The sequence below is a fragment of the Pleurodeles waltl genome, chromosome 6 (assembly GCF_031143425.1).
Source record: "Pleurodeles waltl isolate 20211129_DDA chromosome 6, aPleWal1.hap1.20221129, whole genome shotgun sequence".
In the NCBI taxonomy this organism is placed as follows: Eukaryota; Metazoa; Chordata; class Amphibia; order Caudata; family Salamandridae; genus Pleurodeles; species Pleurodeles waltl.
The window spans coordinates 811,010,666-811,082,754 of NC_090445.1; positions in this window are offsets into that span (position 1 = coordinate 811,010,666).

Sequence of the window (72,089 nt, forward strand, 5' to 3'; positions counted from 1 at the left end):
GGAAACGCTAGATACAATGGTTAAGGCTGGTACCTATAATTCTTCACTTTCCAGTCCCGACGGGTGCTTAATATGGCAAATTGACACCAATAGGTGTCAAACTAATTTTTTGAACTCTTCAGTGGTTTTTACAATTAACAGGCCAGACCCTCGCTTTGTTTTGGGTCAACATACAGGTATAGTTACAACATACAGTGTGGGTAAACTGTGGCAACAATGGGTACAGACTAACACGTTATTCGCAGTTAAAAAAACATCTTAACAGTCTTTCTGAAATGTAGATGCATGATTTTCTGCTAGGTCCTAGGAAACAGTGCTCTAAAAGGTTCCTATATGCTATGTAAAATGAGATCCGGAAACTTTCACAGATAGAAGCTACTGCACATTTAAGGAAATTAGAGAAGGAAAACTTAGAGAAGGCTTTAGCAGTTGTTGACAACGTTCACAAACACTCTGTCCAACAGGACTTATTCACTATCCAACATTGTGTCGCCTACTATTGATATCATTCAGACAGACTTGTCCAGTTTATATCATGGACAAACTCAGCTACGTTCCATCATGCAGCTAGGTTGGACATTACAGACACTGAAAAATGGCTGCATTCCATGGAAGTATATTAACGGTAGTGAATTGTTCACTGCTTTTAATCTTTCCAGGGAACAGCTGACAATGGCTAAAAGGGAAGCTCGTTTCACCATTCTACACGTGGAGAAATTAGATATGTTGCCCTTCACGGTAGCAGAGAGTCCTTCAACAATTTGGCTCTTACATGGCATAATTAATTTGCCCATTTCGACCTTTCGTTTCTCGAATTGCTTGAAACATCGTGCAGTGGGCAGGTTCGAGCAATTAGGCGATAGCTATATTAAGGAAGAGTGGGAGCTGCCCTTTGTTTATAAATGTTTAAACAGCGAAACAGAGGTTTTTCTAAGTGGAAGTGAATGTGAGACTACTGTTAGTCATTCAATGATATGTAAGCAGGTGTCCCTTCACGGCCTTTGCAATGCGGTGGTTGTTTCTTTCCAGCTACGCAGAGCAATGGAGCTGCTCCCACCAACTCAACTGTGCCGTGAACGCATGGTTCGGATCTTCGATGCCTCCTTGCTGGTGGAATTGGAACGTGATTGATCGTTGTCATTTCGGCCACTTCTCTGGTGCGTACAACCAGTTTTCTGCTGTTTGTGGTGCCTCTTTGAACACTTGCCTATGGTGTGTCTTGCTGTTGCAACGGCATCCCCTATGGATCAAGAACAGCTATGTCCCAGATGAGGGTTCATTCACAGTCGTGCCCCTTGAGACTAAGGCTGCTCCGCGAGGCCACTTATGAGCCTTCGGTTCTAATATCTACTGTGGAAAATGGCACTGCTGCAGGTGGAACTGCACAAGAGACTGACATGCACTACTGCTCTGTGGATCCGTTTGCCCGCCCGGTGATCGATCTAACATCTGACGATGTTGACTAATTTTTGAGGTCCTTGATTGGTGACTTCGATGACACTCTTAGAGATCATGACTATAGTGAGTAATTTGATTAATTAGATTGCCATTCCCGAATAAAAGTATGCATTCACATTGCCTTTACTTTGGCCTGCTGTGCTTGTCATGGTTGATATTAACATTCTCTCTATGTATTTTTTACTAATGTTTTTACTACCTTTTAACACATTTTAAACATTTTCAGCTAGATGTTATGCTTTTTAGCTTTTTAGTCCAAAGCACTTTAATGGTTGGATTAATTCACCTTCGTCATACTTGTTATGGCAATGGGGAGGGTATAGTGAATCCTAGTTTGTTTTAATGGGATAACAGGAGTTAGCGTAGACACTGGCTTGCAGACTCGTGCCCCATCACCTAGTGACTTTTAACCTACTTAGCTTGCTCTGTTTTAGCCCATTTAATTATATAATTCTTCTAAGATGGCTGCCTTGTGTATAGTAGGGCCACTTGTTGTGATTTACATTATCAGTGCCACTGCATTAAGGCGTCAAGATCGAGTGACAAAGACAGACAAACAGTAGGTGTTCACACTTAGGGACTTTCCCTCTCCATGCTTTCGAGGGAATTGTTTCCATTAATTGCCACGCCAAGCATGCCTGTTATCTATTGTTTGGGAACACACTTACGTCAGGGGTAAAAGTAGATCTGTATAAATACTTCACACTTTAGACAGATAATGAGAGGAATTCCGACCAGAGGGCATCACCACTATCAATGATATTGATGCTGCACTTCGTCTTGACGCTGACTCAGTCTTCGTGTCCCTGCAGAGTCTGAGATAGATACCTCATTCCAAGGTAACAAGGGTTAGGGGCTCCTCTCATGGGCAAGGCATTGGCAGATTAGGTTTAACATACCCAGCTCTCTTTTAGGTAGGAGGTTAGGCCTATCATGATAGACTATTAGGACATATTATACACTTTGGTGGTCATTCTGACCTCGGCGGTAAAAGGCGCTTACCGCCGGTCAAAAGACCGCCATAACACCACCGCTGCCGCGGGAAACCGCCACGGTCATTCTGACCCGTAACAGGCAAACCGCCAAAAACTCGACATCCACAAAAGTCCGCCAGACCAACGGGCAGCGAAATACTGGCGATGACCAAACCTCCACCGTCATGCCAACAGAAATACGCCCATTCCATTCCGACCCACGAATCCACGCGGCGGTCTTTCAACCGCGGTATTCCATTGGAGGTACACACCACTGCGGTCAAAATACACACACAGCTCCAAAACACTGCCACATTGGTCATTTTGAAACACACACACCTGATACACATACTAACACCACTCCCACACACCCAACACAATATAAAACACACACCCACATCACCCACAAACCCCTACGACCCAAAATTATTGACGAAGGCCAGAGAGAGAGCACAGAATAGACAATCCCACCACACAGAGGCACAAAACACCATCACCCACACAACATCCACGCACAAAACACCACACACCACCACACACACCACACTCATCACCACAAACGCCACCCCACACCTCATCCACACCACCCCATGGCACCCCAAAGACACCCCAGGTTTTCAGACGCTGACCTCAGGGTCATGGTGGAGGAAATAGTTCGGGTAGAGCCCCAGCTCTTCGGGGCACAGGTGCAGCACACCACCATTGCCAGGAAGATGGAGCTATGGCAAAGAATAGTGGACAGGGTCAACGCTGTGGGACAGCATCCACGAAATCGGGACGACATCAGGAAGCGGTGGAACGACCTACGGGGGAAGGTGCGTTCCATGGTATCAAGGCACAACATCGCGGTGCAGCGGACTGGCGGCGGACCCCCACCTCAACCCCCAGAATTTACAACATGGGAGGAACAGGTCTTGGCGATCCTGCATCCTGAGGGCCTCGCAGGAGTAGGCAGAGGAATGGACTCTGGTAAGTCGAATCTCAACTACTTCATCCCCCCCCACCCACCGGCATGCCAAATCATACCCCCGCCCTCCCCCCCACCCCCATCACACATCCTCCTTGCTAATGTCTCACCATCACAACCCACCCATCCCAACACCAAGCCCTGCATGCGACCACAAACCATGGACACCCATCACCTAAGCATGCCCACTGCACATACCCCCCCCCCAAACCACCGTCACAACAGCCCCCACAAGGGAATGCCAGCACTGGGGTACACGGGCACCAACCCATTGCACGCTATGGCACACACAGAAGGAAGCAATAACCATACTCTTATACCCCTGCAGGACCCGAACGCCACGACACCGCCCAGGAGGGTCCAGAAATGTCCATTCCACCCCCAGAAGAGGCCCACAGTAATTACAGCTGCTCTGTCTCCCTGGACCCAGATGACCAGCCCGGCCCATCGGGGACCTCGGGACAGTCGGTTCCCCTCAGACAGCCACAGGCCACAGCAGACCTACCCCCCTCTGGGAACACCAGCACAGCACCCACCCAGCGGGCCCATGCCTCTGTCTCCAGGACACGTCAATCAGCGGTGTGTCCACCACTACAGGGCACCCAGGTTAACCCACCACCCCAACAACAACAGGGACCTGGGGGCAGTGGTAGTGGGCAGACGGTCCAGGGGACAGAGACCCAGGGAAACAGGGGAACTGGGAGGGCTGTTGTGCGACGGGGGGGGACAGGCCCAGGGAACCCACTCTCCACGAGGCCCTCTCCTCCATCATGGGAGCATACCACCGCTCCCAGGAGACGATGGCGACGGTCCTGGCCAGGTTCCAGGAGCTCCAGGTACTGCAGGAGGAACAGTTTATGGGGTTAAGGGAAGACCTCAGAAGCATCAGTTCCGCAATGGGCACCATCGTACTGGCTCTCAATCAGATTGTCAGCACATTGCGGGACCATGTGGCACCACAAAGGGCCACTGTCACTAGCATGGACCAAGAACAGGCTACCACCTCCGCCGGCGCTAGTGGACAGGAGGCCCCAACACAAGAACAGGCCACCAGAACCCCAACCCCTGCAGAAGGAGAACCACCCCGCAAGCGGTGCCTGAGAGCTAGGAAGAAGACAGAGTAGGATGCCAAGACCCCCGCCAGGAAAGGATACCCACTGGTTGTCGTCCCACTGTCCCACATTGTCACCCTGTCCAACCTTAAACTGCCCCTGCTCCACCTTCCACAGGCATATGGACAATGCACCTGTGAGACTGAAAATCTGGACTCTTCCATGGACATTCCTCCACCATCACCCATCCCCAAATTGCAACCATTTCCCTAAATTTTACACACTTATTGCACAAAAATAATCTGCCTGTATTTTTGAACAAATGTATTACACAGAACCATGCCAAAATGTCCAGTTACATTGTGATGACAACATACCACTGTCACACAGCTGTAGTCCATGGGGAAACAAAGCAGAGGTCACGGAGTGGGGCCCACATCTCTGAAATTGGAAGGGAAAGACACAACTCAGTGAACATACACTGGGTGGAAACTCAGACAGTAGAGAGGCAGGAGACTTTAAGTAAATGTAAATTCCGGTGTTGATTCTTACCTGTATGTTATTGAAAATACTGCTGTATTACGCTGTCCCTGTTGTCTGTGTCGTCCTCTTCGTCTTCCTCCTCTTCACTCTCCGCAGGCTCCACAGCTGCCACAACACCACCATCTGGACCATCCTCCTGCAGGAAAGGCACCTGGCGGCGCAAAGCCAGGTTGTGAAGCATACAGCAGGCCACGATGATATGGCACACCTTCTTTGGTGAGTACATTAGGGATCCACCTGTCATATGGAGGCACCTAAACCAGGCCTTCAGGAGGCCGAAGGTCCGCTCGATCACCCTCCTAGTCCGCCCATGGGCCTCATTGTACCGTTCCTCTGCCCTTGTCCTGGGATTCCTCACTGGGGTCAGTAGCCATGACAGGTTAGGGTAACCAGAGTCACCAATTAGCCACACACGGTGTCTCTGAAGTAGTTCCATCAGGTAAGGGATGCTGCTATTTCGCATGATGTACGCGTCATGCACTAACCCAAGGAACTTGGCATTTACATGGGAGATGTACTGGTCAGCCAAACAGACCACCTGGACATTCATGGAATGATAACTTTTTCTGTTTCTGTACACCTGTTCACCCGTGCTGGGGGGGACCAAAGCAACATGTGTCCCATCAATTGCACCAATGATGTTGGGAATATGTCCAAGCGCATAGAAATCACCCTTCACCGTAGCCAAATCGCCCACTTCAGGGAAAACAATGTAGCTCCGCATGTATTTCAACAGGGCAGACAACACTCTGGACAACACCTTGGAAAACATAGGCTGTGACATCCCTGATGAAATGGCCACTGTAGTTTGGAATGACCCACTTGCCAAGAAATTGAGTACTGACAGAACCTGCACTAGAGGGGGAATCCCTGTGGGTTGGCGGATGGGTGACATCAGGTCTGGCTCCAGTTGGGCACACAGTTCCTGTATAGTGGCTCTGTCAAGCCTGTATGTCAGTATGACATGTCTTTCTTCCATTGTCGACAGGTCCACCAGCGGTCTGTACACAGGAAGATTCCTCCATCTCCTCGTAAGTCCCAGCGGACGGTGCCTAGGAAGGACAACATGGAGCACAGAGTCAATCTACACACAGGTACGTTCCCACAGCTTGCACAGTACACAATTCTCAATGCATTGAATGGCTTGTATGAGTGTTGATGCAAGGCCTAGGTATGTGTGATGCAGTAGATTTTAAGCCATGTGGGCCCTTGAAATGGCGGCTGCCTGACCTGTTGTTAGACCTGACAGCCTTAGGGTAGTCACCCCTAACTTTTTGCCTGCCTCCCTCCATTTTTTTGGACACTGTTTTTGCTGGTTTATAGACTCTGCGCACTTTACCACTGCTAACCAGTGCTAAAGTGCATATGCTCTCTCCCTTAAAACATGGTAACCTGGAATCATACCTGATTGGACTATTAATTTACTTATAAGTCCCTAGTAAGGTGCACTTTATGTGCATAGGGCTGGTAAATTAAATGCTACTAGTGGGCCTGCAGCACTGGTTGTGCCACCCACTTAAGTAGCCCCTTTTTCCTTGTCTCAGGCCTGCCATTGCCAGGCCTGTGTGTGCAGTTTCACTGCCACCTCGACTTGGCATTTAAAAGTACTTGCCAAGCCTAGAACTCCCCTTTTTCTACATATAAGTCACCCTTAAGGTGTGCCCTAGGTAACCCCTAGGGCAGGGTGCTGTGTAGGTAAAAGGCAGGACATGTACCTGTGTAGTTATATGTCCTGGTAGTGTAAAAATCCTAAATTCGTTTTCACACTACTGAGAGGCCTGCTCCCTTCATATGCTAACATTAGGGCTGCCCTCATACACTGTTGAAGTGGCAGCTGCTGATCTGAAAGGAGCAGGGAGGTCATATTTAGTATGGCCAGAATGGTAATACAAAGTCCTACTGACTGGTGAAGTCGGATTTAATATTACTATTCTAGAAATGCCACTTTTAGAAAGTGAGCATTTCTTTGCACTTAAATCCTTCTGTGCCTTACAATCCACGTCTGGCTGGGCTTGGTTGACAGCTCCTTGTGCATTCACTCAGACACAACCCAAACACAGGGTACTCAGCCTCACTTGCATACATCTGCATTTTGAATGGGTCTTCCTGGGCTGGGAGGGTGGAGGGTCTGCTCTCACACAAAGGACTGCCACACCCCCTACTGGGACCCTGGCAGACAGGAGTAAACTGAAAGGGGACCTGGTGCACTTCTTAGCCACTCTTTGAAGTCTCCCCCACTTCAAAGGCACATTTGGGTATAAAACAGGGCCTCTGCCCTACCTCATGAGACACTTGCTGGAGAAGAAACCTGAACCAGAAACTACATCCTGCCAAGAAGAACTGCCTGGCTGCTCAAAGGACTCACCTGTCTGCTTCCTACAAAGGACTGCTGTCTTGCTGTTGCCCTGCTGCCTTGCTGAACTCTTGTCTGGCTGTGAAAGTGCTCTCCAAGGGCTTGGATAGAGCTTGCCTCCTGTTCCTTGAAGTCTCAGGACCAAAAAGACTTCTTCCTTTCACTTGGACGCTCCGTGCGCCGAAAATTTCAACGCACAGCTTGTTTCGCGGCGAGAAAAACGCCGCACACCGACGCTGATCGACGCGACGCCCTCGGGACGATCGAGACTTCGACGCACAACCTCGCAAGGACAAAGCCGCCCGACTTTCCAGGAGAAATCGACGCGACGCCTACCGTGAGCGCGAAACTTTGACGCACGGCCTCGCAAGGACAACGCCGCCCGACTTCCAAGGAGAAATCGACGCGACGCCTGCCGTGAGACCAAACTTCCGACGCACGGCCTCGCAAGGACAACGTCGCCCGACTTCCAAGGAGAAATCGACGCGACGCCTACCGTGAGATCGAAACTTCGACGCGCAGCCCCGCAGAACGACGCGCAGCCGGAAAACAAGCAGGAGAATCCACGCACAGACCCGGGACATCTGGTAATCCCCGCGATCCACGAAAAGAGACTGTCTGCGCGCCGGAAAACGACGCCCGACTTCCCCCGCGTGGAAAAGAACGACGCAAGTCTTTGTGTGCTGAGGAGAAATCGACGCACACACCCTTTTTCCACGCATCTCTCCTCCTGTGGCCCTCTGAGGAGATTTTCCACCAGAAACCAGGTACTTTGTGCTTGAAAGACACTTTATTGCATTCTAAAGACTTAAGACACTTTATATCACTTCCCTGTGATATTTCTACAATTTTCCATTGCAACTTTATTCTTTTTGACCTACAATTATCCTGATAAATATTATATATTTTTCTAAACACTGTGTGGTGTATTTTTGTGGTGCTATATGGTGGTATTGTATGATTTATTGCACAAATACTTTACACATTGCCTTCTAAGTTAAGCCTGACTGCTCGTGCCAAGCTACCAGAGGGTGGGCACAGGATAATCTTGGATAGTGTGTGACTTACCCTGACTAGAGTGAGGGCTTTTGCTTGGACAGAGGGTAACCTGACTGCCAACCAAAAACCCCATTTCTAACATTGGTGATCAGCGGTGAGGATAGGACTTGTATTTGTGCAGTGACATACAGTAGCCAAGTATCTCACTACCTACCCACAGTTGAAGGTCAACTTGGTTTTTATCTCTTTTTGAAAATCCGTTTTTTCCTGACAATTTTCAAAAACTAAATCCTCACTCAACATGTCTCTGACTGGGTCTCAGACAGGGGACTTTGACCTAGTCCAGTTGGATACATACACGGTCAAACAACTAAGAGGATTCTGCAGGGCATTAAGGGTACCCACCCAAGGGGCCTCCAGAAAGGAGGACATTCAAGTGGCGCTGAGGGCCTGGGCAGAAGCCCATTTAGAGGATGATGAGGAAGGGGAGCCAGAAAATGGCCCCTCAGAAGGATTTTCACTATCTATGGATGGTGTTACCACTGCAATTGTGCACCCTTCCAGACCAGGGAGCAGTGTCTCCATGCAAAGCCTGACCGCAGAGGAAAGGAGAGAGGAAAGGGAGTTTCAATTGCAAATGGCAAAACTGAAAATTGAGGCGCAACAGGAGGAGAGGAGGGCAGAAAGAGAAGCCAAACAGATTGAAGCTGAAAGGACAGCCAAACAGATTCAAGCAGAAGCTGAAAGGGCAGCCAAACAAGCAGAAGCTGAAAGAGCAGCCAAACAAGTGGAAGCTGAAAGAGCTTTGGCTGAAAAGAAACTATTGTTGGCTCATGAACTGAGTCTCAAGGAGCTGGAGATCAAGGCAAGACAGTCTGAATCCAGCAATAATGGTGGCAGCATACAGACAGGACCTGCTGGAGAAAAGAAGGTTCGTATACCCAAAAATGTGGTGCCCAGTTTTGTGGTGGGAGATGACATAGATAAATGGTTAGCTGCTTATGAAGTTGCACTAAGGGCTCATGAGGTTCCTGAAGGGCAATGGGGGGTAGCTATGTGGGGTTATGTGCCGCCATTGGGGAGGGACACACTTCTCACATTGGATCCACCGGATCAAAACACATACCCACTCCAGAAAGCCACTTTACTTGCCAAGTTTGGGCTGACCCCTGAGGGATACCGTCAGAGGTTCAGGGACAGCACCAAACAAACCACACAAACATGGGTAGATTTCTTTGATTTCTCTAGTAAGGCACTGAATGGATGGGTGCGGGGCAACAAAGTAGCAGATTATAAAGGTTTATATGACTTGATCCTGAGAGAGCATATGCTTAATGTTACTTATACAGATTTGCGCCAGCACCTAGTGGATAGTAAGCTGACTGATCCCAGGAAGCTTGCTGAGGAGGCGGACCTCTGGGTTAGCACCAGAGTGTCCAAAAAGGTACCTGGGGGGGACTCCCACAAAGGTGGTCAGGGTTCCCAACAGAAGAAAGAGGGGGGAGATAAACTTACAGATAAGGAACTCTCTAAAGGCCCCCAAAAGAATTCCCAGGGAGGGGGTGGCAACCCTTCCTTTTCCAAATTTGGGAAAAAGCCAGGGACATTTGACAAGTCAGGAAAATCTAGCCCCAAATGCATGGAGTGTTACCAATATGGTCACTACAAAGGCGATCCACAGTGCCCCAAGAGGGCACCGTCCACTACCGGACAGGCACCTGGGTTGACTAGTGTAGCACTCGGGGGGGAGATGGACCCAACTAGCTTTGGGGAGCAGGTAGAGATTTCCCTAGTGTCCCTGGGAGAAGGAGAAATGGTGCCCAAGGCCCACATGCCCAGAAATACTTCCAAGTACCGGCAGTGGGTCACCATTGATGGGCAGAGGGTGGAGGCTCTGCGTGACACAGGAGCCAGTATGACTACTATCAAGAGTCAGCTGGTGTCAGCAGAGCAGATAGTACCTAATACATTCCACCAGGTCAGAGTCGCTGACAATCGCGAGAGTCACCTACCGGTGGCTCTGGTTCCCTTTGAGTGGGGGGGGGTCTCTGGTACTCTGAAAGTAGCTGTGAGTCCTGCCATGCCTGTAGATTGTCTGTTAGGCAATGACCTTGAGCACACTGCTTGGAAAGAAGTGGAGCTCAGGTCTCACCTGGAGATGTTAGGGTTACCTGAGTGGGTCTGCATGACCACACGGTCCATGGCTGACCGAGAGGGAAGTCAAGGGCATCTGGAGCCTGGAACGATGGCCCAGAGAGCTGCCAGGAGGAGGGACCAGGGGTGCGGGAAACCGGCCCCCGCTGTTCCCACAGTGGCTGACGGGGCTCCTGAGGAGGAGGCTTCTGAGCCAACTGGGGAAGACATTGCCGCCCTAGGTGACTTACCTGAGCTTGCTGGCTGGCAAGTTGAGGGTGGACCCACCAGGGAGGAATTCTGCAAGGCGCAGAAAGAATGTCCCACTCTAGAAGGTTTGAGGAAACAAGCCTCAAACCAGGCAGCCGGCGACGCCTCTGGCGATCACCACCTATATTGGGAGAATGATCTCCTCTACAGTGAGCCTAAGGTTCCGGGCTTTGGGGCAGCACGTATGCTGGTGGTCCCCCAATGTTACCGAACCTTCCTACTGGGTCTGGCTCACGACATTCCCCTGGCAGGACATTTGGGGCAGGGCAAGTCCTTTAACAGGCTTGTCACCCACTTTTATTGGCCCAAAATGAGGACACACTCAGACAAGTTCTGCAGATCCTGTCCTACCTGCCAGGCCAGTGGTAAAGCAGGAAAAAGGGTTAAAACCCCCCTGATTCCACTTCCTGTCGTTGGCACCCCCTTTGAAAGGGTGGGCATCGACATTGTTGGTCCCTTGGACCCCAAAACTGCCTTAGGCAACAGGTTCATCCTGGTTTTGGTGGACCATGCCACCCGTTACCCAGAGGCAATCCCTCTGAGGACAGTAACTGCACCGGTGGTGGCCAGAACCCTGATGGGGATATTTACCCGTGTGGGATTCCCCAAGGAAATAGTGTCTGACAGAGGCACTAACTTCATGTCTGCATACATGAAGTCTCTGTGGGATGCGTGTGGTGTAACTTACAAGTTCACCACACCCTATCACCCCCAGACGAATGGTCTTGTGGAGAGATTCAACAAGACCCTGAAAGGCATGATTGGTGGCCTCCCTGAGGCCATGAGGCGTAAGTGGGACGTCCTCTTACCATGCCTTCTCTTTGCTTACAGAGAGGTCCCCCAGAGAGGGGTAGGGTTCAGTCCCTTTGAACTTCTCTAAGGGTACCCTGTCAGGGGACCCTTAAGCATTGTCCAGGAGGGATTGGAGAAAGCTCCAAAGACACCCCCTCAGGATGTGGTCAGCTATATGTTGGCCCTCCGCAACCAGATGACCCGCTTCTGGAAAGAAGCCCAAGATAACCTTGAGGCCAGTCAAGAGGTGATGAAACAATGGTATGACCAGAAGGCCACCCTGGTAGAGTTTCAACCTGGAGACAAAGTGTGGGTAATGGAGCCAGTAGAGCCCAGAGCTCTCCAGGACCACTGGTCTGGCCCATTTGAAATAAAGGAGCGGAAAGGGGAGGCCACTTACCTAGTGGACCTCAAAACCCCTAGGAATCCCCTAAGGGTGCTCCATGTGAACCGACTAAAAGCTCATTTTGAGAGGTCGGAGATCAACATGCTTCTGGTCACAGATGAAGGAACGGAAGAGGAGAGTGAACCTCTCCCCGACCTCCTCTCTGCCCAAGAAGGTGATGGGTCAGTAAGCGGGGTCATTCTGTCTGACTCCCTGACTCTAAATCAGAAAGGAGACTGTTATGAGCTGTTGGAGCAGTTCTCCCCCCTGTTCTCCCTTACTCCTGGGCTGACCCACCTCTGTGTTCATGATATTGACACCGGTGACAGTCTCCCTGTGAAAAACAAAATTTACAGGTTGTCGGATAAGGTGAAGGCCAGCATCAAGGAGGAGGTCTCCAAGATGTTGACTCTAGGGGTCATTGAGAAATCCAGTAGTCCCTGGGCCAGCCCAGTGGTATTGGTCCCTAAGGCTACTGCCCCAGGTGCGAAGCCAGAACTCCGGTTCTGTGTGGACTACCGGGGTCTCAACTCAGTCACACGGACTGATGCTCACCCCATCCCCCGAGCTGATGAGCTCGTGGACAGGCTAGGCGCTGCCAAGTTCCTGAGTACGTTTGATCTTACTTCAGGGTACTGGCAGATCGGCCTAACCAAGGGGGCCAAGGAAAGATCCGCATTTTCAACCCCGGATGGCCATTACCAGTTCCGGGTGATGCCGTTTGGGTTGAAAAATGCCCCCGCTACCTTCCAACGGTTGGTTAACGGGGTCCTAGCTGGCAAGGATGCCTTCTGTTCAGCCTACCTGGATGACATAGCTGTCTACAGTTCCAGCTGGGAGGAACACCTGCTTCACCTCAAGGAGGTGCTTCAGGCCCTGCAACAGGCAGGCCTGACCATCAAGGCCAGTAAGTGCCAGATTGGGCAGGGTTCCGTGGTGTACTTAGGACACCTAGTGGGTGGTGGCAAGGTGCAGCCACTCCAGGCCAAGATTGAAACTATCAAGGCCTGGCAACCACCCCGAACACAGACGGAGGTGAGAGCCTTTCTAGGCCTCACAGGATACTACCGCCGATTTGTCAAGGGCTATGGTACCATTGTAACACCCTTGACAGAACTCACTTCCAAGAAGCAACCTAATTTGGTGAATTGGACAGAGGCTTGTCAGAAAGCCTTTGACGCCCTGAAGGAAGCCATGTGCACGGCCCCCGTACTCATGGCCCCTGACTACTCCCAGGAATTTATCGTGGAAGACAGACGCTTCAGAGCATGGCATAGGGGCAGTCCTAGCACAGCTGAATGAGGAGGGCAGAGATCAACCGGTAGTCTTTATTAGCAGAAGGCTATTACCACGGGAACAGAGGTGGAGTGCTATTGAACGAGAAGCTTTTGCTGTGGTCTGGGCACTGAAGAAGCTAAGACCCTACCTGTTTGGGACTCACTTCCGGGTTCAGACAGACCACAGGCCCCTCAGATGGCTCATGCAGATGAGGGGTGAGAATCCAAAACTCTTGAGGTGGTCCATTTCCCTACAGGGGATGGACTTTACGGTGGAACATCGCCCAGGGGTTGACCACGCCAATGCTGATGGTCTCTCCAGGTACTTCCGCCTTAGCGATGAGAGCTCCCAGGAGGTCGGGTAGCTCTCCCCACTTTCAGCTGGGGGGGACACATGTTAGACCTGACAGCCTTAGGGTAGTCACCCCTAACTTTTTGCCTGCCTCCCTCCATTTTTTTGGACACTGTTTTTGCTGGTTTATAGACTCTGCGCACTTTACCACTGCTAACCAGTGCTAAAGTGCATATGCTCTCTCCCTTAAAACATGGTAACCTGGAATCATACCTGATTGGACTATTAATTTACTTATAAGTCCCTAGTAAGGTGCACTTTATGTGCATAGGGCTGGTAAATTAAATGCTACTAGTGGGCCTGCAGCACTGGTTGTGCCACCCACTTAAGTAGCCCCTTTTTCCTTGTCTCAGGCCTGCCATTGCCAGGCCTGTGTGTGCAGTTTCACTGCCACCTCGACTTGGCATTTAAAAGTACTTGCCAAGCCTAGAACTCCCCTTTTTCTACATATAAGTCACCCTTAAGGTGTGCCCTAGGTAACCCCTAGGGCAGGGTGCTGTGTAGGTAAAAGGCAGGACATGTACCTGTGTAGTTATATGTCCTGGTAGTGTAAAAATCCTAAATTCGTTTTCACACTACTGAGAGGCCTGCTCCCTTCATAGGCTAACATTAGGGCTGCCCTCATACACTGTTGAAGTGGCAGCTGCTGATCTGAAAGGAGCAGGGAGGTCATATTTAGTATGGCCAGAATGGTAATACAAAGTCCTACTGACTGGTGAAGTCGGATTTAATATTACTATTCTAGAAATGCCACTTTTAGAAAGTGAGCATTTCTTTGCACTTAAATCCTTCTGTGCCTTACAATCCACGTCTGGCTGGGCTTGGTTGACAGCTCCTTGTGCATTCACTCAGACACACCCCAAACACAGGGTACTCAGCCTCACTTGCATACATCTGCATTTTGAATGGGTCTTCCTGGGCTGGGAGGGTGGAGGGTCTGCTCTCACACAAAGGACTGCCACACCCCCTACTGGGACCCTGGCAGACAGGAGTAAACTGAAAGGGGACCTGGTGCACTTCTTAGCCACTCTTTGAAGTCTCCCCCACTTCAAAGGCACATTTGGGTATAAAACAGGGCCTCTGCCCTACCTCATGAGACACTTGCTGGAGAAGAAACCTGAACCAGAAACTACATCCTGCCAAGAAGAACTGCCTGGCTGCTCAAAGGACTCACCTGTCTGCTTCCTACAAAGGACTGCTGTCTTGCTGTTGCCCTGCTGCCTTTCTGAACTCTTGTCTGGCTGTGAAAGTGTTCTCCAAGGGCTTGGATAGAGCTTGCCTCCTGTTCCTTGAAGTCTCAGGACCAAAAAGACTTCTTCCTTTCACTTGGACGCTCCGTGCGCCGAAAATTTCGACGCACAGCTTGTTTCGCGGCGAGAAAAACGCCGCACACCGACGCTGATCGACGCGACGCCCTCGGGACGATCGAGACTTCGACGCACAACCTCGCAAGGACAAAGCCGCCCGACTTTCCAGGAGAAATCGACGCGACGCCTACCGTGAGCGCGAAACTTTGACGCACGGCCTCGCAAGGACAACGCCGCCCGACTTCCAAGGAGAAATCGACGCGACCCCTGCCGTGAGACCAAACTTCCGACGCACGGCCTCGCAAGGACAACGTCGCCCGACTTCCAAGGAGAAATCGAAGCGACGCCTACCGTGAGATCGAAACTTCGACGCGCAGCCCCGCAGAACGACGCGCAGCCGGAAAACAAGCAGGAGAATCCACGCACAGACCCGGGACATCTGGTAATCCCCACGATCCACGAAAAGAGACTGTCTGCGCGCCGGAAAACGACACCCGACTTCCCCCGCGTGGAAAAGAACGACGCAAGTCTTTGTGTGCTGAGGAGAAATCGACGCACACACCCTTTTTCCACGCATCTCTCCTCCTGTGGCCCTCTGAGGAGATTTTCCACCAGAAACCAGGTACTTTGTGCTGGAAAGACACTTTATTGCATTCTAACGACTTAAGACACTTTATATCACTTCCCTGTGATATTTCTACAATTTTCCATTGCAACTTTATTCTTTTTGACCTACAATTATCCTGATAAATATTATATATTTTTCTAAACACTGTGTGGTGTATTTTTGTGGTGCTATATGGTGGTATTGTATGATTTATTGCACAAATACTTTACACATTGCCTTCTAAGTTAAGCCTGACTGCTCGTGCCAAGCTACCGGAGGGTGGGCACAGGATAATCTTGGATAGTGTGTGACTTACCCTGACTAGAGTGAGGGCTTTTGCTTGGACAGAGGGTAACCTGACTGCCAACCAAAAACCCCATTTCTAACACCTGTGAAGTGCGACAGTGGGATGTGAGGTCAATGCGCTGGCGTGGCACACCGTGGCGGGAGGCGGTCGAAGACCGCGGCGCAAAGCCGCATTGGTTAACATTGAACCCTATGGGTCTCAGGAGCCAATGACGATGTGCGCCGCCGGCCGCGGTACGCACCGCCGCGGTACGCACCGCCCCGGGCGTGACCGCCATTTTCTAACTGCTTAATCACTCGATACCTGATCATCCACAGGAGAGGACCTATACTGCAAGTGCTGCTGTGACCTCGGTCTGGAAGAGACAATGGCTGCTGCGACTGGGGAAAGGGCCCCTGCCTTCACTTCTGAAGAATTGGAGAAACTCGTGGATGGGGTCCTCCCCCAGTATGCGCTACTCTACGGTCCTCCAGACCAACAGGTATGTACACTGGGAGCATGCTTTGTGGCCAATGCCTGGGTTGAGTGGGGTGAATGAACGATGGTGGGGAGGGGAGCGAATGAGGTATGCATCAAACGACAGATGAGAGCATGTGCCACATGGCAAGGGTGGGGATGGGGGGCCACTCACATCGAGCATGCAGAAAATGATTGTTTATTTTTCTCCCCCTGTACATGTCACATAGGTCAGCGCCCATCAGAAAATCGACATTTGGCATGTCATCGCCAAGGACGTCCGGACCCTGGTGGTCCACAACAGACGGGGCACCCACTGCCGCAAGAGGTGGGAGGACATCCGCCGCGGGAGCAGGAAGACCGCGGAGGCTCTGCTGGGGATGGCCTCCCAACGTAGAAGGGGTGGCACTCGTCAATTGACCCCCCTGATGTCCCGGATCCTGGCGGTGGCCTACCCCGATTTGGATGGGCGCGTGAGTACATCACAGCAGACACAAGGGGGTGAGTACAAATACATTCTGCTGACTTCGCGCGCAGTGGAGGTGTCTGGGTGGGGGAGGAGGGCTGTGGCTAACCCTAGGCCAGGGCGATTTCCATAGGCTAGGCCCCTCCGTTAGGCATGGCCCTGTGCCCCCACCCCCCACCTCTGTAGGTTGCCTAGTACAGCTAATCATGGCCCTGCATCACCTATGTGTGGATTTGTCGTCCATAGGCTTGTAGGCCATGTACCACGGATTGAGTAGTGTACCCCAAGTGCGCGGCGTAGTGCAGGGGGCTTCTGTGTCTGTCCTCTCCGCCAACTGTGTCGCCAATGCATGCACTCAACATGTCTTTATTTCTCCCCCCCCCTTTTTTTGGTGGTCTTCCTGTTCATGTGTGCATTAGCATCATCAGGCGGAGGAGAAGTGGCATCGGAGCACGAGGGAGCTGCATCTCACATGGCCATGGAGGGCCATGCAACCGACTCGGAGTTCACCAGTGAGACGGAGGGAGAGGGGAGCTCCACAGCGGGGAAACGTGGTGACACCAGCGACACAGACACGTCCTCGGAAGGGAGCTCCCTTGTGGTGGCGGGAACATCCGTGCCCACCGCAACAACAGGTACAGCCGCCACCCAGCGCACCAGCTCTGCCCTCCCAGCAGCCCCTCAGCCTTCGCCCCGTGCCCGCTCACCCAGGAAGGTGGGCATCTCCTTCGCTCCAGGCACCTCAGGCCCTGCCCCAGTTACCCCTGCTGCCCTCAGTGAGGAGGTCATTGACCTCCTGCGGACGCTCATTGTTGGGCAGTCTACCCTTTTGAATGCCATCCAGGGTGTAGAAAGGGAGGTGCACCGGAGTAATGCATACCTGGAGGGCATTCATTCGGGTCAGGCTGCCTATCAGCGATCGTTCAACGCTCTGGCCTCAGCACTGACGGCAGCCATTGTCCCTGTCTCCTGCCTCCCTCCTCCAACTTCCTCAACCCAGTCCCACTCCCCTGTACCTCTGCCTATCCCAGACACACCTACAGACCAGCCTGCACACACCTCAACACCCAAGGGAAGCTCATCCAGACATAAGCACCACACATCACACAAGCATTCACCCAAGCAACAGCCACATGCAGACATGCCAACACCCACGGCCTCCTCTGTGTCCCCCTCCTCCTAGTCTCCCTCCTCCCTCCTTGTGACGTCTCCACTCACACTTGCATGCACAACATCATCAGCCACTACATCCATCACCAGCACACCCACCAGAACACTCCGCACACGTGCAGTCACCACCCCCACTACCATTTACACATCCCCTGTGTCCTCTCCCAGTGTGTCTGTCACCCCCTCTTCCAAACCACACAAACGCAAGCAGCCACCCACCCAACAGCCATCCACCTCACAACAGCCTCCAGCACAAGCACCTGCACCCAAAGACACCAGACTTGACTCACCTACAACCACATCCTCTTCCTCCACTCCCATACCCACTACACCTACCCTTCCCACTGCTCCTAAAAAGTTTTTCCTGTCCAAAATTAACCTCTTTCCATCACCTGAGGAGCAGGGAAGGGTGGCAAGGGCAGCACACCCGACAAGTCCGGCAGCAGGCGAGCTGCCCAGGAGGGCCCCACCAGCCCCATTCCAGGGGTGAAGGAGGACACCCACGGGCCCGGGACGGCAGCACAGGAGGGCCCCGCAAGCGAGAAGACGGGTGTGCACGAAGGGCACAGCAGCCACATGTCGGGTGGCAAGTGAGATCCATGTCATGGCCGGATCTGGTCTCCTGGAGACACGTCAAGCACCGCTGAACAGGGCCCCGCCGTCTCAAGAACCGCTGAACAGGGCCCTTCAAGACAAGCACCGCTGAACAGGGCACCGCCGTCTCAAGAACCGCTGAACAGGGCCCTTCAAGACAAGCACCGCTGAACAGGGCACCGCCGTCTCAAGAACCGCTGAACAGGGCCCTTCAAGTCAAGCACCACTGAACAGGGCTCTTCAAGACAAGCACCGCTGAACAGGGCACCGCCGTCTCAAGAACCGCTGAACTGGGCCCTTCAAGTCAAGCACCGCTCCGCTGGGCCCCGCCGTCTCTGCACTGCTCCGCTGGGCACCGCCGTCTCTGCACCGCTCCGCTGGGCCCTTCAAGTCAAGCACCGCTCCGCTGGGCCCTTCAAGTCAAGCACCGCTCCACTGGGCCCCGCCGTCTCTGCACCGCTCCGCTGGGCCCTTCAAGTCAAGCTCCGCTGGGCACCGCCGTCTCTGCACCGCTCCGCTGGGCCCTTCAAGTCAAGCACCGCTCCGCTGGGCACAGCCGTCTATGCACCGCTCCGCTGGGCCCTTCAAGTCAAGCACCGCTCCGCTGGGCCCCGCCGTTTCTGCACCGCTCCGCTGGGCACCGCCGTCTCTGCACCGCTCCGCTGGGCACCGCCGTCTCTGCACCGCTCTGCTGGGCCCTTCAAGTCAAGCACCGCTCCGCTGGGCCCCGCCGTCTCTGCACCGCTCCGCTGGGCCCTTCAAGTCAAGCACCGCTCCACTGGGCCCTTCAAGTCAAGCACCGCTCCGCTGGGCCCTGCCGTTTCTGCACCGCTCCGCTGGGCCCTTCAAGTCAAGCTCCGCTGGGCACCGCCGTCTCTGCACCGCTCCGCTGGGCCCTTCAAGTCAAGCACCGCTCCGCTGGGCACCGCCGTCTCTGCACCGCTCCGCTGGGCCCTTCAAGTCAAGCACCGCTCCGCTGGGCACAGCCGTCTATGCACCGCTCCGCTGGGCCCTTCAAGTCAAGCACCGCTCCGCTGGGCCCCGCCGTCTCTGCACCGCTCCGCTGGGCACCGCCGTCTCTGCACCGCTCCGCTGGGCCCTTTAAGTCAAGCACCGCTCCACTGGGCCCTTCAAGTCAAGCACCGCTCCGCTGGGCCCTTCAAGTCAAGCACCGCTCCGCTGGGCCCCGCCGTCTCTGCACCGCTCCGCTGGGCCCTTCAAGTCAAGCACCGCTCCGCTGGGCCCCGCCGTCTCTGCACTGCTCCGCTGGGCCCTTCAAGTCAAGCACCGCTCTGCTGGGCACCGCCGTCTCTGCACCGCTCCGCTGGGCCCTTCAAGTCAAGCACCGCTGGACAGGGCACCGCAGTCTCATGCACCGCTGGCCCATTGGCAGAAGGGGCAGGCAGGATCTGTGTCGGCCAGGGCTGCACGAAGCACTCTGGGTACCATGCCTCCTCCAGAACCAGTGGAGTCTGTAATCCACTTGATTGACTGTGGCGTTGCACTCCCCAGGATGGCACAGTGGGCAATCCACCCACTGTAGAGACTTGTGAGACTGTGGCTTTGCACTCCCCAAGATGGCACAGTGGGCAATCCACCCACTGTAGAGACTTGTGAGACTGTGGCTTTGCACTCCCCAGGATTGAACAGTGGGCATGGAGGCCCCTCGTGGATCTGGCGTCGTGGACTCATCTGGCTGAGGTGCCCCCCTTTCCCTTCCCCCTGAGGTGCCTGTAGTTTTGATATCTGATGCCCCTGCAGTGTTCTCTCCAATGGATTCGGGTATCATGTGTGGGCTTTGCCCATGTGTTTAGGCCCATTGGCCCACGAACAATGGCTGATACCCAATTTGCACAGGACAATTTACATTTGTATATATAGTTATGGATGTTTGATATATTTTTTAACTTAGCCGTTCAATATACTTCAAGATTCATGAACAATTTATTTTGTCTTTGCATTCTTCCGGGGGGTTTGGGGGGTGTCACTCTGAGTTGTTGCTCTGCATTGATGTGTATGTAGTTGTGGGTGAGGGTGGGTGTGTCGCGTATGTGTGTGCCCGTAATTTTTTGCCTCCCCTGTGTCGTAGGTGCAGTACTCACCGGTGTCTTCTGCGCCGGCGTTCGTGCTCCTGGTAGAGGAGCAGGAAGACAATAGCTGGTAGGATGTGTAGTTCGGGTTCCATGCTGTCCAGATTCCTCATGGAGTGTGTAGAGGTGAGCGTTTTCCGTTCGTAATGTCTGTTTCCGCTGTTTTTTTATCGGCGGGGCTACCGCCCCGGAAAAGGTGACGGATTGGTGGGTTGTGATAGGGTGGGTGGTACATTGTCTCCCGCCTGTCTGTTGGCGGTGATCGCCGCGCTGTTTGTTTGTCCCGCCGTGGTGGTCGGAGTGTTAAAGTGGTGGTCTCTGTTGGCGGTTTCCGCCAGGGTCAGAATTCCATTTTTTACACCGCCTGCCAGGTGTTGGCCGCCGCTTTAACACCGACCGCCAGGGTTGGAATGACCCCCTTTATGTCTTTTCATGTTATTGCAAGATGGTGGGGGTCTTTGTAATAATGACTCTTGTCTTCACAATTCTGTTTCTTGCACTGTTCATTATCCTAATCATTGCAGCCCATGCAACTTATCGCGGATTGCAGTTGTGTTAAATAAAAACCATTGAACCTTTACTGCATCATCGTTATTGCCTGTGTTTGGATGAGACATGATATATCTGTGAGAAAGGAATAATTTCAGTTTAACCACAACACTGCCTGAGATGTCATACTCTTGAGTCCATGCGTAAAGGCTGCCACAAATCACCTTTTACTATTTGAGTTTTTGGTGAGGTACTGCTAGTGAGCCGGAAGGATTGGGGCGACAGCTGTGACTTGTTGTAGGATAGGCATAGTCACCTACAAACATAAGTACCCCCCATACACAGTTTAAAAAAAGAAAAGAAAAGGGCATCCCCTTGTCAGTGCCTACCATTTACTGGGGGGGAGCCCAAAGAAAAGTGCTTGTGCTTGCAGTGTTTTATGTTAGCAGCAGTGATTTTCGTGGCTGCAAGGATTTCTGAGGGGAAGAAGGGGAAGACATTGTACTAGTGTGGGTAGAGCCATAATTCCATCTCACCACTAGTACCTGTGGCCTATTGGGTCATGTAGAATTTTATGGATCAACCACCCCTAGTTTAATTGGCAAATCCCTTAGCCGGGGCCAAGTGGCCCATACATGAAGCAATCGATTTATGTTCAGTCATGTTCCCTGGCCTTATATAAAGTGCAAGTGCAGGTTTGGCGCAATTTGCTCCATTAGACTTAAAAAGAGGTAGGAGGCACCGGCACCTTGCTTCATCAAATTTCTTACAGGCCAGGGTAAAATGAGCCACACTGTCCACCTCCCCAGTAGTACCGTGGCAGAGGTCCAAACCTGCCGGCAGCCTGAGGGTGCAGAATAGGTAGCCTCTTAAGGATAGCACTTCCAGCCTGAACTTTACATAAAGAGTCTATTTCAATTCAGGATACAACATATCCAAGTATGCCTGGGGGACTCTATTGTGAATGTTATTAAAGTAGTAATGTATAATCGAGTTAGGCCTGAGTTCCTGGTACACCCTCATCTTGTTAAATTCCCAGTACCGATCTTTTACCAGGCCCACCGTATCCTTGCTGACTCTACCCGGGTCCGCCCATAGGTCCTCCAGCCGGAGGTTCCCCAGACTCTTTTTGACGTGAGCTCTCCAGGAGCACCCCCAAATCCATTGTAGGCAATGAGCTGTTCCAATGGATTCTAGGTACACCGTCACCTTTGGGTTACGAATTAGCCTCACCCAATACAGCATTGGCCTTAGGGCTACTAGACCCAATATCGGTATCAAGTTTAATTCTGCAAAGAGGGCTTTTTGGGGGGGGTTCCCTGCCCCAGCCCCAATATGGTTTTCAGAAAAATGTTCTCAGCGACCTGCAGCACTCTAGTATTCGTATATCCCCAGAGCCCGGTGTCATAGAGTGCTGCAGCCACTGCTTTTCGAACATATATCTCCAGGATAATACTGATACTTTGGCCACCGGCCTTATGCTTGAATCTCAGTATTGCCCCGGCTACTTGTTTAAGGGCTACAGCTACCTTCCGAACTTGGCGGTCCCAGCTTAGATTCTCAGAGAACAACACACCTGAGTAGTCGAAGTGCTTTGTAACCTCAACTGGGGCATGATTAATCGTTAGTTTCTTCCTCAGGCTAAGAGAGGACTGCAAAGTCATCCCCATGGTCTTCATGCAATTGATAGTTAATGATTTATCTTCGCAATATTTGACAAAGTGGGTGAGGAGCCTATGGCCGCGTTTTCAGTGCATGCCATAAGGACTGCATCATCCGTGAATGACAGTATTGGAACCTTCCTTCCAGCTACAAGAGAGACATCTAACTGCTCCCCTAGGAGGAATTGGGTCACATTGTTCAAGAAGAGGCTGAAGAGTAGGGGTGCCAAGACACAACCTTGTGGCACACCCTATTGTACTTGAAAGGGGTGTGTACACTCCCCAGCCATCCTGTATCTCACTCTAGCTGTGTTGTCCGAATGCAGTGCTGCTATGGCTTTCACTAGGGAGGCATCAACCCCTAAGCCTAACAACGACTTGCATAATTTGCCCCTATCTACTGAATCAAAGGCAGCTTTCCGATCAATAAAAAACAGGTACAGCGAGGACCTCCTGATTACTGTGAATTTTGATGCAATCAGGTAGAGAGGGATGATCTGGTCGGTGGTTCCAACCATGGAACGAAAGCCTGCTTGCACTTCTGTCATCACACCCTGGGTATCAACCCACCCCTGGAGGTGATTAAGCAGAACTTTCCCTAGAACCTTCCTGGACCTGTCTAACAGAGAGATCGGCCGATAGCTGGCGGGGCATCCTCAGTCGGCCTTCTTGTAAATTGGGACTATGAAGGCTGAACACCAGGACTGAGGAACTGTATTTCCCTCAAGGGCTGCATTGAACACTTTAGTAAGGATTTTAGCCCAATAAAAGATGCCTCACAGTAGAGATTCACCAGCACCATATCTGGGCACAGGACCTAGTTCCTCTTCATTGCTCCTAGTGCTCTGATTACTTCTGGGATCAGAATTCCTATTTCACAGGGGGCAATAGAAAGGATATCTTGTGCCCGCCTGGAAACCAGTGAATCAACTGCGGAGATACTATATAGTGTGCTAAAATGGTCAACCCAAGCAGGGGAGCCTACAGGTTTCTACAACATTCGCTACCCCTTTTCCCCCCTCTGGCCACCAGTGACCAGAATCTTTTTGGGTTGAGGTCAACAGTAGTTTCTCTGAGTTCAGCCCAGAGTGTACTTTGGTAAAACCATTTCTTCGTTGCCACTAGATGCTTATAGCCCCTTCTATATGCTCTAAATTTCTCTTCGCTGGAGGAGCTATCATCGTGGCGGGATAGGACAAGTGTGCCTTCTCTTTTCACCCTTGTGCACTCCTTGTGGAACCAGCCTTTGCAACTCGTCTGCCTTTTTCTGCTGTTGTCATCTGGCTTGTATGTTACAGGTTTAGACCACAGGGCCCTCAACTCCTCTATAATTGCGTAATACGACGCAAAGATCGGGGGCTATCATTGGGCAAAACATCTATAGTAAATTGTCCATAGTTAACCATTATGGTTTTAAATTGCGGAAGACCCTGCTGGTACTATTTGCCGTCCCACTGTATTCTCTTTCTGCAATTGGATGGGACAATCTCCCTCTCATATAGCCCAAGTGCCTGCCTTACATACTTACTCTCCCCAGGACATTTGCCCTCATATTAACAGCTGACTAAGCTTCCCCATCAACGATAACATAGTCAATGCCCGATAAAGATCTACCACTGTCGAAGGTTGCCTTCGCGGCACCATCCAACTTGGAACGGCCATTGACAAGCATAAGATCAGTGAAGGCCTCAGCTTGTTGCAGCTTTTGGCAGTTTGGGCAACTCATTGCTGTCTCAGGAATCCCCATGCTGCAGTCTTCTGTCACAATTTCATTACTATTAATAGCGTCACAGGCTGACGTGTTAAAGTCTCCACAGACCAGTGTCACATCCCCAACTCTTTTATGGCCACTTGTTGTTTAATCACTTACACTGCCTTTTCTAATTTTACTAATGTATGTGGAGCACTCTTTCCAAATTAACTGAACCCCCGGGAGCCAACCTGGTGGAATATATACATTCAAAATGTCCATCGCACCCCCTTTGTCTCTACCTTCCCAAAGTCTCACATTCTGGATATTAGCGGGAGCTGTTGAAAGTGGTACATCTACTTGCTCTGCTTTGCAGTTTAACGTGAATGAGACCCACACTGAAATACAGCCCGATGGGCGTCCCTTCCTGGACCGGGTGATCAACATGTCAAACCGCAGAAATCCATTAATACAAGTTGTTTCAACAGCCCATGTTTCTTGAAAGCAGCATATGTCTAATAGGCTAACAAATTGTAACCAGTCATTGGGGGTCATTACAACCCTGATGGACGGTGCTAAAGGTGTGGCAATACCGCAAACAGGGCGGCGGACCAAAAAAGGGAATTATGACCCTGGCGGAAACCGCCAACAAAGACAGCCACTTTAACACACCGTCCGCCACGACGGTACAGACAAGCAGCGCAGCAGTCACCGCCAACAGACAGGCGGAAGACAATGTACCGCCCATAGTATCACAACCTGCCAATCCGCCACCTTTTCTGGGGCGGATTCACCGTGGATAAAAACACGGCGGAAACAGTTACTGCAATGGGAAAACGCTCACCTCAACACATCCCACGAGGAACGAGGACTCCATGGAGCCCGAATTACACATTCTTCCGGCCCTTGTGTTCCTACTCATCTACGAAGACCAACAGCGGCGCGGCCGAAGACAACAGTGAGTACAGCACCTACGACATGGGGGAGGGGGGAGGCAAAAGTTAGGGGGACACCCACGAAACACTCCCACCCCCACCCTCACATATTACAACATACACACCAATGCATCCAAAAAAATCACAGTAACAACCCACAATCCCCCCGGAAGAATGCAAAGACAAAGCGAAATCTGTTCAAACATTGTAATGTATCAATATACATGTCTGTCAAAAATATACATATATATAAGAAAATCAGCCAGAAATATATACATTACGAGAAGTAGTGCAGATATGCACATAGCAATGTCCGTGCACCACTAGTCCAAAAATGCATGGGCGAGGCCCACAAAAGATACCTGTCCTCAATCGGAGAGAACACTGCCAGGGCATCAGATAGAAATACTACAGGAACCTCAGGGGGAAGGGAAGGGGGGGCACCTCAGCCGGATGACTGCAAAGCCAGATCCACGACGGGGCACCATGCCCATTGATGTATCCTGGGGAGTTCAAAGCCACAGTCTCACAAGTCTCTATAGTGGGTGGCTTGCCCACTTTACCATCCTGGGGAGTGCAAAGCCACAGTCTCACAAGTCTCTACAGTGGGTGGCTTGCCCACTGTACCATTCTGGGGAGTGCAAAGCCACAGTCTCACAAGTCTCTACAGTGGGTGGCTTGCTCACTGTACCATCCTGGGGAGTGCAAAGCCACAGTCTCTCAAGTCTCTACAGTGGGTGGTTTGCCCACTGCCATATCCTGGGGAGTGCAAAGCCACAGTCTCTCAAGTAGATAACATCCGCCAGTGGCTCTGGGGGGGACTGGTGGCCAGACTGGATCAGTCTCCCCGTGAAAGTTCCTGTCCCGTCACTGTCCCAGATGCACATGGGATAAGGATGCTTGATGTGGCGGTCTTTACATTCTTACCCGGTGCATGCCCTGTTCAGCGGTGCTTTGCCATGGCGGTCTCTGGACTGTTCAGCGGTGCTTTGCCATGGCGGTCTCTGGACTATTCAGCGGTGCTTTGCCATGGCGGTGTCTGGGCTGTTCAGCGGTGCTTTGCCATGGCGGTCTCTGGACTGTTCAGCGTTGCTTTGCCATGGCGGTCTCTGGACTGTTCAGCAGTGCTTTGCCATGGCGGTCTCTGGACTGTTCAGCTGTGCTTTGCCATGGCGGTGTCTGGACTGTTCAGCGGTGCTTAGCCATGGCGGTGTCTGCACTGTTCAGCAGTGCTTTGCCATGGCGGTCTCTGGACTGTTCAGGGGTGCTTTGCCATGGCGGTCTCTGGACTGCTCAGCGGTGCTTTGCCATGGCGGTCTCTGGACTGTTCAGCGGTGCTTTGCCATGGCGGTCTCTGGACTGTTCAGCGGTGCTTTGCCATGGCGGTTCTGGACTGTTCAGCGGTGCTTTGCCATGGCGGTCTCTGGAACGGGCATTGGTGTGTGGCATGACGATCCGTAGACTGGGCATTGGTGTGTGGCATGACGTTCCATGTACTGGGCATTGGTGTGTGGCATGACGTTCCCTCATAGCGCACCGGGGCTGTGGCAGCCGGGTCCCTCCTGGACACTGACTCCGGCGGTGGTCTCCTGACCAGTGATGATACTTGGGCCCTCCTGGGCACTGACTCCAGCGGTGGTCTCCTGACCAGTGACGATACTTGGGCCCTCCTGGGCGCTGACTCCGGCGGTGGTCTCCTGACCAGTGACGATACTTGGGCCCTCCTGGGCACTGACTCCGGCGGTTGTCTCCTGACCAGTGACGATACATGGGCCCTCCTTGGCACTGACTCCGGCGGTGGTCTCCTGACCAGTGACGATGGTGCTGGCGGTGGCGTCTCGACCGCCGGGAATGATGCCGCCCTTCTACGCCGTGAGACTCACAACAGGCTGGGCACACTTCCTCTGGCCCTTCCCCACCTTTGGTGAAGTCACAGCTGACTCTCCAATCCCCTTGGGACCCCTGTGAGTTGTTTTCCCACCAGGAGTCTTCACACGGTCCCGTCGTCCACTTTCCAATTTCAGAGCCTTTACAGGGGGTGGGCTGCCAGTGCCTTGGCTCCGGGTCATACTGCCTGCCCTGGTGGCCGGTGCACTCCACATACCTTGAACAGGCACCACTGGTATTGGAGGCTTTTTGGCTGAGGCGCTACGACGGGACTGATGAATTGGAGGGGGGGGCAAAAAGGTCAACTTTACACAGGGACAGTTTCTGACGAACACTGGGATGGGTAGTTGGAGGGGGTCTGGGAGTGGAGGAAGAGGAGGTGGTTGTAGGAGGTGTCACTTTAGGTGTTTTGGGTGCAGGTGAAGGTACTGGAGGCTGTCGTGAGGTGGATGGATGTTGGGTGTGTGGTTGCCGGCATTTGTGTACTTTGGGAGGGGGCGTCACAGACACACTGGGAGCGGACACAGGGGATGTGTAAATGGCAGTGGAGGTGGTGAGTGCAGGTGAGCGGCTTGTGGTGCTGAGTGTCCTGGTGTGATTCCTGGTGCCTGTAGATGTGGTGCATGCAGGTGTGTGTGTAGATGAGACTGGGAGGGAGGAGGGAGAAGAGGAGGAGGGGGACACAGTGGAGGCAGTGGATGTTGCTGTGTCTGTATGTGGGTGAGGCTTGCGTGAGTGCCTGTGGGTTGTGTGGTGCCTATGTTTGCTTGAGCCACTTGTGTGTGCTGACTTGTGTGCATGCTGGTCTGTAGGTGTTCTTGGGATGGGCTGGGGTACAGGGGATTGGGTCTGTGTGGAGGAGGTTGGAGGGGGGAATCTAGACACAGGGACAATGGCTGCCATCAGTGCTGAGGCCAGAGATTGCAGGGTTCGCTGAAGGACAGCCTGACCAAATTGAATGCCCTCCAGGAATGCATTACTGTGTTGAAACTCTCGTTCTACACCCTGGATGGCATTCACAATGGTAGACTGCCCAACAGTGAGTGACCTGAGGAGGTCAATGGCCTGCTCACTGAGGGCAGCAGGGGTGACTGGGGCAGGGCCTGAGGTGCCTGGGGCGAAGGTGATGCCCACCCTCCTGGGTGAGCGGGCACGGGGCGAACGCTGAGGGGCTGCTGGGAGGGCGGTGCTGGTAGGGGAGGTGGCGGGTGTACCTGTAGTACAAGGGAGCCCCCATAGGCGGACGAGTCCGTGTCGCTGGTTGGTGATCCGGTGGCCGACGTGAATCTCCCCTCGCCCTCCGTCCCACTGGTGCATTCTGAGTCTGTGGTGTGGCCCTCCATGGCCATGTGGGATGCAGCTCCCTCGTGCTCCGATGCCACTGTACCTCCGCCTGATGATGCTGATGCACAAAAGAACAGGGAGAGCACAAAAAGGGGGGGGGGAAGACAGAAGAAGAACAGGTTGAGTGCATGGCATACCGCTACCGTTGGCAGACAAGACAGACACAGCAGCCCCCTGCATTACACCGTGCTCCTGGCCTCTGCATATGCAATTCCTGGGACATGGCCTACATCGTTATGGTGGACATCTGCACACATGGATGCCACAGGGGCAACTATACCTGTACTTGGCACTGTACTGAGGTGGGGTAGAGTGCCACATGGGCTGCATTACAGAGGGGCCTAGTCTACGCATTTCTGGCTGGCCTAGGTACACCCACAGCCCTCCTCCCCCACCCAGACCCCTCTACTGCATGCAAAGTCCGCAGAATGAGGTTGTACTCACCCCCTTGTGTCTGCTGTGATGCCCTCAAGCGCCCATCGAACTCCGGGTAGGCCACCGCCAGGATCCGGAACATCAGGGGGGTCATAGTGCGACGGGCACCCCTCCCACATTGGGAGGCCATCCCCAGCTGAGCCTCCGCCGTCTTCTTGCTGCAGCGGCAAATGTCTTCCCATCTTTTACGGCAGTGGGTGCCCCGTCTCTGGTGGGCCCCCAGGGTCCGGACGTCCTTGGCAATGGCACGCCAAATGTCCCTCTTCTGGTGGGCGCTGACCTACATGACATGCACAAGGGAAGAAGAGAAGTCATTACCAACTGCACCGTCGATGTGAGTGGCCCCCCTTCCTACTTTAGCCATGTGGCCCATTCATTGACATACATTAATGTTCCCTGAACTCTGCCCCCTTCCCTCTTCCACCCAGCCCTCTCCACCCAGGCCTAGCCCATAAAACGTGCTCCCTGTGTACTAACCTGTTGATCTAGAGGACCGTAGAGTAGCGTGTACTGGGGGAGGACCCCGTCTACAAGTTTCTCCAACTCCTGAGCAGTGAAGGCAGGGGCCCTTTCCCCAGACGCAGCAGCCATCGTCGCTTCCAGACCAAGGTCACATCAGCACTTGCAGTGTAGGTCCTCTCCTGTCGAAGGTCAGGTATCTAGTGATTGAACAGATAGAAAATGGCGGTCACGTCCGCGGCGGTGACGTCCGCGGCGGTGCGTATCATCACCGCCGCCGCACCTGTTCATTGGCTCCTGTGAACCAATGCAGCATTGCGCCGCGGTCTACGACCGCCTACTGCGACGGTGTACAACGCCAGCGCAGTTACCCCACAATCCCATTGTCCCAGTGTAGAGGTTAGGCAGCCGCAATTTCAGGGTCCCGCATGGCTTCATTTAATTCTGCGTCACACATAGCTAGGCCTACACTCAACACACATACAGGAAGGGTTTTGTGTGTGGTGTCGTGTTCTGTGTAACTGTGGGTACATACCTGGATGAAAATTGACTTTATTGTCGCTCTTGTCCTTCGTAGGTGCCGTCAGCTGGGACATGTGAGAAGATGGCGGAATCCCCCGGTGTACCGACCGCTGGTGGACCTGTTGACAATGGAAGAGCGACATGTCATTGTCACCTACAGGTTTGACCGTGCCACAATCCAGGAACTATGTACCCAGTTGGAGCCAGACCTGATGTCACCAATCTGTCATCCCACAGGAATCCCCCCTGACGTGCAGGTGCTGTCAGTGCTCTATTTCCTTGCAAGTGGCTCTTTTCAGACAACAGTGGCCATGGCATCAGGGATGTCCCAGCCTGTATTTTCCAACGTCTTGTCCAGAGTGTTGTCTGCCCTGCTGAAACACGTAAGGAGATACATCATTTTCCCTGAGGTGGAGGATTTGCCTACAGTTAAAGGTGACTTCTATGCCCTTGGACATATCCCCAACGTCATAGGTTCCATTGATGGGACCCATGTAGCTCTGGTCCCCTCCATAGGAGTGAACAGGTGTACAGAAACAGGAAGAGTTATCATTCTATGAATGTACAGATGGTCTGTTTGGCAGACCAGTACATCTCCCAGGTTAATGCTATGTTCCCTGGCTCTGTGCATGATGCCTACATCCTGCGGAATAGCAGCATCCCTGATATGATGGGTCAATTCCAGAGGCACCGTGTATGGCTATTAGGGGACTCTGGTTACCCCAACCTTTCCTGGCTACTGACCCCAGGGAGGAATCCAGGACCAGGGCAGAGGAACGCTACAATGAGGCCCATGGGCGGACTAGGAGGGTGATCGAACGCACCTTCGGCCTCCTTAAGGCCAGGTTCAGGTGCCTCCATATGACAGGTGGTTCCCTATTCTACTCACCGAAGAAGGTGTGCCAGATCATCATCGCCTGCTCAATGCTTCATAATTTGGCTTTACGACGCCAGGTGCCTTTTCTGCAGGAGGATGGGCCAGATGACGGTGTTGTGGCAGCTGTGGAGCCTGTGGAGCCTGGGGACAGTGATGAGAAGGAAGCTGAGGAAGAAGACAACGACAACAGGGAGTCAGTCATACAGCAATATTTCCAGTGACACACAAGTGAGAACATTTTCAGATTTGACATTACATTCATTGTCACACGTCTTCCTCTATCCTGTGTGTAATTACTTGGGATTATTTGGTAATTGAGTTGTTTCTTTTCATTACGGTTTCACAGGTGTGGTTACCAACGTGTGTCACCTACTTGCATCCTTCAAGGACTTTTGATGTGTGACATTGGTATGTTGCTTTTACATTTCACAACGCATTTTCACACTGTCATTGATATTACATTTTAACAAATCATAGACTGACTCCAGATTGTTTTGTGTTTCAAGGGTTTTTATTGCAGTGCTCAGAATTGGGAGGGGGTTGTTAAATGGTGATGGCGGAGGAATGTCCATGGCAGAGTCCAGTCTATTAGTCTCACAGGTGCACTGCCCAAAAGGGCATAGGAAGAGGAGCAGTTCAAGTATGGACTGGGTAACAAAGTGGGGCAGTGGGAGGACAATCAGGGTGGTCTCATTTCCTGGCGGTGGTCTTGCCATCTTGCTCTGTCCTGTTGCTGGATCTCAGGGACCGCTTGCGGGGTGGTTGTCCGTCTGCAGGGGATGGGGTGCTGGTGTGGTGGTCCTGTGGCTGGGCGTCCTGCCCACTAGCGCCGGCGGAGGTGGTGGGCAGTTCATCGTCCATGCTAGTGTCAGGGGCCCCTTGGAATGCCACGGTGTCCCTCAGGGTCTGCTGTATGTCCTTCAGCACCCCTACGATGGTGCCCAGGGCGGAGCTGATGGTCCTGAGCTGAACCCCAAATACTGGTCCTCCTGCAGGCGCTGGGTCTCATGAAACTTGACCAGGACCGTGGCCATCGTCTCCTGGGAGTGGTGGTATGCTCCCATGATGGAGGTGAGGGCCTCGTGGAGAGTGGGTTCCCTTGGCATGTCCGCCCCCTGTCGCACAGTAGCCCTACCAGTTCCCCTGTGTTCCTGTGCCTCCGTCCCCTGGACCGTGTGCCCACTACCACTGCCCCCAGGTCCCTGTTGTTGTTGGGGAGGTGGGTTACCCTGGGTTCCCTGTAGTGGTGGACACACCGCTGATTGACCTGTCCTGGGTAGAGAGGTTTGGGCCCGCTGGGTGGGTGCTGTGCTGGTGTTACCAGAGGGTGGAAGGTCAGTGTTGGGCTGTGCCTGTGCGAGGGGAACCGACTGTCCTGAGGCCCACGATGGTCCGGGCAGGTCATCAGGCTCCAGTAGGGCAGAGCTGCTATCGTCACTGTGGGCCTCTTCTGGGGGTGGAGTGGTGTTGTCTGGACGCTCTGGTGTGGTGACGGTCCTTTGTGTTCCTGCAGGGGCCTAAGAGCATGATTATTGCATGTGTGTGAGTCATGGTGTGCAATGGGTGGGTGACCGTGTACCCCAGTGCTAGCATTCCTGTGTGGGGGCTTGTGTGATGATGGTTAGGGGGTTGTTCTGGGTATGTGCAGTGGGCATGCTTAGGTGATAGGTGTCCATGCTTCGTTGTGTCATGCAGGGCTTGGTGTTGGGATGTGTAGTTTGTGTTATTAGTACATTATTGAGGATTTGGGGTGATAGGGGAGGGTGTGAGGGTGGGGGGGTGTGATAGCATGTAGGTAGGGTGGGGGATATGTTAGTAAAGATTTGACTTACCAGTGTCCCATCATCTACCGACTCCTCCGAGGCCCTCTGGATGCATGATGGTCAAGACTTGCTCCTCCCATGTTGTTAGTTGTGGGGGAGGAGGTGGGGGTCCGCCGCCAGTCCGCTGAACCGCGATGTTGTGCCTGGAGACCATTGAACGCACCTTCCCCCGTAGGTCGTTCCACCTCTTCCTGATGTCCTCCCTATTTCTTGGGTGCTGTCCCACAGCATTGACCCTGTCCACTATTCTTCGCCATAGCTCCATCTTCCTGGCTATTGATGTGTGCTGTACCTGTGAGCCAAATAGCTGTGGCTCTACCCGGACAATTTCCTCCACCATGACCCGGAGCTCCTCCTCGGAAAAGCGGGGGTGTCTTTGGCGTGCCTTGGGGTGGTGTGTGTGATGTGTGGGGCGGTGTGAGTGGTGATGTGTGTGGTGATGTGTCGTGGTGTGTGGTGTTTTGTGCGTGGATGTTGTGTTGGTGATGGTGTTGTGTGCCTCTGCGTGGTGGGATTGTCTGATCTGTGCTGTGTCTCTGGCCTTCGTGATAGATTTTTGGTCGTAGGGGTTTGTGGGTGATGTGGGTGTGTGTTTTATATTGCGTTGGGTGTGTGGGAGTGTTGTTTGTATGTGTGTCAGGTGTGTGTATTTCGAATTGTCCAATGTGGCGGTGTTTTGAAGATGTGTATGTATTTTGAGCACGGCGGTGTGTACCGCCAATGGAATACCGCGGTTGAAAGACCGCTGCGTGGATTTGTGGGTCGTAATAGCATGGGCGTGTTTCTGTTGCCGTGGAGGTGGAGGTTTTGTTTTCGCCAGTTTATCACTGACCTTTGGTGTGGCGGACTTGTGTGGGTGTCTGAATTTCGGCGGTTTCCGAGATGTGTGTCATAATAGCTGTGGCGGAATTCCCCGGCCGCGGCGGTGTATTGGCGGTCTTATGCACGGCGGTAAGCGCCTTTTACCGCCAATGTTGTAATGACCCCCATTGTCTTCCACCTTGCTAGCCAACTCTGCTATGTTCCAGGACACGATTCACAGGCAGCCCCCCTTCAAGTTCTTACACTGGGAAGAGAATACCAGGGGGCAGTAGAATGCTGCAAGAGTGTCTTCATCGTTCAATCCTATTCCAGGGGATGCTCCAGAGTTCAAGGCCAATACAGCGCATACCCATGAGCAGTCCTCACAGATTTTCCCTTTATTCCTCTCATTGTGGCTGGGAATCCTAATTTGTCTACAGTTCTTATGAGTGGTGATGGTCAATGATTCTCGCACTCCATTGCCCTTAGCTGCAATTTTCTTCTTTTCTTGCCATAGCATTGGTCCATACTTGAAACGACTCCTAGTCCTTAACATATCTGGGCCTGTCCCGCACTGCTCAGCCCCCCTGGGTTCCTCTTGGTTGAAGTTGGGGCATGGCTGCACATCGACCTCCATTATGTGGAAGCAATCTGCGTGGTTAAGAATTAGGCTGGCTGTACCTGGTAAAGCAAATTTGACCATAGCTGACGGGTAGGAGCGAACTAAGTTGCTCTGGGAGGCTACAGGGTGAGCATACCTCCTGCCATAATCGCTCTGTCTTTGCTTATATCCAGTATTACTGATCTCATATCGCTGGAAGAGAGGACTCTCAGCCCCGGTACAACATAGAAGAGGCTTAGTAACCGTGACCTGTTTAGGGGTAGATTTAGTCCCACATCCAGGAAAAGATCAGCGAACTCCAGACAGTGGCCACTATGTTTTCTCGTTGGCACAGCACCAGGAGTTGCGGCAATGCCAGCATGATGTAAATCGTAAGCGTCCACACTGTCTGTGCATCTAGTTCCTGGGGGCGCCGCAAATGGTACGGCATCCGTATTCAAGTTTGAGCCAGGGAGAACCCTTGGTTCACTGGGTATTCACAGATCACCCTGTTGAGTTGAAATTGCCACCATCCCCTGAGTGCGGGGCAGGGGGACTGTCTGCCTTAGAGGATCTCCGTGAGCCTGTCCCCGCCACCATTCTTTTTCTCTTCCTCTTTGTGGAGCCTTTCTTCTTGTTCCTAGGCCTCCTCTTCCCTAGGGGATAAACTTGACAGTCTGCGCCTTCCGTTGCATCACCATCATTTTGCAAAGTCTCACAGTGTAAGGGTTGAGTGGATTGTGGGTGGGCTGCATCACCCCCGCGTCCAATGGCCTGTCAGAAAGTGTTATCAGGCATGGGGACAGCCAAGTTGCTGGTATCTGTACTCACCCCCTTGGCACATCCATGAGGCTTATAGCTGGAATTGTCCCTCTATCTAAACCATCCTTGGGGTTAGAGAACAGCCATTTAAGGGAGTAAACTGGGAATGGTGTAACTCTCTTTCCCTATTTATTAGCATTTCCTTTCTTCTTGATATCCCTACTCAGGATCACACTTGCTCTGCCTAGGGTTTCGTCTTGCAGCCCCCCGTCCCTCCTTCCACATTCTCCAGAGCCCGCTGGCTGATTCTGGGGTACAGGAGATGTGGAGATAGCTCTTTCCCCTGTGTTAACATGGTGCTCTTCTACAGAGGGGCTGTCCATCCCTATTTGAACATGCCCGGTACCATCTTTGCTGCCATAGGTGGAGTCACCACGGGAATAAGCCATAGCCATAGGCCCACTAACCCGTGGTAGGTTCCTTGATCGGGCAGTGGTAAGATCTCCAGTTTGCGTCTTCACAGTACTCCTTGTGGGCTGAGGATAGTTGGACTGGCTGTGTCTAGCACGCCAGGGAGGCTAGTGAGAAATGTCCTGGTTTCTCCATCTTTTTTCTGCCCAGGACTAGAGCCTGTAATATCATGGTTAGCAATGACTCTATGGGCTCTAATCCCCCAAGAAATTTCTCCAGCAATGCGAGAATCAATGCTAGGACATTTTTAGTGCAATCATGGCTTCAGAGATTATGAACCCTTGTGGGGAGCCTGTGGATGTAGGAATGGTACTTTGGTGCAGGCAGGGAGAAAGGTGCTGGTATACAGAGTCAGTAGAACAGAAACCCCCTGGGGGAGGAACTATTGCTTGTAAGCTTGAAATCAAAGGCAGCCTCTACCAAACTGCCTCCGGATGCCAGCCGAACGTTAGATGGTTCACAGGATTCCATCTCATTTCAGGTCGGTGCTGCACTGCACAGAATGTCAGGAATCATATAATCCAGAAACATCAACGAACTTTCACTTAGATAGTCATTATTTCCTCCATGGTTGACGTCACTCTGATCTCTCAGCTCAATGGATTCACTACTGAGTGGCAGTAGTTCACTGGTAGGGCAACTGTAAGGGAGGGGCTCAAGTAAAGCATCATAGCCCTCCCTTCCCGATTGCAGTGATCGCACAATATACGCTGCTCGTACTTGATCCAGGTGGCGGAGAAGCACATGGAGTGGTGCAAGCTGCACGGAAACCTAGTCCACCCGTTGCCGCCCCTCTCCGGCTCTACTCTAAGGCCCAGGGCTCTAATGCCCAGCTATGCACACCCCACTTTGGCTAACCAACCGCCTCAAGTCTTACTGGGCTCTAATGCCCAGCTATGCACACCCCACTTTGGCTAACCAACCGCCTCAAGTCTCAGTAGCTCTTCAGGACGAGACTAGAGAGGAAGAAAAGGCACTAGGCATGCGGGTTCTGACAAGTTCTGCTAGAAATCTGCGGTGGTGTCGGTGGTAGCTGAGGTGGTGATGGTGGTGGTGATGGCAGCACGATGTTGACAGCAATAGCGGTGGTGGCAGCAGTAGTGGTCAGTAGCAGTGTACAGTGTAGAGTGGTGAGTAACAGCAGCTGTAGCAGTAGCAGATTGTGGCAGACTGAACAGACTATACGCTATAGCTGTAGCTGTAGCTGTAGTTGTAGCGGTAGTGGGCTGTGGCTGAAACCGAGGCCGAACGTAAAAAGGGGGAAGGGGCAAGGCAATTGCTGCACCACCCCTCCTGCACCCCTCCTGCACTCGTCCTGCACCCCTACTACAACCCTCCTGCACCCGACAACAAGGAGAAGGGGGATGGGGGGCCTGTCTTCTGTCTCACTGTAGAGAGTGCCACGTTCCTCTTGAATGCTCAACCAGTCCCACCACCACCACCTTACTTCCTCCAGCAGATGTCCTGATGTCCTGGTGTCCTAATGTCCTGGTGGATCTGGTGGTCCGATGGTGAATCTCAGGGGACCTCCAGGCTGCCGGGGGGGCCTTAAGGACCACTAACTGCCTGCCAGAGAGCTCCGATAGCGCTGTAGCATTATTTTTTTTCACCTCTCCCACGCACTCCCCTCTCTCGTTAGCCTTCAGGGCAGCGGCAACACCCTCACCCTTGCGTCTACGTCAGTAGCAGCGCCCTCACACCTCTGACAGCTTCCCGGAGTACGCCAGGACCATTTTTTTGCCACATATCAACTTTACCCATGTACTATTAACCTCTGTAACTATATTGACAACTAGGTAGGTAAGCCTATGCCTTTTGAGTATTGCATACAACATATGCATACATACATATCCTAAATAGAAGTTAGTAACTAGCTAGTTAACTTCACTTCTTAGTTCTCTTACCTGAAAATATAAAGTGATGGCCGCTACCTCTCTCAATCTTCCAAAACACTACTGCAAGGTTTCCATAGGTGCCTTGTTAATGGTGGTAGTAGTAGTAGCAGACTAGCACGCTAACAGGGAAGACTTCACAAGTGAGGTCCCACTTCCACCTGGGGAACTCCAACTGTAGGATTATTCAGAAGGAGTATCCATCACAGACAACTAGATTGAAAGAAAATGTAGAGTTTGAGGGTTATTTACATCATAACTTATCAAATACTGTAACCAAAGCACCACCATGACACAAATACCTCATATTATTTCAAAAAACAGCTGTAGTAACTTCTAAGAAATGGAGAGCTAGTATTTAATTAATTTATTAAAACAATTAAAACAAACTTCACCAAATCCTCACTTCAGGAGGAGTGGACTAAGGGCAGGAGAAGGTTTAGCTTTTAAGCAACACAAGGCCTGAATGAGGATGTTGATGAATTATGTTATATTATATGTATTCTTTTTATGCATGAGTGGGTAAGTGGGGCTGCCCTGGGATACTGCTCAAGTAAAAGAAGATCTCATAGTGAGTTGGTGTTGCACTTACCAAATCCACCGTACCAAGTGTGTGATCCATTTATGGTATTAATTCATTTGTCACACCTCAAATAAAACACACACACTAGGAGAAGAGGGTTAGGGTTTGATGAATGATTATGAATGGGCATTTGGAGAAAGGTGTGAGAAAAACAACACTACACAACAACAGTATTCATCAGGTCAATGAACAGCACATCATTATCATCAAATCTGTTGTGGGAGGAAATTAAGAGTTCTTCAGCCCCAGAAACACAAGTTATTATATAGCTAAATGTGTTGCCATCTAGGTTTGAAAAAAACAAAGTATACAGGAGTGTACCAGCTGTTGAGGTAGTCTCGCCCTTAGTCCTGACTCTAAGTAATGAATCAGTCCGACTCCTGACCCAAATGAGATTGAGAGAGATACACCTGTGGTGCACTGCTGTTGATCAACAAGAAAAACAAAATAATTTGAGCAGTTTGTGTAGATGTGTAGTTGTTAACTAAATTGATCGGTCTGGACTCTGAAGAAACAGAATAAAGTATAGCAAAGGAGTGGTCCATGCAGGTAAACTTAGCTAAGTGTGAAAGAGCCAGTCACCTTCATACAAAATCACCTATCAGCACCCAACAATTGCAAATCATCAAAATCAAGTTTACAAATTAGTTGGACGCCCTCACTGTGTGCCACCACATGCATCATCATCACTCACACTCACTCAATAATATATCACTTAGTTAGTTACTATTTCCAATCAAAGATTAGTGGTACACAGTTGTTGTATTATAATTTTCATACCCTTTTTCCCAAGAAAGCAACACATTGGCAGTCTTGTAAACAAATGATCTTTACTAGGGCAGCCTGCTAGGGAATGAACAAAAGAAGGATAGGCATGGGACAGAGGCAGGCATTGTCTTCAATGTCCTTGAAGGGATGGGGAGGCTTTTCTACTGCAGACTTGTCCAAACCAGTTGGGCCACACATGTGAATAAATGGTGGAGCTGCATAAGTCAGACAGAAAATAATGTCCCTCTAGGTATAACTTTATTTTTTGGCAAAGCAGCTTGACTTGATAATCTAAAAGTTTTATGGTGGCCTACTGAGTCAGGGAAATAGAGTTTGTCTCAAGGAGTATTTCCAAAGGTTGGTCAGCAAAAGCGCTTGAGTCTTTCCAATCACCCTCATCCTCCTCCTGTGGTGTTTCAGGAACAGTGTAATTGTGTGGTATGAAATGTTGATTCTTTTTAAACATTGCAAATTTCTCCACGTTTTGAGGAGAGAGACTGGTCCTTCTAACTATGACAACTGTATGAACTGGACTGAGCACATGATCAGCAAACCTACTAGTTAGTGGAAAATCCAGATGCTTAGTTGTCAGGCTGCTGAGCTCTGGCCATAGGCACATCTTCACATACCAATAGGACAATGGGTTTTAGTCTACGTAGGCCTCTTTTGGGTCATCCAGATTATGAGTGGGCAAAGAATTCCGCTCTGTCTGTAGATTTCGCAGAGTTTTACCCACTCCCCGTTCCATTTGTAGCATGGAGTACAGGCAAAATTCCTCTAAACGCTGCATGGCAGAGTTTTTTCTTGCGCAGCTTGCTAATGTAAAGTTACAGAGCGAGCGATCATGATATCATATTATCTCACTAAAATACACTTTTTAAAGAAAAAAGTGTGAAATGCAAAACAATATTAAGCATTTAATCCAATGCTATCCCTGGCCTAAATAATCGTAGATGTTTTAAAACAACACGTACCATAGAAACGGCAGCTTTGTATCACCAGTAAAGAGTACTGACTGGATTGCCCCTGGTCATGCTAGGCCACACAATAAATTTAGCAAACATCGAGAAAATGTACTCAACTGTGCAACATTTTTCCCTTATAAAAGATAAAATATGTAATAAAAAATGCTACGCTCTACTGCAAATCCAGGCCACCCACCACAAACACAATCAAATTTAAAAATTGAATAAAAGTACAAATGAAACACTGATGCATGCCCTCTATCAAACAATACTCTCAATCAAAAGTTTTTGAAACAAAGAGAGTGATCCTTTCACCTTGTAATACAAAATAAAGTGACTAGGAAATGGACAAAGCACTGGGAAGAGCCTTCTAGACATTAAGAAGACATTGCATGTCTCTGGAACACTTCCTTCCTATCAAAAATGCTCTATATACCGAAAAGCAACTTGAACTCTGCTTTGGATTAAAATTCTAACTCAAAATGGTATTTTTGAGTTGAATTACCTGCTTTTCAAGTGGAAAATCTACTTAAGAAGCTGAGACATGATGGGCTCACGATCAGCAGCATCACAAAACAGCACTGGAAGGCTCTATGGTGACCAGAAGTTGGGACAGCTGCAGGAAACTCTCAATCACGCTTGCTAGCACGCAATACCGGAGCCTTGCGCAAAATAAAAGAGCCTCTTGCACACCGATGAAGCCTCACATGCACCAATGTAAAAATATTTCTTCCATTCACCAGATTGTGAAATTTGACAGGAACTCCAAGTTGCACATGTATTGCGGAGTTACCTGAATTCTGACAACTCTACAAGCGGAACTAATTTTCCACTCGGTCCTAGCCTCAAACAGCAAGTTCAGCCCTGCTTCTATTCTTCCACAGGTCAAGAGAGTGGTCTGAGGGTGGTGCTTTAGATTGTCGCATTTATGCCTGGCACCACCTAGTAGTTGGGGGTGCCTCCAGGCTATTCCCTAAGCAATGGCGTAAAAATGTTCTCAGCAGCAACCCCACACACTATTGCAGCAGTACCTGTTTTCCCTACTGTAAACAATCTCACAATGTACCTTATTTCCAAAATCTAAGACAGGGAAACCCTTTCCCCCTCATGAGGAGCCTATATGACCACCCAGAGGTATGGCCAGAGTAATGAACAGTCTCTATTTCTATTGTCACTCAAAACCTAGGGTAATAAACAGTTCCCTTCTTGGTGGTCACCCAAAACTAATATGAGGGTATCTTGCTTCCCACTAGGTTTCAGGTTAGTCTGATGAGAGGGGCAAAGGTTGGCACTCTCTATTGCCATGACATGCATTTGTGATAGGTCAGGCCTCTTTGAAGTTAAGTTCCTAAGCCCATCCCAACTGGTCTTCATCGTGACGGGTGAAGAAAAACACCTTTCCTTACCCAGGCCATTGTCCCTGCTCTGGGATCAGTTTTCACACTACATTAAAATTAAAGTCAAGTACTGGCTTGACAGCTGGTGGAGAGCTAATGCAATGGGTAACTAAAAGTATGTTTCTAAAATATCAATTAAAATTCCGACTTCACCAATGAATTTGACATTTAATAATTATGAAAAAAGTAACTGAATAACAAATTTAGTTTTGTCCTGTCAGAAGTTACAAATTAAAGCTTATAGTCGTATACGACTTTGCCATATTCTAGAATCCAGACATAGCTTTTCCTAGTATGGGTATAGGTCCCACTAAGGCTATGTAGGAGAGTTAAATATACCAATTGGGGATTAGCCAACTTCCACTTGTTTATGGGCCAGAACCCTAATATGGGCACTGAACAAAAGTGCTCTAGTGTGCAGAATATACAAACAACCAATAAAGTACAGAAATAATCAGGGTGACCACAAAAAGGGGTATTTCTCACATTCACATTGGGCTTTATATCTGACTTGGTCATTGAGGGAAACTCAAGCTAAACTTTGTTATTTTCCTTACCTCTAGAAAGTAACTATGTCATAGGATTTCTCAGATTTCAGCTGTATTAATGGGCATTTATTACTAACAGAATAATGTTTGTGGACTATCTGATGTCCACTCCTTTCCTTTCCTTTATGAAACTCTCCACAAAATACTGGGTTTGATGTAATGGCTTCTCAAGCTGTGTAAAAAGTAGTGATTATAGTTGAATGATGAAATATCGACCACAAAATATTGTTTTACAAAATTCTTGTGCTCACAATATCATCTAAAAATTACTTTTTAAACCTATAATATGTCAAATATGGTTCAAAATGCCAAAATTATAATGGTATTGTAATTAACAAGACTATAATTTTAAAATAAAACAAACATTTTTCTTAAAAGTGTACTACCATAAAAATAAATATATAGCATGTAATTACTATTCCATTAAAAATATGTGCACATGTATTTTAAAGGTATTCAATAAATACAAATAATAGTTTTAAATAAATAACAAATAATATTTTAAAGTATTAAAACATAATAAGAATGACAATTAATATTACAAAACAACACAAAAATTGAAAAGTAATTAAAATGTGTATAATAATTTTAAAGAATTTGCTAATGAAATATGCTCAAATTACCTTAAGACTTCAATGATAAAGTGACTCCACTCCAAAACATAAAAAAATAAAATAGTTAAAGTTATTACATTTCAAAATGCTACAAAGTTTGGGAAAATGCATACATTTTGTGGAAGAGAGTCAAATTTACTAATATAAATACGATCTAACACATATTGGGAAAATTGCACTCCTTAGGGCTCAGATTTACTCTTCTAACTCCAGTGAAACAAATATTGGAGAAAATGCATCCTTTCGGAAGGGCCTGCAGGCCTGGGGTTGCATTTTACTATTCTACTTCTAGTGCAGAAAACATTCGGGTACATTGATACCGGGGCTACTACTTTAACTCCAGTGTAACAAAAATATAGAGCAAAGTGCATACATTGAGGTATTGATATTTACTGTTCCAACTCAATTCTGGCAAATGTTGGAGAAGGCACTTGCACTTGGAGGTGGGGGCACAGATTTGCCATTTCATCATCTGTATAAAAAAGGAATAATTTACATGGATGGACAGTTTACTATTCCTCATTTGTAAAAAAAAAAAAAAAAAAGAAAGTAGATACATTGGGGTGGTCAGGTTTGCTATTCTAACTCAGGTTTAACAAACATTGATGAATCTGAACTGGTGAGTTATCATTCACTACACCCATGTAATAGAAATACACATTAAAATTATTTAACAAATTTAAATAGAACCCTAGAAATATCCTAAGCATACAAAACATTAACAAAATATATTAACAAGACAAATTAAAAAAATGTCTAACAATTAAGACATACACACGAAAAACACATTTTCCAATGGTTTTAGTCAGTCATATTTAAGAAAAGCAATATCACTCAAACCCCTTACAAAGCACACAGACATAAAAGAAAGATAATAGACTACATGGTATATTTTTGGCCTAATTCTAATTTAACTAGTAAAAAAAGAAACGCCATCCACTCATTCACCCAATATATGGCACATATATACCAAAAGCACAAATAAATAAAAAAATAAACAATAACAAGAAATAATTTACACATTAAAATGACAATACCCACCTAGACCCCCAACACCATATGAAGGATATATTCTGAAAGTACATGTTTAAACAATTTAAAACTTTAATAAACATGTAAAGACATTTATAAAACTAATGAATTAACATGAATTAATATATAATATAGAAGAACTACCCACTCAATTGGCCAGTAAACCAAACAACCCCCCCCAAAAAATTACATTATTGTATTATTATTTTAAAGGTATTTACAATAAAATTCACAAGAACATAAATAATGAAATAAAAACATCAAATCAAATCAAATCATTAACATTTATAAAGCGCGATACTCACCCGTGCGGGTCTCAAGGCGCTAGGGGAAAAAGGGGGGGTTATCGCTGCTCGAACAGCCAGGTCTTTAGGAGTCTCCGGAAAGAGGAGTGGTCCTGGGTGGTCCTGAGGCTGGTGGGGAGGGAGTTCCAGGTCTTGGCTGCCAGGAAGGAGAAAGATCTCCCACCCGCCGTGGAGCGGCGGATGCGAGGGACAGCAGCGAGTGCGAGGCCAGAGGAGTGGAGGAGGCGGGTGGGGACGTACAAGCTGAGGCGTCTGTTGAGGTATTCCGGTCCCTTGTCGTGGAGGGCTTTGTGTGCGTGGGTGAGAAGTCGGAAGGTGATCCTTTTGCTGACTGGGAGCCAGTGCAGGTGTCTCAGGTGTGCGGAGATGTGGCTGCTGCGGGGTATGTCGAGGATGAGGCGGGCCGAGGCGTTTTGAATGCGTTGCAGGCGATTTTGGAGTTTGGCTGTGGTCCCGGCGTAGAGGGTGTTGCCGTAGTCCAGGCGGCTCGTGACGAGGGCATGGGTCGCGGTTTTTCTGGTGTCGGCGGGGATCCAGCGGAAGATCTTGCGGAGCATGCGGAGGGTGAGGAAGCAGGCGGAGGACACGGCGTTGACTTGCTTGGTCATGGTGAGAAGAGGGTCCAAGATGAAGCCGAGGTTGCGGGTGTGGTCTGTGGGGGTCGGTGCGGTGCCGAGGGCTGTGGGCCACCAGGAGTCGTCCCAGGCGGACGGGGTGTTGCCGAGGATGAGGACTTCCGTTTTTTCAGAGTTCAGCTTTAGGCGGCTGAGCCTCATCCAATCTGCGACGTCCTTCATACCCTCTTGTAGGTTGGTCTTGGCGCTGGCGGGGTCCTTGGTGAGGGAGAGTATAAGTTGCGTGTCGTCGGCGTAGGAGGTGATGATGATGTCGTGCTTGCGTACGATGTTGGCGAGGGGGCTCATGTAGACATTGAAGAGTGTCGGGCTGAGTGATGAGCCTTGGGGTACGCTGCAGATGATCTCGGTGGGTTCTGAGAGAAACGGAGGGAGGTAAACTCTTTGGGAACGGTTTGAGAGGAAGGAGGCGATCCAGTCCAGGGCCTGGCCTTGGATTCCGGTGGAGCAGAGGCGGGTGATTAGGGTGCGGTGACAGACGGTGTCAAAGGCAGCCGAGAGGTCGAGCAGAATGAGGGCGACTGTTTCACCGTTGTCCATCAGGGTTCTGATGTCGTCAGTGACTGAGATGAGGGCGGTTTCAGTGCTGTGGTTGGTTCGGAATCCGGTTTGTGAGGAGTCGAGCAGGTTGTTGTCTTCCAGGAAGGTGGTCAGCTGTTTGTTGACGGTCTTCTCTATTACTTTGGCTGGGAAAGGCAGAAGAGAGATGGGGCGGAAGTTTTTCAGGTCGCTCGGGTCAGCCGTAGGTTTCTTTAGTAGGGCGTTGACTTCGGCGTGTTTCCAGCATTCGGGGAAGGTAGCAGAAGAAAAAGAAGAGTTGATGACGGTCTGGAGGTGCGGGGCGATGATGTCGTCGGCTTTGTTAAAGATGAAGTGCGGGCAGGGGTCCGAAGGGGCGCTGGAGTGGATAGAGTTCATGATGGATTTGGTTTCTTCCGTGTTGATGTGGGTCCAGTTGTTGAGGGTGATGGCCGTGGATGCCGGTTCGGTGGTGTTTGGTTGGGTCTGGTGTCCGAAGCTGTCGTGGAGGTCGCTAATCTTGCGATGGAAGAAAGTGGCGAGGGATTCGCACAGATCCTGTGAGGGTGTGACGGCGTTGGCGTTGGCGCTGGGGTTGGAGAACTCCTTGACGATGCTGAAGAGTTCTCTGCTGTTGTGTCTGTTTTTGTCCAGTCTGTCGGTGAAAAAGTTCCTTTTGGCGGCGCGGATCAGGTGGTGGTGTTCGCGGTAGCGTTCTTGAGGGCGGTCATGTTGTCAGCGGTGCGGTCCTTGCGCCAGGCTTTCTCAAGGGCGCAACAAGTTTTCTTTGATTCTTTGAGGGTGTCAGAGAACCAGAGAGGTTTTTTGGTGTTGGTCTGTCGATGCGTGCATTTGAGGGGAGCAAGGATGTCTGCGCAGTTGGAGATCCAGTTTGTGAGGTTGAGGGCTGCGTCGTTGGGGTCGGTGGTGAGGGTGGGTTGGTTGGCGGCGAGTGCGGAGAAGAGTTGCTCTTCGGGGATCTTGTTCCACTGTCGACGAGGGATGGGTTGGGTGCGGAGGTGGCGGGTCTCGCGTCGGAATGTTAAGTGGACGCAGCTGTGGTCGGTCCAGTGTAGGGCGGAGGCGTGGCTGAAGAAGACGTGTTTGCTGGCGGAGAAGATGGGGTCAAGCGTGTGTGATCGGCGATGTGGGTGGCGGTGTTCACCAGTTGTTTGAGGCCGAGGTTGGCGAGGTTGTCGAGCAGGGTGGTGGTGTTGGGGTCATTGTTTTGTTCCAGATGGAAGTTGAGGTCACCTAGGAGGATGTAGTCCGGCTAGGCGAGGGCGTGCGGGGAGATGAAGTCGGCGATGGCGTCGCTGAAAGGGGCACGTGGCCCGGGAGGACGGTAGATGAGGGATCCTCTGAGGGTGGTCCTCGGATCGGTGCGAATCTGAAAATGCAGGTGTTCAGCGGCGAGAGGGGTGTCTTCGGTGGAGGTGCTGACGCTGATGGAGACTTTGAAGACGATGGCGATACCTCCTCCTACCTGGTTGGTGCGGTCTTTTCTGGAGATCTTGTAGCCTTCGGGGATGGCAGTGGCGATGTCAGGGGCCGAGGAGGCATTCATCCAGGTCTCCGTGATGAAGGCGACGTCCGGTGCTATGGAGTCCAGGAGGTCCCAGAGTTCAATGGCGTGTTTGTGGACAGAGCGAGCGTTGACTAGGATGCACTTGAGGTGGTTGATGGCACGTGGCTGGAGGTCATGGTTGTTGCGTGGTGGAAGGTGCGTTTGCAGGAGTTGCAGGCGAAGGGTCCATGGGTACGTTTGGGGTGAGCTTGGAAGCAAGTGTTGGAGCGTCCTGGGTTGAGGGCGTGGAGGGTGGTGGGGTCGTAGCGGGTCAGCGGGGCTTGGGAGAGCTGGGGTCCAGGGGTCGTGGCGCTGGGCGCGGGACAGGCACGGACGGGCGCAGACGGGCTTGCCTCTGGCGCGCCTCCGGCGCGCCACCAGCGTGGTCGCGCAGCGGCTGCCATATGAGGTAGGAGGGGGGGAGCGGTCAGGTGGGGGCGAATGGGAGCTGGGGGGCGGGGGCGTGCAGGAGGTCGCAGCGGGAAAGCGCGAGGGAGGGGGGGACAGGTAGAGTGAGAAGAGCTGGGGGAGGGGGGTTTAAGGGTGGAGGGGGGTGAGTGTTAGGAGGTTTAGGAGATAGGGGAGAAAGATAGGAGTAGGGTTGAGAAGATAGGGGAGGGGGGGTTGTAGAGGTGGGTGAGGGTGAGAGGTAGAGTGAGAGGATAGGAAAATAGGTAATAGAGGGGGTTAGGGAGGGGGGGAGAGATAGAGAAATAGATAGAGAAAATAGATAGGGAAATCGATAGATAGGGAAATAGATAGAGAGATAGGAAGATAGGAGGAGGTGGAGAGTGAGGGAGTTAGATAGTGGGATAGAGAGATAGAGAGATAGGAGGAGTGGGGGAGGTAGATAGTGAACGGGTTAGATAGGGGAGATAGAGAGGGGGATGCGAGTGGGGGAGGGGGATGAGGCAGGAGCAGGAGGGCAGGCGCGGGGAGAAGAGGACGGAGGAGGCAGAAGAGCCGAAGTCAGAAGACAAGAAGAACAGAAGACAAGAAGACAAGAAGAACAGAAGACAAGAAGAACAGAAGAACAGAAGAACAGAAGACCGGAAGGAGAGAAGAAAGGAAGATCAGAAGACCGGAAGGAGAGAAGAAAGGAAGACCGGAAGAACACAGAAGAACACAGAAGAACACAGAAGAAGACAGAAGAAGATACAGAAGAAGATACAGAAGAAGATACAGAAAACGAAGAACAGAGGGCAGAAGACCACAGAAGAAGATGAGGAAGAAGAGAAGTAGAGTGAAGACGGGGGAAAGAAGAGTACAGAAGAAGATTACAGACGAGGAGCGAGGAGGAAGAACAGAAGAACAGAGAAGAAGAAAAGAAGAAAAGAAGCAGGAGCAGGAGAGAGGATGAGTAGCGCAGGGCAGAGCGAGGGGCTGGGAGGTGGGGGGTACTTACTGTGAGGTGGGTCTCAGGAACCTGGAGGAGCTGCAGCGGCAGGGGGAGTGACCTACCCTTGGGTCAAGGGTCGCTACCACTGTCGTGCAGCGGCCGCCATATGAGGTAGGAGGGGGGGAGGGGTCAGGTGGGGGCGGGGGCGTGCAGGAGGTCGCGGCGGGAAAGCGCGAGGGAGGGGGGGACAGGTAGAGTGAGAAGAGCTGGGGGAGGGGGGGTCTAAGGGTGGAGGGGGGTGAGTGTTAGGAGGTTTAGGAGATAGGGGAGAAAGATAGGAGTAGGGTTGAGAAGATAGGGGAGGGGGGTTGTAGAGGTGGGTGAGGGTGAGAGGTAGAGTGAGAGGATAGGAAGATAGGTAATAGAGGGGGTGAGGGAGGGGGGGAGAGATAGAGAAATAGATAGAGAAAATAGATAGGGAAATCGATAGATAGGGAAATAGATAGAGAGATAGGAAGATAGGAGGAGGTGGAGAGTGAGGGAGTTACATAGTGGGATAGAGAGATAGAGAGATAGGTAGATAGGAGGAGTGGGGGAGGTAGATAGTGAACGGGTTAGATAGGGGAGATAGAGAGGGGGATGCGAGTAGGGGAGGGGGATGAGGCAGGAGCAGGAGGGCAGGCGCGGGGAGAAGAGGACGGAGGAGGCAGAAGAGCCGAAGTCAGAAGACAAGAAGAACAGAAGACAAGAAGACAAGAAGAACAGAAGACAAGAAGAACAGAAGAACAGAAGACCGGAAGGAGAGAAGAAAGGAAGATCAGAAGACCGGAAGGAGAGAAGAAAGGAAGACTGGAAGAACACAGATGAACACAGAAGAACACAGAAGAACACAGAAGAAGATACAGAAGAAGATACAGAAGAAGATACAGAAGAAGATACAGAAAATGAAGAACAGAGGGCAGAAGACCACAGAAGAAGATGAGGAAGAAGAGAAGTAGAGTGAAGACGGGGGAAAGAAGAGTACAGAAGAAGATTACAGACGAGGAGCGAGGAGGAAGAACAGAAGAACAGAGAAGAAGAAAAGAAGAAAAGAAGCAGGAGCAGGAGAGAGGGTGAGTAGCGCAGGGCAGGGCGAGGGGCTGGGAGGTGGGGGGTACTTACTGTGAGGTGGGTCTCAGGAACTCAGGAACCTGGAGGAGCTGCAGCGGCAGGGGGAGCGACCTACCCTTGGGTCAAGGGTCGCTACCACTGTCGCGCAGCGGCCGCCATATGAGGTAGGGGGGGAGGGGTCAGGTGGGGGCGAATGGGAGCTGGGGGGCGGGGGCGCGCAGGAGGTCGCAGCGGGAAAGCGCGAGGGAGGGGGGACAGGTAGAGTGAGAAGAGCTGGGGGAGGGGGGTTTAAGGGTGGAGGGGGGTGAGTGTTAGGAGGTTTAGGAGATAGGGGAGAAAGATAGGAGTAGGGTTGAGAAGATAGGGGAGGGGGGGTTGTAGAGGTGGGTGAGGGTGAGAGGTAGAGTGAGAGGATAGGAAGATAGGTAATAGAGGGGGTGAGGGAGGGGGGGAGAGATAGAGAAATAGATAGAGAAAATAGATAGGGAAATCGATAGATAGGGAAATAGATAGAGAGATAGGAAGATAGGAGGAGGTGGAGAGTGAGGGAGTTAGATAGTGGGATAGAGAGATAGAGAGATAGGTAGATAGGAGGAGTGGGGGAGGTAGATAGTGAACGGGTTAGATAGGGGAGATAGAGAGGGGGATGCGAGTGGGGGATGGGGATGAGGCAGGAGCAGGAGGGCAGGCGCGGGGAGAAGAGGACGGAGGAAGCAGAAAAGCCGATGTCAGAAGACAAGAAGAACAGAAGACAAGAAGACAAGAAGAACAGAAGACAAGAAGAACAGAAGAACAGAAGACCGGAAGGAGAGAAGAAAGGAAGATCAGAAGACCGGAAGGAGAGAAGAAAGGAAGACCGGAAGAACACAGAAGAACACAGAAGAAGATACAGAAGAAGATACAGAAAACGAAGAACAGAGGGCAGAAGACCACAGAAGAAGATGAGGAAGAAGAGAAGTAGAGTGAAGACGGGGGAAAGAAGATTACAGACGAGGAGCGAGGAGGAAGAACAGAAGAACAGAGAAGAAGAAAAGAAGAAAAGAAGCAGGAGAGAGGGTGAGTAGCGCAGGGCAGAGCGAGGGGCTGGGAGGTGGGGGGTACTTACTGTGAGGTGGGTCTCAGGAACTCAGGAACCTGGAGGAGCTGCAGCGGCAGGGGGAGCGACCTACCCATAATGCTATATAATAAATCAACATAATGAAAAACAATATAAAACAAACTACTTTAAACCTCAAAAATCTATAGTAAAAAAGGTATAAGTATCTTTGCCAATTTTGTCCACAATAGTTTTAGTGACCACTCTTTCACCATTGTATTATGGTAATTTAATATATTTGAGTTGATATTTGAGTTGCAGTTTTTTTTTTTTTTTTTACTCCAGCTCATCCCCTGATTGTACAGACAAGAATAACCTATACAGTTAGTTGGTTAAATGGGGTATCGAATAAGAATTATTAAGGGTCTCAGTGAACATTTCTGCTAAGAGCCTGGAAAAGGGGTGTGTCTTAGCATCCCTGTTCTTCAGTTTATATACGCTAATTAAATCTGTTAATTAAGTTCTAAACCACTTGGATGGCCTATAAAATCTATCATGTGTGCAGATGATATCTTGTTAGAGTACACAAAGATTCAGCTTCAGTGCATGTTATCTGGTTTGGACAATTCTAACAAGTATAATGATCAAACAATGAGCGAAAATACAACCAAACTTCTTTTATTTGGAAGGCTGTTGAAAACATCATAGTAGAATTTTTCTGTCATCCAAATTGAGCAGGTTGACTCTTACTACTCTTTAGAGGAGTTAATAATGCTATTCTTGAAAACAATGGGTTCAAAAATGTCATCCTTCCCTTTTCCCGTTATCCAAATTTCTCTGCATAAAACTTAAATACAGGTTTTGATTTAGTCCAAAGTAAGTTTGTGTGTTGTAGCTTCCCACTGAGTCATCACCATCTGAACCTTTTTGATTGGTGCTTGGACTCCCTTGGCTATATTTATTGAGATACATATCCTATTTAGTGTAGAAGTTCAAGCAACAGCTTTTGCACAAGAACACTCTGAGGGACTCATTTCTTTGGAAGTGGGAAAAGATTAAGGGGCTCATTGTGAATTTGGTGGTTGGATGAGCTGAGGTGGCCATTAACCCATCCTGATGGGAGGGAACAGTGCTACAGTATTGGCCTCTGCTCCCATAAGGGAGCCTAGGCCAATATCGTAGCCCACCAGTTCACCAGCACCCTCATAATGCGCACTGTCTGCAAAGTAGACAATGCGCATTCTGAGCGTGCTGGGCAGGGGGGCCCCTGCACTGCCCATGCCGATGACATGGGTACTGCAGGGGCCTCCCTGTGACCCCCTGCACACCATTTCCACCAGCTTTTCCATGGCAGTTGAACTGCAATGGAAAGGCTGGCAGAAAGGGTACTTGTTTCATTGGGAACAATGGTCCTGTTGGGGAATGAGGTCCCCTGGCGATCTGACCACCAGGGTTGTAATGTAGCAGTCGGACTGCCTGGAATGCAGTCGTTCGACTAACAGCACAAGTCTGGCAGGCATTGACCACCAGATTCATAATGAGGTCCTAAGAAAAGAGACAAGAATTTGTCAGGCTTAAAGACAGAGTTCATTTGGACTGGTTAGAGCTTGAATATCCTAGACTTTAAGAGCTTTTGAAAGGAATAATACACAGAAAAGTTTGCTAATTGATTACATGACTTTATTGCTTCTCAATGTAGGAAATATGCATCTTCCATGTTTCTGATTCTTACCACACAATAATACATGAGAGCTCACTGTCTCTATACACAGTCAAAATAAATTTTTAAGGTTTTAGCCTTGGTCATTGTTCAGTTTAGTTATGCATTGGTAGTCACTGCTTATATTTTGGAAATTCTGTCACCTTTGCAATAATATGAACAAGTATGACTGTTCTTGAACAATGAGAACAGAAGGTGGACTAAGCCAATGCAATTATCTTATGGTATTTGCAAGAAATGAGGTGCAAGTGGTTAATATATTTTTTTACAGCTTCCAAAAAATGTTTATGCCTTGTGCTGGAAATATTTTTGGAAGTCTTATTTTAGAGGTTTGTGTAAATTGTATAAACAATTACCACTAATGGAAAAGGAATATGAGTCTAGCTATGAATAACTGTTTATTAGAGATGTGAAGCTGATATTTATAGGGACAATGTTATATAATAGTGTGGGAAAGTTATCCTTTCTGCCCAGATTATCCCCCGCACATTTTGACTGATACTGGTGGTTAGTGCTCTGGGTGTGCTCAGGGCACTGCTAATCAGTCCCAGGGGAAGTGCTCTGTGTAAACTGGTATTTGTAAATTGGACCTAATTATAATTGGCTCTGACAACCTACTAAAAGGTCCCTAGTATATGGGAGAGCATGTAGGTTTAGGGACCCCCAGGATACATAGAGCACCCCTGGGTGCACCGCTGTGGTCCCTGTTGCAATTGTAAAGGCAGGGTTGCCTTGCTGGCTGCTTTGAAGTTGAAATTAAACCCAAATTCGCCTTTGGAATTTGTAGTCAATAGGCTCCATAAGCCAACATTGGGAGACTTTGGGCCTCATTATGAGTGTGGCAGTCTACAGACTGCCACACTCGTGGAGGCGGTCTGGACCGCCACTGTAGTGAATCCTAGTCTGTTTTAATGGGATACAGGATTTAGCCTTTGGCTTGCAGATTCGTGCACCTGTCACCTAGTGACTTTTAGCCTACTTAGCTTGCTCTGTTTTAGCGCATCTATTTAATTAAATCTTTTAAGATGGGTGCTTTGTTTTTAGTTAGGCTCATGTTTTAGTTTGGGTTATCAGCGCCACCGTGCTAAGGCGGTAAATATCAAGCGACAAATATAAACAAACTGTAGGTGTTCACAATACGTACTTTCCCTACTCACGCTTTCGAGGTAATTGTTTATATAAATTACCATCCTAAGCATGTCTTGTTATCTATTGTTTGGGAACAGACCTACGTCAGAGGTCCAAGCAGATCTGTATAAACACTCCTCACTTAAACAGATAGTCAGAGGGAATGCGACCAGATGCCACTGCTACTATCGATGCTGCACGTCACCTTGACGCTGACCCAGTCTTTGTGTCCCTACGGAGTCTGAGCTAGAGACCTCATTTCAAGGTAACAAGGGTTGGGAGGCTCTTCTTATGGACATGGTAATGGCATATTACGTTTAACATACCTAGCTCTCTTTTTGGTTAGAGGTTAGGCTCATTATGCTAGGGCATTAGGACATTTTCACATCTCATGTCATCACATATTATGGCAAGATGGTGGGGGTCTTTGTATTAATGATTCTTGTCTTTACCAATCTGTTTATTGCACTGTTTATTATCCTAATCATTGCAGCCCATGCAATTTATCGCAGATAAAACCTACTGAAATTTAACTGCATCTTCTTCATTGCCTGTGTTTGATTGAGACATGTTGTTCATGTGAGACAGGGGTCACCTTCGTTTAACCACGACACTCCCTGAGATGTAACACTCTTGAGTCCATGCGTAAAGGCTGCCACAAATCACCTTTTAAAGTCTGAGTTTTTGGTGAGGTGCTGCTTGTGAGCCAGAAGGGTTGGGAAGACAGTTGTGACTTGTTGTAGGACTGGCATTGTCGCTTACAAACATAAGTACTGTCATCCTTAAACCAGCAGTCTTGCCTAGAGCAAGAGTCCAATTACAAGCAGCATTTGCGGCGGTCCGACTGCCACATTCTAACCCTGTTGGTTGGACCTCCAGTCAACCTCCAGCATCGCCAGGATCTTGAATCCCAGCGGTCTGGCGGTGGTTGAGATCCTAATCTGTCAGGGCATTGCTGCAAGCAGTGCTGCTCTGGAGATTACAACCTTGTACTCCACCATATGTTTCATGGTGGTAGCACCACCATGAAAAGGCTGACAGAGAACAGATGCAGGGTGTCCCCCTGGCCAGCACCATCGCAACGTTCATTGTCTGCTTTGCTGACACTGAACATTGCAAGGGTAATGGTGTAGCCTGCAGACAACAGCACTCATAATGGGGCTTTTTATTTTTAACTAATAAAGTCATATTTTCAAAAGAGACAAGCTAAATATAGCAAGTTTGGTGCCACATTAAGGCCCATATTTATACTTTTTTAGCGCCGCATTTGTGCCGCTTTTTGATGCAAAATTGGTGCAAACTTACAAAATACAACTGTATTTTGTAAGTTTGAGCCGATTTTGCATCAAAAAATGACACAAGTGCAGTGCTAAAAAAGTATAAATATGGGCCTAAATGTTCTAATAAATACAACAACTTGTCACTGTTGAATTTAATATAACTAGCTCAAGGAAAGAGATTTAGAACTCTTTCTGAAAGTTACCAATTTCAGCCCTGCAGTGCCCTTTCCTGATCAGTCAGCCTCTGGCAGCCTGAGCCAGGCAACCCTAATGAGGTGTGAAGTGGCCTGGGCAGAGACAAAGGAGGCATCTGGTGGGCAGAGAACTCCTGCAGCAGATGGCAGAGCAGGATGGGGAAGAATAACCAAACTGGTCTTCAAAGGAGTGAAAGCCAATTGGGACAGAAACTGGACCCCCCATTCCCTGCTTCCCCTGTCAAATGGAAGCCCCACTAACTAGATTAGAAGAGAGGCTGGAAGGGTTGCGTTAAGAGAGACTTCGCCACACCAGTAGGTGGACTCAGCCAGATCTAACCTCTAAGGATTGATTTTTGCCATCCTGGAATTTTAGAGAATGTTGCTTCTGGGATTAATCTTGCCACAGTTCACAGGAAGTGGTCACCCCAGAGGGTGGTGGCCTGCACCCCAGTGGACAGGAGCACCCCTCTATTTCCCTCTCCAGGAGCAAGGATAAATATGGCAGTGGTACCCCACAATTCAGATCCCTGCTGGAAGAAGATACTGGAAAAGAAGGACTGCCCTGCTGAACCCCTAGTCTGCACCTGATGAACTGCACTCACAAGGACTGCACCAGCTGCACACTTTGGCCCATATTTATACTTTTTGATGCAAAAAGTGTAACTCCGGCTATCGCCATTCCAAGACGCTGGCAGGGCACCATATTTATGGAATGGCCCTAGGCAGCACTGATGCCCTGTTAGCGTCCTTGGAAAGGACGCTAACAGGGCTGTGGAGGCCTAGGGGCAACCGGGGCTTGTGAGCCAAATTATGGCGCTACACTGTTTAGTGGCAAAGAAATTGCCTCTCAGCAATGTAGCGCCGCTTTCTGGCGCACAACACCCATGGGCATGGCTCCTGTCTTCGTAAAGACATTGGGGCCAGTGCCATGCAGTGGGCCCCAAGTCAGGGCCCGAGCGGTGTTGGGGTAAAAAAAGAAATACTTACCCACACTTACCTGGGAAGGGTCCCCCATTCTTAGGTGTCCTCCTGGTGGGGGTGAGGGTGGGTGGGGGTGTCCCTGGGGCCAGGGAAGGGCACCTGTGGGCAATTTCCATGGTCTCTGACCATGGAAATCTGCCTACAGGTCCCCATACGCCTGCCCAGACACAGGCGTTGAATAATGACGCTAACCAAGCTTAGCGCTATTATTTAAGGCCCTCACCCCCGTTATGGATTTTAGCAAGGGGGGATAAATATGGTCCAAAGGCCATATCGTCCTTTTCTGGACGGGAACACCTACCTTGCATCTCATTGATGCAAGGTAGGTTTTCCCCTCCAGAAAACGATGAAAACTCCATTACTTTGGCGCTAGATGTGCCTAGCGCCAAAGTATAAATATGGAGTTAGGTTAGCACTGAATTAGTGTAAAAAACATGATGCTAATTCAGCGCAATCTGAGTAAAAACATGGGCCTTTTTGCTTCACCAAGAAAAGGACTTTGCCTTGTTTCTGCAACTCCATGAGTGGCCTCCTTATAAGCTACAGGTACAAAGGAGCTGACCAGAGTCCCCTGCATCATGTCCAGCAAGAAGAGCCCAGCTGACCAGCGTCCAGTGGCCATTTAAGGATTCTGACGAGGTGCATTCTGAGAATTGTAGTCCTAACTCCCAAGGAGCACCTGAGAGCTTCTGGAACCTTGGATCAAGTTTGTGGTCAATTCAAAGACCCAGCAGGACCTCTGGAACAAGATCTAGAAGTCTAGAGAAGTTTGGAGCAACTGTTGTAAAAAGCCACATAAAATGAAGAAGTGCATTGTGGGAGTTGTAGTCCAGACCCCAAGTGACAAACCTGAACTTTGTTCCTTTCCAGTGCAACATTTTTTAACCCCTTGAGTGTTATTTGCTTGTAAGTTTTTCTTTTAATCTTTAAAATTTCATATCTCTGGTTCTCTACATTGGATTTTTGTTATTTTGGTGTCATTTTAAAGATAGAAAAGTTCCTATTTTCATAACTTGGTGCTGGATTTTTATTGTGTGTTGTCTTTTACTTATTGTCTGTTTTGTTTATATTAAGTGCTTTACACACCTGTCTCTTAAGTTAAGCCTAACTGCTTGTGGGCCAAGCTACTAAGGGTTGAGCAAGGATTAATTTACTGAGACCTTGACTGGACCTAGTGGGGGATTGTGGCCTATTGCTAAGTGTAGTTACCTACCTGCCCTTACCAACAACCCAATTTACAACAAAGGGTCTTTTTAACTAGCATGGTTTACTTGTGCAAGATGACACAAGGCCGAGGACCCATTTGTGATGACATATCAAATAGGGGGATGTACTTTTCATTATTGAGGCATACTGTGGTGTAATTCCAGGCATTCAGCATAGATAAATTTATGGGTAAAGCCTGAGATTCCATCATGATGCCACAGCACGTATCAGGAATACCGTTTGGGAAAAATCCAAACTTGAGGGTACCAGAAACAATGTGATCATCACAAACGTGCTGCATTTGCTAAATGCTTAAAGCAGTAATTCTTTAAGTAACCTCAAACACACATTTTCAAGTTATAGGTTTACCCAAGTAAATGTAATTTTCTTAATTAGACCATGTGGCTACTATATGTACAGTAGAAGCTTCTCAAACACTTCTCCCTCTGCTTTGTTCACCTTTGGGAGGGAACACATCACTCTAATTTGTTTTCCAACTTACACTGTTTCCAAACCCTTGTAATTGTTACTTCTTTGGAGAAATCAAGTAAGTTCAGTGCAGTAATTTGCAAAAAGATTGTTGTTTAACTGAGGGCAGCACCACCGTTTTCATTTCTTGTTCATTGTGGGGTAGCCAGCAGTTTGGAGCAGACTCATTTGACTGTGCTGTTATTTTATTGTTTGGGGGTAGTCTGCACTATAGTATGCCATAGGTGTTCTAGAGTACTTTTTAAATTCTCACTACGTTTGTGCTATAGTTATAATTTTTATCATGTTTTTGGGCTTTCAGATAGCCTTATATTCATGCAAAATGTAGGTTATTGTCCTCATGTGCCTGTACATGACTACCATCCTATTGGTACCCGGGGCCCAGGCCCATGATGCCAGACATTTTCCTTTTTTCTCAGCTACCTACTTTCCAATGTACTTGACCACCAATATTTGTGAGCTTGAGAGTGTGTGAGATGGTTGGATATTGGGTTTTTGCAACTTTTAAATGTATTTTAGAAAAGCAATTGATATTGTCTTGGACTGTTGTGTTTAAGATTTTTTTAAGTTGATTTTATTATCTGACACTGCTGATTCACTGGTGGTGGGTACAGGTCCAGGACAGTTCCATGAGAAGGCCAAGACACATTTTAGGAATATATATATTTGTGAAATCTTTTCTCTGCAATGCTATAATATTTTTGAGGGGAAGAGGGTGCTCCAGGCAGGATAGTACATTCAAGATTTTTGTTCTCTGTGTCTCCTATTCTGGCTATATGGGTATTGTTACAATCACGAATTCTCACACCCAAGGATATATCTTATTTTTTGCTACCCATTGCTTAATAAATCATGTAGCCACTCCTCAATCTCACACAACTTAGATTAAGTATTTGCGCTGTGTGATATCACTGTTGCCTATACTAAACATATAAATTATCTTCCTGTTTGCAATGTTCCATGTGCTTGTAATTATTCGTAGGTTTAACTAAAAGGCCTCATGTTTTTGTTCCACATGTTTGTAGAAGTCTTGCTTCAATGATGACCTTTTTTCTGCAGAAAGGGACTTTCTAGTCAGGTACTTTCCATACAGAGGCAGTTCCTCCGTTAGGGCAGAGAATCATTGCACCCCCACCTGCCAGCAGCAGCTGCACAACCTTTTCAAGAAAATTATCATAAACCGTGTTTATTATTGTTTTCTTAAAAAGGGGCGGGGCATTGTGGGTGATGAGCACTTTCAGGCGAGTGCACCGAGCACTTGAAGGGAGTGCACCAAGCACTCCCCTCAGAGCACATGTGTGTTTGGCTGGCCAACTTGGGCCGGCCAAACACACATGGGCAGTAGGCTTTCTCCAGGATGTCACTGTGTTGCCAGGCTGGAGAGAGCCTGCCCAGGCTCCCAGTCTGCCTGGGATCACCCTGGCTGGACGCTCCCAGCCCATACTGATGCTGCTTTGAGCAGCTTCAGGATTGGCCGTGGGGCAGGCTGGGAGCTTGTGCCCGCAGCGAGATGGAGGAGAGCAAAGCAGATGGAGAGGCGCAGCTGGTGAAAAATGTATGTTTATTTTTTTTTGCCACCCTCACCCTACTTGCCCCACCTCATCCCTTTTCCCATGGACGAGCCGCACCTTTTTCCAGAGCGATTCATAATTATCCATGTGCCTGCAGACAGGGACTTTCCAAAGTGACTGCAAACAGGGACTATCCAGTCAGGTACTTTTCAGAGTGACTTATGTGCCACCTATATGGGAACTATCCAGTCAGGGACTTTTCAGAGTGATTCACTGCCCTTGTAGAAAGTACTATCTACCTATAAATTCTATATCAAACCCCAGTCGGGTTCTTGGCTTTATTTGCTGATAAAGAACTCTTATCCTCCCTCCCACACTCCTGGATCATCACACTCCCTGCTCCAAGCTTCCTAACCATACCCAGTGACATCTGTGCACCCGCAGTCATCTCTGAGCAGCTCATTGCATTTGTCCGAATCCTGCATTCCAGAAAAGACAAACTGTGAGCGATGGTGGGGAATCCTCTTTGCGGCTGCAGCCATTCAGGAACTGGCCCTTTGGTCATTCTAACACGTGAGGATGTAACCTGCAATGAAAGGAAGGACAAAGCAAAGGAAGAGAAAACAAGGTTAGTGTACTATTCTTTGTTTCTCATCTGCAACAATCCCACAAAAATAAAAAAGGTTCAATAGTTGTGAATAATCCAGACATAAGACTCCCACGCTATCTGCTGGAAGTTCAAGAGACAATTTGTAAACTTTTAAAGAGAAAAAGAGAATTCAAAATAATTCACATAATATGCTGCCAGGGAAAAAACTCTAAACTGTTATCCAAAGCTCACAAAAGGAGTTGGAATTTCTATCCCACTAGAACTAGGAGTGCATATTTTCTTGTGTGTATGTACTTTCATTGCTCCAATGTTATTTGAACTAACTATGTAAAAACACATGCCATTGCTAATATACTTTGTGTGTTCTATCCATTTAGTTGACTCTCCTGCACACCCTGAAAGAGGAAGACACTTGGGTCGTTCCCCAGCAGTATAGAAAGCTAGACACCACTCAGAGGGTACGAGTCTTTGTCTCTTTTATTATTTTGTCCCGATTGCCTTCCCTCCCAGGACAGTGCCTTATTTGAGGTTATCATTCCTTGGTTGGGCGTTGTGTTGGGAAAGAGTAGGATCCAATATCGCCTCTGCGGACAAGTTCTCCATGTGAGTGGTCTGACAGAAAGCCAAGCCACTACAATTCTTTGCCCCCAGATGATTTGAACTCACATGAGGTGTTAAATGTGCAATACTTAGCCCAGGCGTAACCTGAAATCTCCAGTAGTGAAGAAGTACTCAGTATGGCAGAATTAACTAGGGCCCTTGGTGAATTGCAGAGTATGGTTCAGGCCCTGCGTCAAGAAAATCAAACTCTAAGGGATTAACTGGTGCAATATCGCCCACTTCATGCACCCTGGTAAGATTCAGGAATCACTCCCAAGGGTAAACAAACTATCATTCAACCCATGCATTTTAGGAGCATAGAATCTCAAACAATACAGTCATCAGGGAATGAAGGAATGTCCCTGGTTAACGTTACTGTACACACACTGACTCCCATTCCACTTGTTTCACCAGAATGCTTTTTTGGAGACAGTGGCAAATTTGATGCATTCCATAGTCAGTGTCAACTGCAATTCCTATGTAAACCTGGTGCCTTCCCCTCTAATACTGCTTGGATTGCATTTATCATCCCTTACCTAGAGGATAATGGCGTGAACTGGGCAATACCTGTTATCGCGAACAACAACCTATATTGCATGACTATGCCAAGTATTGTGATGCCATTTGACTTTTTTTTGGCAAGCACACTTTTTTAAGGCAAGTGATAATGAGCTTCTAAACTTACCGCAAAGATAAGACCTACTTACTTATATAGGGGACTTAAAGAGGAAATAAAAGACTACTTGGCTCACCTAGTTGACCCCCCTACCGATTGGTAAGAATCTATTGATCTAGTGGTTAGTTTAGATCATCGACTTACGGAATGTAAGAGTGACAGAATAGAAGTGAGCTGAAACACTTGGTGGTTCGGCCTGAGTGAAAGAAGACTGACAGCAAAACGTATGACTCAGTAGAACCAATGCAGATTGGGGGAACAAGAGGGTCATTACCCAACAGTGAAAAGGAATGACAAAGAAAACTAAATTTATGCTTATATTGTGGCAAAGCCGGGCACTTTGCTCATGGATATGCCACCAAACCAAAAGAGGCTCAAAAAAAGATAGCTGTCATCACAGAAAACATTCAGAAAAACTAGCATGCTCGATCTGCACTAAGGTCAACTGGTCGAGTAAGTCAAATACTCTGATTTCTCAATACATGGCTTATACCATAGGTAAAATTCCACGTCATCTAACTATTTCAGTCACCATGATATTTTCCCGACAACAACATAAGGTTCTGACTATACTCCTGGATTCTGGAGCTACTGGGAATTTCTTGGATTTAACCATAGCCAGTGTTTCAAATATTCCTGAGTTAAAAAACAAAAACTAGAGGTAATAAGGGCAGTTGATGGCACTGAATTGTCATCAGGGTTGATTACCTATCAAACCATTCCTACAACCCTGGTTTGTGAAAATGGGCACATTGAGACCTTGTCTTTTGAACTGATAGATACGCCCACATTTGGAGCCATTCTGGGTCTACAACCCCATAATCCCCTCATCGATTGGGCATTATGGTGGGTCACCCCAGGGTCATCATACTGTCATTCTAAATGTTATAGCACTGTGCAATGTCTAACCTAACACCCAACATGCACAGTAATTGCTCCGGAACCCCTAAAGTTTCTTCTGAGAGAATACTCAGATATCCAGGTTGTGTTTGATGAAAAGAAGACCATACACCTACCCCCTCATGGGGAGTTTGACATGCAGTAACATCTACGCCCTATCAGTAAACGAGACTAAGGGCCTCATTACTAGTTTGATGGTCTGAGAACCCTCATGGTGGAGGTGGCCGTCACACTGCCGCAGGCCCGGGTAGAGAAGACCGTCATATTATGAGCATTGTAGTATTCCCAACAGGACACAGCCAATAGAGCACCAGTACTGCTAGTGCAGATGGACCGCTGCAGTTGGTGGCAGGCATCTCCAGTCCTGTGGGACCATGTTACTGCCGAGCATATTACTTGGGGTGACACACCACCAGGATATTGGTGCGGTCAGACCGCCACTAAAACCCTGGCAGAAACGACCAGTATAAAAGGAGACACTCACCTTCTGGAACACAGACATGTCCGGATCCGCCATGGAACCTGAACTTGAAGTCTTCCCACTGCTCCTGATCGCCCTACGACTCCAGAACCAGTGACGGTGATGAAGACAACAACTGCAGGCACATACACTGGAGGGAAAGGCATTAGTACACACCCACACACAACACACACATCCGGGATGGCGAGCGCGCAACACACATGCAAATTAATACCCATACCAACACACATACACACACCAACATAAATGCATGCACACACAACAACCACACAATGCCACACAACACCATCACAGCACAGCACAGCACACCGAGAAGAAAGCACACGGAAACCACACAACACATGCTGCAACACACTCACATCGCAAACACAAAACACACACATACCAAATCGCACAAATACAACACATCAATCATGAAGGAAAGGCATGACAAGTATGTCGCCATCGAGACCAACAGGCAGTTGGTCCATATCTATTATAAATAAAGATATAAACATTTTCCAAAATTTACAAATATGACCTGCTGGCCAATCCAAATAGTCCAAGTGCAACCAGACACATATGGCACCTGTAAATGCCCCAACTTGACTCTTTACTGCAAAGTGGCCTCAACATGGTAGGGGCATCAAGGGGGTAGGCAGGCACCTCAGGGGTGATGGGGTGGCGGTCGAGAAGGGAGGTTTGGGTTTGGGACGGGGGTCCTTCGGTTTGACCTTGGGTTGGGTGGGTTTGGCTTGGCTTTCGCCTTACTGTGTGGCTCCTTTGGTTTGTCCTTGGGAGAAGGGAGATGGGGTTTGGTGGGGTTGATTTTTTTGCAGGGGGAGGGGCTTGGGCAACACCAGGTGGGGCAAGGGAGGACTGGGAGGTGGAAGTGCTGGGGCCAGGGAAGGGGGAAAACTCATAAAGGAATCTTTTCTTATGGAGGTCAAGGAAAAGCGTTTGGGAGTGGAGGGAGAGGGATTGGTTGTGAGGTGTGTTCGTTTAGGTGTCTTGGGGGCAAGTGCGTGGGTGGAAGCCATGTGTGTGCTGGGTGTCTGTTGGATGTGTGACTGCGGGCGTCTAGGTACCTTGGGAGGAGGGGGAAGGAGGTGCAGGGAGATGCCATGGTGGATGGGTGACTGTCTGTTGGAGTGGGGACTGCAGGTAAGGTGGATGTGCTGCATTTGTGGGTGTTGGTAGTTGTGGTGAGTGCGCATGTGGTGAATGGAGTGGATGTATGCGGGTCTGGAATGTGGTGACAGTGGGTAGGATGGGACTAGTTGTTGTATCGGGGAGTGTTATTGTTGTGCCAGCAGGTGTGAGTGGTGTTATGTCTGTGAGGGAGGGGGTGGTATAGGGGTCAGTGTAGGGAGTGGATGTTGATGTGTGTGCAGGTGGGTGTTGCCTGTGTGCATGGCGGTGGTGGGTCTTGTGGTGCTTGTGTTTGTCACTGTGAACCATGTTTGTTGAGGTGGATGAATGGAGGTCTGACTGTGTGCTCTGGATGGGTATGGGGAGAGGGGTATAGGATTGAGCAGAGGTAGCTGGGCACGGGACAAAAGAAGAAGGAACACTGGGTCCCATCAGCAAGGAGGTAAGAGCCTGAAAGGATTTCTGCAGGCCAGACAGGGTACCATGAATGCCTTCCAGGCATGCATTGCTGGACTGTACCTGAGCTGCCAGTCCGTGGATGGCATTAATGTTGGTTGTCTGACCCACAGAGATTGACCTCAGAGGTCAATAGCATCCTCACTGAGGGCAGCAGGCCTGACTGGGGCAGGGGCAGATGTGCCTGCAGCGAAGAAGATGCCCTCCTTCTTGGGTGAGCGGGCTCAGGCAACTGGGTGGGGAGCTACTGGGAGGGCTTTGTTAGTTAGGGGGGTGGCAGACACAGATGGTGCAAGGGTGTTCCCCAATGGGTCCGCCACCACCAGAGAGTGTCCACTGGAGGAAGAATCCAATAATGATGTTGAAGAACCGGTCTCCCTCCTGGCACTCCCCTTGCCCTCCATTTCACTGGGTCCCTCGGCCTCGTTGGATCCAGCCTCCTTGGTCCCATTGGCTTTCACATTCCCACTCGGCTGTGCTCCTTCTCCTTCACCAGATGATGCTGATGCACAAAGGGATAGAAATGGGGGGAGCAAAAAAGAGAGGTAGGTCTCATTGACATATATGAACATGTACATATCACACTTTACATCTCATGTCAGGGAATGTCATTGCCACAGCTGGGAATATGGACATGTGGAGGCTGTGACTTTGCTGTACTACTAGGATATGCCTAGAACAAATGACATTTCACATGGATTCCTTAAGTTGTCACATTAGTTAGGTCCCTAGCCCATCATCTGAACTAGTAGCACTCCATTTTAGTCAGACCTAGTCCACAAACTGACATCTAAATGAGCCAGCACTTGCTGTACCATCAGCCCTCATCTTAGTGCCATTAGCAGTATCCCATTGTTGTGTCACAACACATCCCTGAACTCTGATGGTGAGGCATGACTGCATAGTCAGCTGTCAGTCCAATACCCCAGTCCCATTGAGGCCCTTCTCATGGAGGGCATGTTAAGCTTGACCCACATACAGTCAATGGCAGGTACTCTACCATGGCAATGCAAACGCAGTTACAGTAGGGGACTTACAGAGATGGAATAGCATTGACAGCTTTGATACAAAAAATGGATATGTATTGAACTTCCTCAGACAGAATGAATAAGGTTTTGAAACAGGCCCACCCATGTCAAGTTTGGAAGCACACTTCACTAGCACCATTGCCTTCTCACACTTACTCCATAGTTACCCTGTCAGGGTCAATGATACACATTGTTGATATGCACCTTACAGTGTACACATTCACAGTACGCCAGTATGCAGCCACCCAATCCCATTCAAGGCCTGTCAGGTGCCAGTTTACAATCAGTACTTACTTCTGTGTGGCTGCTGTGCTGCCCTAAGCGCCCACCCAACCTCCGGGTAGGCCACCACAAAAATGCAGCCCATTAAGGCGTTCAGGGTCCGACAGGCCCTCCTTCCTCGTTTGGAGGACATCCCTAGCTAGGCCTCTGCGATCCTCCAGGCTCAGCATCTCAGGTTCTCCTATTGCTTTCTGCAATGGGTGCTCCACCAGCTATGGACCCCCAGGGTCTGCACTTGGTAGGCAATGGTCCTCCAAAGCCCCTTTTTCTGATGGGTGTTGGTCTGGATGGGTGACACAGAAAGGAGGAGAATGTGATTAGGAGTGGCACTACATCAACAACAGTGTCCTACATACACCACACACACATCGCCATCCACATCTATCCAAACAGATCACACTCCATATATCCATGTCCCCAGAATGTATGCACACGTGGCCGGTATGGCACAGCCACTCACAGCCACCTCCCTATCACATAAGGCAATGGCCTGTTCCTCTGGTGCCCTATACAGCTGTCCATAAAGCTGAGCACCAATTATTCCAGTTCTTCCTGGGTAAAGGCCAGGGCCCTATCACCTGCAGGATGTGGCATAATGGCTCCCAGAGACAGTACTCAGCAGCTCACGAAGTGGAGGTCTTGCTTGCAGGAGTGTCAGGAGTCAAGTGAGATAGTTGGGAGAAAATGGCAGTCACGGCCACCACGTACAGGAACGTCACGGCCGGTGGTGATCATCATTGGCCCCAGTCCCTCATAGGTAGCAATGGCAACCAATGTGAAGTTACACAACAGTTGTAACTGCCTAACACCATGACAGCATATGCCAGCGGAATTGTATCACTTTCAACTGCCCTGTGCAGCTGGACAGGCAGCTTCCATTTTATGTACAGCTAATGAATTTATCTGAGAAATTGTATTGTGACACTGAAATGGCCTGATTAGTGCACAGGCCCATGTATGTACATCATACACGGCCACATACATGTGGGATACAGCACATATGTAACATAAAGTGAATATGCCCCTACATGCTGGCCCATTGGCTGTTTTGCTACCTATATCACTGTCATATGTACATGCATGTCCCAGGCAGAACACATATGTGCACATGACCTGCATGATCACACATAAATTGGTTGGCACATACCATGTACAGGACCAGTTCATCATCATCATCAATACATAGCTTTATTCGGTTACTTTCAACCATAAAAGCAAAACAACCACCGGTAAAAAGATAAAAGATAAGTAAAAATTAAGTTAAAAAAGGACCAGTTATTGCCAGCACGCATGCCATTAATGACACTCCTACATATGCTGTGTAGCTTCTGTCACATGTTCAGTCATGTCTGCATTGTTTAGTGTGTATCACAATATATTGGACTGATAACATGTTTGAACGTCACGTCACATGAAATTATATTTTCCCGCTCCTTCCTAGATACCATATAATGAGGAGAAGGTGGAACGAACCAGTGTACCGTCCATTAGTCAAACTCACCACCTTGGAGGAAAGACACATGGTGCAGACCTACAAATTGAATCGTGCCACCATCATGAAACTCTGTACTCAGTTGGAGGCTGATCTACTGTCTGCCATCCACAATCCCAATGCCATCTCTCCCATGGTCCAAGTATTTTTGGTGTTACACTTCCTGGCCACAGGGTCCTTTCAGTTTACAGTGGCTTGACTGTAGGGATATCACAGCCCATATTTAGCATTGTGTTCTGGGATGTACTGTCAGATTTCCAGGAGCACCTTGACAGTTACATCCTGTTTCCACAACCTGCGGATTTGGCCACTGTGATGGCTGACTTCCATGAGCTGACACACATCCCTCACGTAATAAGGGCTATTGATGGCACCCATATTGGTTTCATTCCTCCATGTGTCAACGAACAGGTCTATCGGAACCAGAAAAACTTCCACTCTATAAACAAGCAGGTGTTGTGCTTGGCAGACTAGTATATTTCCCAGGTGACTGCCAAGTTTCCAGGATCTGTCCATGATGCTTAATTAATGAGGAACAGCAATATCCCAAACATGGCACATCTACAATGAGAAATGGTTTGGCTAATTGGTAGGTATCTGTGTGGATTTGGGTCTCTGTTGTTGTACCTATCAGCACTATCATTGATGTGTTTGTATCTGATTTCTAACGAGTCCTGGCTCTATTCACACAGGAGACTCTGGATATTCAAAACTTCCCTGGCTATTGATACCAGTGAGGTACCCTGCCTCTGATGCAGAGACACAATACAACAAGGCTCATGGTAGGATGAGGCGTGTGATTGAAAGGACATTTGGCATACTCAAGGCAAGATTTAGATGTCTCCACATCTCAGGAAGTGCCCTCCTCTACAGTCCCCAAAAGGTGTATAAGATACTTGTTGCCTGCTGCATGTTCCATGATCTGGCCCTCAGACATCACATCCCAGTACTGGAAGATGAGGAGGTGGCTCCTGGACCTGTGGGTGGTGATGGACACATGGAGAATGATGAGGAGGCAGATGAGGATGGTGCAGCTGAGTCCTGGAAGGAGTTGATCAATCAGTACTTCCAATGACCTACAAGTATGTTGTCTGTGTGATTTTGCAAATTACATCTTAGCACTTGGATACAATAAAATGTCCATCCTGGGTCAGGTTTATCAGTGGGGATGCCTCATTTACCATTGACGGCATTGATGGCAAGTTCTGTCTGCATTCAGTTGTAGGTGTTGTTTACAGCCCATTCCAGATGTCAGCTACATATTTTGGTTATTAAATTAATTATTGTATTTTGTGATGCAGAGATGCAATGTGGTGTGCCCTGTTTCCTAGGCATATGACAATGGCCATCATAGCAAATTCTTGCTTATGTGCATCGTGTGGCACCTTGACTCACATCCTGATTTGTGTCCCTTTGTTGCTGTTTTTGCAGGTTGGACTACTGGGTCTACTGTGGTGTGTGCCTGGGCTACTGACTATCCTACCACTCATACCACTAATAAGCCATCTGTGGTGTCCTAAGTTCCCTGCAGAGGATGCATACCTCTACTGTAATTTGCACTGGATGTGGGTTGATGGGCGGTACCTGACATGTCATTTAAGTTTGCTAACATTTACTCATCATACAATGAAGACACGTGCATTTTCTGTGCTCTACAGTATTTATTATGCATATTAGATTCACCAGTTGATGAGTGGGGTCATGCTGGATTAAATCATCATAGTAGATGGCCTAGCTGTAGGTACTACGGTTCCAGTGTCAAAGGGCCATAGGAAATGGTGAGTTATGGCATTGAACAGTCAACAGGGTGTGTCAGTAGCACACAAGGGAGAATCTTGAGGACAGGTTCACTTCCTAGCAGTGGTTTTTTGTCTTGGCATCTGCTCCAGCAGAATGCCTGGATGGACAACAACATGTTTTGGATGGTTCCTCAGCTACAGAGGGAGGGATGTCAGTGGCCTGTGGGGCCCCTGTGGGGCCTCCAGTCGACTGGCTGCCACAGTAATAGATGGCTCAGATGCTGGGTTGCCAATAGAAGGGACTTGCTGGTGGGTGGAGGTGGGATGCAGGATGTTGGGAAGCTCCCCGAGCACCCCTGCAATGGTGGACATGGAGGTACAGAGAGTATGCCACTGCTGCATGGTCTCTTGGTGGTATTCCCTCTGCAGCCTCTGGTTTTCCCTCAAGATGGTGATCATTTGGTCCATCTTTACCTGGGATTGCTGGTATGCACCAAGGACTTGTGAAATTGACTCCTGATCAGTTGGTTCCCTTGGCTGCCCCATCCTCTGGCCCACAGGTGCTCTCCCACACCCCCTGCCCACATGTGCCACAGACATGGTGTGCCTCCTTCCAATGTCACTAGGACCTTCATTGTCTTGGGTTTGAGGGTTTGACTCTGGTCTCTGTACTGCAGGGCACACAATTGATTGTCCTGTCCTTGTGACACAGGTCTGGGGATGAAGGGTTGGCTGTGATGTTGTTGCCACTAGGTGGGGGGGTTGGTTGTGGGCAGGGTGAGGCTGGGAGTGGAGGACTGACCAGATGACCCAGATGAGCCAGGTACGTCATCACTGTCCATGCATCCTGAGGCATAGTCATCACTGGGGCCTTCATCAAGGGGAGGGATGGCTGTCTCTGGCACTGTCTCCATGGTGCCAGCATCTGGGGTACCTGTGAAAGGAGTGGAAGAGTGTTACTTGGTGAACGTGTCATTGGTTGTCTGTTTGTCTGATGTATACAGTGGCTCCAATTGATTCCCACTTATGGCAATGACAGATGCAGCACTGCAGGCATTGTTTGTAGGTTGTGAGGGTGATGACATGTTACATTGTGAAATGGGGCATGGGAATTGCATACCTGTCATTGCCATGTGGTTTCCTCAATCTTTGCATCCAGTTGGTGTGGGGGTGCAAGGGTTGTACATGCAGGTGTTGTATTGCCATGTCTGATTAACAGGTATTGCAGTTGATGTACAGGTGCATTGTGGGAGTCCTGGAGTTTGTTATTGGCATTGCTATCCGTGCACTTGGGAGGGACTGTGAGGGCATTGTGGCTGGATGGTGTTGTTGCATGCAGGGGAGGGGTACTGGCTGATTGGATGTGAGGTTTAGTGGTTGATAGGGTGATTTGGGGAGTGATAGGGTGGTGCAGAAGCATGCTGGACAGTAGTTGGTGCCAGGGGAGTGTTAGTGACTTACCAGACTCCAATCCTCCAGGTATTCCAGTCAGGCCCTCAGGATGCAGTATTGCCTAAACCTTCCCCTCCCACGATGTGAACTCTGGGGGAGGAGGTAGGGGTCCACCCCTAGTTTTGTGAATGGCGATCTGGTGTTGTGATGCCATGGAATGCACCTTCCCCCGTAGGTTGTTCCACCTCTTACTGATGTCCTCACTTGTGCATGGATGGTTCCCCACTGATTTGAGCCTTTCGACAATTCTCTGCTATAAGTCCATTTTCTTGGCAATGGAGGTTTGCTGTACCTGTGCTCTGAACAGTTGTGGCTCTACTCTGACGATTTCATCAACTATGACCCTCAGCTCATCGTCTGTGAAGCATGGGTGCTTTTGATGTGACATGGTGGTTGTGTTGTGGGTGATGGTGTGTGTTGTGTGCAAGGGTGCATTATGTGGTGGTTGGTGGGGTGGGGGTGTTTGGATATGTGCGCTGTTGTTAATGGTATTTTTGTGCAGTGGTGAAGTGTGTATTGTGTAACTAGTGCAGTGGTGTGATGTGTGATGCGTGTGTAGTGTGGCGGTGGCTATGGTACTGAAGTGCTGTGTCTTCTGTGTATGCATTCCTCTCTGTCAGTGTGTGTTTCTCTGGTTGCAAAGGTTTGTGGGGGTGTATCGGGGTGTGGTATATGGTGCAGTGTGCAGGTGTGTGTGGTGTGTATATGTGTCTCAGGTGTGTGGTATTCGTACTGTCAAATGTGGTGTTGTGTTCTGGCTGAGGTGAGTTTTTGAGAGCGACGGTTTGGACGGCCAATGGTTTACCACCATGCAACTACTGCTGTGCTGATTTTTGGGTCATAATATGGAGGGGGATGTGGTTGGCATGGTGGTGCTGGTGGTGGGACCACCTCTTTCCCACCCTCAGTTGTCCTGGAGGTGTCAGATTTGTGGCTGTATTTTGGCGGTCTTCATTGAGGACTCTTAACACTCGCAGTCTTTTGGTGCCCGCAACTGTGGCGGTCTTGCCAAATGACCACCAAACCCATAATGAGGGTCTTAGTATTTAACACAATATTTGGATGAATTGTTAGTGTTAGGCTTCATTTGCCATTCCACCTCTCCTGTTACTTCTCCCCTCTTGTTTGCCCCAAAGAAGAATGGTGATCTATGTGCCTGCATAGACTATAGGGTGCTCAATAAGGTAATAAAGGAGAACAGATATCCCTTGCCATTGATCCATGTTCTCTTGGACCAGGTGTGAAAGTCCACTGTATATACAAAACTAGAACTCTGAGAGGCCTATCGCCTTATTAGCGTAAAAGAAGGTGACAAGTGGAAGATAGCTTTCTGAACAACTTTTGGACACTTTGAATATACTGTCATGCCCTTCGGCCTTTGTAACACCCCCACAGCATTCCAGTTCTTTATAAACAAAGTTTTGCATGACTTTCTTGATGTCTTTGTCATAGTATATCTCAATGACATCCAGATTGACTCTCAAAACATGACAGAGCATGTTACCCAAATGCGATCAGTGTTACAACGACTAAGAGACCATAATAATTGATTTGCAAAATTAGAAAAATGCACATTTCGTACTCAGTCGGTGCAATTCCTGGGTTATATGTTCTCCCCAGATGGAATCACTATGAAACAAAGGAAAATTCAGGCAGTCTTAGAATGGCCAGTACTTACCTGAATTAAAGAAGTACAAAGCTTCTTGGGGTTTGCTAACATTTCTAGGATATTTATCACAACATTTCTCAGTCATTGTTAGCCCCTTCACCAAACTGCTAAGATTCAACTCGGCCCTAATTCTATGACATCCAGACCCAACACAACTATAGTTTATAGAGGTCAATGTCTCACAGGTGGCTGTGGGACACATCCTCTCCCAGCAAGACAATACTACAGAGAATATGCACCCCGTTGCATATTTCTCCAAGAAACTGCTGCCTGCTGAGCAAAATTATACACTAACAGAATGGGAATTGCTTGCCATAAAACTCTGTTTTCAAGAATGGTGTTACTATTTATTGGGTGCAGTATGTCATCACAGTTTACACTGATCATAAAAATTCACAATTATTTTGATCCTTAAAAGCCTTGCTACCCAGACAGATTAGATGGCTATTGTTCTTTAGTGAATATAATTTTGTAATTACATACCATCCAGGAACACAACCGACCAACGCAGACATGTTATCACATGGGGGTCATGATCGACCTGAATGCACTCCACCACAAAATATATAAGTGCAGAACAGGTGATAGGTACTTGTACTAAACAACAGTTTTTAGATAATGTTAAAAAGTTGTGCAACAGATGAATTTAGAGGAATTGTTAAAAGAGGAAGATAACCTGATGAAAGACAAGCTCCCCTATCATGGTAAACATGTATGTACCCACGGAATAACTTAGACATCAGGTTTTACATTGATGCTACTATAAACCACTTGCAGGGCACCCCGGAATTAAAAAAAACTATTGCTCATTGCAAAAGATGGTTTTGGTGGCCCAATCTATCCAAGGATGTGCACAGTTATGTGCAAGCCCATCTGGTATGCTCTCAGAAGAAGGTGGTCCATACTTCACTGGTGAGTTTGTTGCACCCCTTGTCAGTGCGTCCATACCATCAGTATGGATTTATTAACTGATTTGCCAAATTCAAATGGATATACTGCCATGTGAGTCATGGTAGATTCGTTCTTTAAAATGGTACATTTAATACCACTAAAGGGTATCCCTAAAACTAGAACACTTGCGGTCCTATTCACCCCTCACATTTTATGGTTACATGACCTCCTTTCCATCATTATATCAGATAGAGGCCCCCAATTTGTATGAAAGTTTTTGCAAAACCAGTGTAAATCCTTGTTAATTGATGATTGTCTCTCGTCCTCTTACCATCCACATACAGATAGTCAGACGGAATGAGTAAATCAAGCACTGGAACAAATCCTACAATGTCTGTTAACCTTTTATTCATCAAAACGGGAAAATTTGTTACCTTTCATGTAGTTTGCATACAATAATGTGTAACACTCCGGTACTATGTTGTCTCCTTTTTCCTGCATGACCGACATCAATCTGCTTATGTTGCCAGAAAACGTGCCCAAAATAAAAA